The following is a 67,771-nucleotide window of genomic DNA, read 5'->3' as shown; positions in this document are numbered from 1 at the left end:
GCAAGCGGACCTGGCCTAGGGAGGATTTTATACTGGGTTCATTTTAAGGAATTCGAAATAACACAACTTTAAAATTTGGTTTAATTCGGTTTTACAGGGGGGGATTGTATATATGCCTTTGTTTTAAATATGTTGTGAGCCGCCCTGAGTCCCGTCGGGAGAAGGGCGGGATATAAATTAAATTAAATAAATAAATAAAAAAAAAAAGCTGTGTGGAATTTTAATTTTTTGATATTTGTGCTTAATTCCAAAATTATTTATATGTCTGAATGAGCTCAGTGATCGCACATATTTCCATCTTTTATGCATGTAGTATATTGTGAGCGGTGTGGTGTCCTAGTGATGAAGATGCTTACCTCCCACACGGAAGGTTGAGAGTTCAATCCTTGGTAGTGTGGCAGATGTTTCTCTCCTAGGATGCAAAAAAAAAAAAATCTGCTGCAAACTCCATGTGGCATCAGGAAGGGTATCCAGCCAGTAAACGCTCAACTCCATCCAGTTGCCCTGAATTAAAGAATTACAGGAAGTTTTTTCATGTATATGGTTTATAAAATACATTATTTTCAAATCTATTGAGACCATATATCCTTGAACTGTCTAAAACTTGGACCCTAAGGAAAAATTAGCACATCAAAACCATCTTGCAGTCTTTTGGCTTTTGTATTTTAGCAAAGATCTGCTGTTTTTTATTGCAGGAGTTCCCAACTCCTGGGCCAGTGGTGGGATTCAAATAATTTAACAACCAGTTCCCTGCCCTAATGACCGTTTTAGGTATTTAAAAAATGATATACCGAAAGGTATTTTATTATTTCATATATTTAATACTTAAATAAGAACAATAAAAAAGGTCCACAAAATGAGATTATAAGAAAAAGTTTTAAAATATTAATGAAAAATATGAAATAATACCTGACAAAAGCAGTAAAACTGTTATTTAAGATATTTCCATATTGCTTCTTGATTGGCATCCTCACTTGCAATTTTCTTCACTTTCATCCAAGCATCAACGGCTGTGTGATTTTTCCTTAACCATCTTTTCACTGTAGAAGTAGGATCCCATTTCTTTAGAGCAGTGGTTCTCAACCTGTGGGTCAAGACCCCATTTGGGGTCAATTGACCATTTCATGGGGGTCGCCAAGCAAGGCTGTCCGCCATTTTTTTTGTCTGCCATTTTTTTCCCCTTTTCCGGCAGGTGCCTTACCTCCCTTGGGCTGGGCCAACTGGTGGTTAGCCTGCTCCATCTCTGCCGCTTGCCAGCTACGCCTCGGCCGGTGCAGGGGGCGGAGCCATGCATGCGCGGCGCTCCCGGGCAGGGAAAGTCCTTGACTTACGACCGGTTGGGTAGTCCTCGACTTACGACTGGTTTAGTCCTCGATTTACGACCGGTTTAGTCCTCGACTTATGACCGGTTTAGTCCTTCGCTTACGACCGGTTTAGTCCTCGACTTACGACCGGTTGGGGTCGCGGCATTAAAAAGGTTGAGAACCACTGCTTTAGAGGTAGGCCGATTAGACTATTAGTCATTGTGTTTGATATATTAGAAACAGTTAGGCAACTCTTCTTCTCTGAACATATTATGTTCATCTTTGAAAAACCCATTTCCGCTTCTGCTGAATTTACAGCAATTGTTCTGACAATATTTTTAGCTCTTTGAACACTTTCAGGAATTGCATAGTTCTGGGAAATTTTTAAAATGTTGTCTGTGAAATCTCGATAATCATTAATATCAATTTGGTAATTAAAAATGTCATTAAGTATGAGCAATTGTTCTTCAACTGCTTTCCATGGAACTAGTACTTCTTCAATATTCCAGTAATCTGGCTCCAAAAAATTGAAAAATTGTAATTTATTCCTATCTTGAAATTGGCTACAACTTGCTTTTAAATGTTCACAATCCATTAGTCTTTTTTTCAAATTTGTTACAATGTTTTCTAATAGACTTTCCCGAGGAAACCCGACAAATTGATGATTTTCTACAAATTTTATATTTTGAAGGTATTTTGAAGTAATTAATTCATCAACTTTTTTTTCTGCATAGACCCTTTTCCTTTCCAAGCATTTGAAATGCTTGAATAGATTTTATCACGAGTTTTTCAGCCTTTATTATGTCTATACTTCTTGCTTGCAGTGCATTTAAAAGAAGAGAAATTTCATTTAAAGTGTCAATCATCAATGCCAAATCAGTTATAAAATATATATTTTCAAGATGGGCAGCCATCCTTAAGTACTTTTCATCTGAATAAAAATAGTGATGTAGCGCTGGATAAGCATGCCACACAGCTAGGGTTGACCTTAAACTACAGGCAGCCCATCTTGGTCCCAAAACTCTACCAATCTTTATAATTTCAATTCCAAGTTGTTTGGATATTTTGGTAAGTTCAATTTGGTTCTTATTGGATTGATGAAAAATAGTATATATCTTATCAATAAATATTTTAAAATGATTTACTTGCTTTATTTATTGAATCATCTAAAACAAGATGCAGGCGATGGTTTAAACAGTGCCATATTATTATGTTTGGAAATTCTTTTGCTATTCTAGTGCTCACTCCAGATTTTCTCCCAAGCATAATGCTGGCACCATCGGAGCAATATCCTATTAAAATTTCAATAATTTTAGTAAATATTTCTTTTTTACTTTCTTTTGCAATGAAATCAACTACTTTCACAGCAGTTTTATGTGAATGTAATCCTATTCTCATATCTAATCCATTTTTAATTTGCACTTCTGTCTTATCTTCTATGTCTGAAAATGGTTTACATCTTTTTGCTAGGCTGTAAACTGTATTAAATACTCTACATAAATATTTTGCATTCATTGTATCTATTACCTTTGTTACTGAATCCTGCTCACATTGTTTTAAGTTCTCTTTACAAATGTTACGAGCTTTTGATGAAAAATGTTTTCATTTTTTCTTTAGAGAAGCTTGTTATACCTCTTTATTTTTCCCTGATGCCTCAATCTGAAAACATTTCCATTCTTTTGACACATGAACACTTTTCTCTTTTGTGAAGTCATATTTTGCACAATACTTGCAACCTAACTTTTTGTTAGAAATTACCAGTCCGTCATATTTTTCTTTAAAATTGTTATATTGTTACACTGTCCAGCATTCAGGAAGACTATTTTCAATTTTGGAGTTGTTATCATTTTTTTTAATTGATGTGCTGCTTTCTTCAAGTTGGAGTGGTTGTGCTTGTGACTGTTTTGTACCACCGAAGGCCAATTCCGATACAACTGATTCCCGATTTTGGTTTCTTATTGAAAAAATATGTCAAAATCTGTTGCTTTTTTATCCTTTTAAGGCAGACATGTCAAACAGAAGGCCTGGGGGCTGGATGCAGCCCGCGAAGTGGTTTCATATGGCCCGCGAAGCCATCCTGGAAACAGTGAGGGAACGGCCCCCACGGCCTTGGCCCTGGCCCAGGCCAGCCGGGAGCCAATGTACAATTTTGTGGTGGCCATCTATGCTGAAACGCATTCAGTCTTAGCTCCACAAGACCGTCTGGAAACAGCGAGGAACCAGCCCCTGCTGCGTCGGCCCCGTTTCCTGAGTGCATGCTGGGGAGATGTCACCCTTTGTGAGAAATGAAGAAATGGACCATGCCTTGGCGCTTGCCCCGGTCCCACCCCCTTCTGCCAGAGACCCTCAGATCTGTCCCACTCCTGCCCAGGTCCCCACAGGTACCCTTGACGTGAATGATGTAGAGCTGGCCATGCCCACCCAGTAGGCCACACCCACTCCATCCACGCCCACCCAGTAGGCCACACTCACCCTGGTCACATCCACCCTGGCCACACCCACCCGGCCCCCCGAGGGCAACCGCAATGCTGATGCGGCCCTCAATGAAATTGAGTTTGACACCCCTGTTTTAAGGGCTACTGCAAAATAATAACAATAATAATAATAATAAATGTTTTATTTTAATGTATTATAATATTTATTTACAGACATTTATCGAAGATGACAATATATTGTACAAAATCTTATTGAAAAGTGTATGCATCAATAACCAAGCAACGACATGTAATAAAGAATGCAAAGTTTTATAACATATTACTACAATCACCAGAGGAAATTATAGAATAAAGAGTAGGCAATAATTAGAATCGAAAGAAAAAGGAAAAATTGTAAAAGATAAGCCAATAGCCGGGACAAGACCAAAATATCACAAAAATAAGCAGATTGCTCATGTAGAAAAAAATATCGTGATTCAAACAATATGTATAAACTACATCAGTATCAATATTTAGAAATAAGATATTTCAAGTATGAAAGACAAATATATAAGGGAACAAAAGAATATTTAATCACAGAGCATGGGGAAAAAAACCAAAAATATAAAGTATCAACTATGAAAGATGGTCATAAGTTACTTTTTTCAATGCCGGTCACTAAATGAATGGTTGTGAGTTGCGGACTACCTGTATAGAAGTTATCTTTGATTAAATCAGTGTTTAGTGTATGCAATTACATATTTCTGGGCTAAAAACCAATGTTTCTGGAATAACAGCTCATGAAATCTCTGCTACTTATAACAGTGTATTCCCTAAAATGACAAAATTGCTTAACTAAATAAGCATTTGCTATATGAAATAACAGGTTGCTGCCACTGAACCGCTATTTGCTGTCTGAAATAGCACCTGTCACTTAAACAGTGCTTATTATATTAAAACACTAAACCAAGGTTTGATATATGAAATTGAATTTCTGCTATTTAAATTTAAATCATAGGTCTTGGTATAAAATAGGAAAGCCCATTCTGCTACATTAGAGTTTAATGCATGGAATCACAGAACCCTTTAAGAGCTTTGCCGCTCATCATTAGTTGCGCTCTGTATAGCTAGACAAGAAGAAGTTCCAGAGCCACAACCCCAGCTAATACTTGGCAGCCTCGCCCCCTTTCCCGTATGCACCAAGAGATGAAGCGTCTATTCCTGAAATTACCTCTGAGAAGCACCACCTAGTTTTTGCCTGAGTGACGTAATCGAAGGCGCCATGTCTCCGTTTGGTTTCCGTCGCTCCTCTCTTGGACTTTTGGGGAGGTTTTTTCCCCCCGCCTGGAAAGAAGTTGAAGAAAACCAGACGTGTTCCGGAAAACAGAGATTTATCATATCGGTTCGCCAAACTCAGCAAAAAACTAGGTATCAGTTCTGCCAAACCGGTGCGAACCAGCTGAATCTCACCACTGGCCACGGCCCACTACCAGGCCATGGTCTATTTGCAATCAGGCTGTGGCAAGCAGCGGGCCGGTGCACACATACACACATGCGTAGCTCGGCTCACATGAGTAGCGGGCTGGTATAGACATGTGCGTGCGAACCAGCTCGCCACTCATGCGGCCCAGTTCCCCTCTCCCTCCCCCGGCAGGTCACCAAGCCACAAAGGATGGGGACCACTGTTCTATTGTACACTGGACAGCAATATATAGTAGGTCCTGCAAGACTGCATTTTATAATTTTTCAATTTAAAAGTTGATATGTGATTTCATAGATTTTTCTTTTTAAATAAAATTTGGTTTTTCTTTATCTCTTGTGAGATTATTCAATCTCCCAAAAGGTAGACAGACCGATATCTTCAATACTATCTTTAGGACGTAGTGCTAGAACAATTATTTCATTCTTATCATTTATTTACAGAAAGGCAGCAGAGTATGGTTGTCTTATTTCTCTCACAGACCAAAGTTCTAACCTTGGGCAGAAGGTAGGGCTAGATTTCAGAAAGAGAGGTTTAAGACCTTCCAGTGTTATCACTACATATACGATCGCCTCCTCTGACCTCATAGCCACCAGATGTGCTCAGAGTACAACTCTTCAAATTCTCATTCATTGGGATTTGTAATCTTAACACATCTGTGGACAGACAGATTAAGGAAAGCTGGTATAAGCTGATTACTTTGCTACTGCCAGATAGAGAATTATTCAATAGTAGTTATTCCTTTTTGCGAAAGATGACTATGGAAATGGTTTCCAAACAAAGATTTTCTTTGTTTATGACAAGGTCCTGCATTACTTTAGCCTGTATGTCTTTAACTGACAACACTCAAAACCCAATTAGGTGTGTTAAAAACAGATCTAAGGTATCCCTACTTTAAATAAAAAAAATAAATTACATCCTTTTTTCTGTTTTCTATCAAAATGGCATGCAATATTTCTAAAAATGCAACAAGACAAAGTTAAAAACAATAATTGCTCTATAATTAAGCAGCCATTCAAAAAACATCAGAGACAACAATACTAAAAGATACAGGAAGTTAAATATTTTACAACCTCAATGCTACCGTACCAAGAACATTCTGCTTCTTACTCCCGGTTGTTATCAAACTTGGATGAGGCAGAATACAGAATACAGGAATTTATTGGGTAATATACATAAAATTGCATCCTAAAAGACTGTCCATCTCGAAACAAAGCAAAGTAACATGTTATGTATGAAAGGAAAAAAAACTTATACTGTGCAATCAACCCAAGAAAACCTTTAGACCAGTGTTCTGCAACCTGGACAATTTTAAGCTGCCTGGACTTCAATTCCCAGAATTCCCGAGCTGCGGAATTCTGGGAGTTGAAGTCCAACTCAGCTTAAAATTGCCAGGTTGGGAAACACTGCTCTAGAGACTTAGGCACGCAGCCAAATCTTTAAATAATAGAGTAAGCTACTTGTAAAGCAACAGGGAGTTGCAAACCAAGCATACACACCCATAAAAGGGACTCACACGACAATTCCCCACCCTTCTCCACCCAGGCAGCTTTTCCAGGTCACATGATCAAGAATCATATGATGACAGAATCTTCACATACTATCTATCTCTTCTTCCCCTTTTGCCGGCCCTTCGCCTGAGCCCTCCCACCTCCGCGCGCTATTGGCCACCAGGCCGCAGGCGGGCGCACCATTGGCCAGCCTTAGGGCTTTCCTCATGCGCTACTGGTAGATTTATGGGCTTCTGGCCCCGCCCTCTTCTCTTCTTGGAAAGTGACTTGAAGTTGGGATCGCAGCGACCGCCGCTGGAGGGAGGCGAATCAGAAGTTCAGGCCAGGGACGGGGGGGGCGGGGGAAGAGCCAGAAGGGCGATCGGAGGGGAGGAGGGAGAGACCCCTGGATCCTCAGAGGCACTTTTGCCTAGTGGTGAGAGCTCCAGAAGCTGAAAGCCAGGAGGCAAGGGAATGGATCTATGGGGCAGAATATGGAGTGCCTCTAGCAAGGGGATTGTATCTTGGATCTCGAGGGAAATTGGGAGCTGAGTCCTAGGCTACGTTCGCCTGCCTTCTCGGGGGAGAAAAGGGGAGCAATCGTATTAGTAGCCTGGTTTGGGCGGGGAGGTGAAGGGGCCATAGTGTTTCTCCTAATTCCTTAATTTAGGGAAATCCGGGAAACCAGAAAGCAGGAGAGTTAAGGCGCACAGACAGGCACCCGTGTGTCCCCAGTGCCAGGCTGGAGAGTGCAGTGGTTAGAGCACTTCGCCATGGATGACCCCGAGGAGACCTTTGGGGGAGATGGGGATGCCAGCCCGGCGCCCTACGAGGAGCTGGTGTCCGTGATGGCCGGGGGCTTGTACGGGGAACTGGAGCGGCTGGTGGGCGCCCACGGCCCTACCGCGGTCTCTGGGCTGCTGCCGCAGGTAGTTTCCGTCCTGGAGGCCCTGCAGGAGGCTTGCGGGCAAGTGCGGGACCGGGACCAGGCTCTGGAGCGGCTGCGGGACGACCGGCTGAGACTCCTGGAGCAATACGAGCGCGAACGGGCAGGGCGCAAGCGGGCGGACGAGGTGGGTATGGCCTTCTGCTCCATCGGCGGCGTCGACTAACTTTTACGCTCTTCAGACCTTGGTTTAAGTCTCAGCTGACGACGGAGAGGGTCGGTCCAGCAATTCCCGATCAGAGAGCTTAGATGCCAGCTGGTGCCAGCCGGAGCTGTCGGGCAGGCTGATTGCCGCCGCCTCCTCCTCCTCCTTAACAGTCGGGAGGGGCGTTCTCCTCGCCCGACAAGCCACAACGCGAAAAACTTTCTTGTCTCCTGCCATGGAGACAGACACACGTGACTATTCGTGCCTAATGCTGCCACAGGTTAACTGGGAAAGCTGAAGCAGAGGTGTGTCAACACCCAGAATCTTTTGACTAAAAGCCCCCCCCCCCCCAAGGTTTCTGAGCTAAGTAATCAGTCCTGGGATGAGAACATAGACATAAACAGACCCTTCACCAAAGAAGGCAAGCTGGAGATTGTCCCAAGGTTTTATACTGGCATTTTTCACCAGAAGAGTGAAATGCCACGTTTGCTGATATTTCCGAATAATGTCTGATAGTTCAGGTCAAAGAGCAGTTTGCTCTACAGATACCACTGAGTCAAACTCAAATCCTGGATAATGTCTCATCCCCAATAAAACCTCTTTCAAGGATATTTCAGTATCACTTTGATCCTGTCCCTACATCTTGCCCATAATTATTTTTCATTCTCCTAACTTGTCAATCCTCCACATTTTTATAGAAGCATTTTAATGTTTCTAGTTCCACAACATTGTCATTTCAACCCTTATTTGACCCAGAACCAATTGACTCCTTGCAATCCATAGGAACTGTCTCCAGATTCCTGATTTAAAACGTCTATATTCTGTCTTTCGGGTTTTGTTTTGTTTTTTGAGTTTTCATTAAGATACTTCAAGGGGTTCAGTATGAGCAAATGACCTGTGATATGTATCAGAGTGAAAATCCTTAATGTCACATATGCATAGATGGGATCTTAGATAAGCGTGGATGGTTCCTGGTTAGGATAAAATGTAACAGTTGTTTGAAGATGTCAGTTGTGACTGCTGTGAAAAAGCTATCACTGTTGTGGAGACAGCCAATATCATATAACATCTTTTGTATAAAGGCATATTGTGACTGTACCTCAAATATCAAATACAATTCTGGTCATCTTCTCAAAATCCACTCCGGATTGTAGTTGTGGAGAAAAAGAGGAACAAGGACTATTGAGGTCCGAGGTCGGTAAAATGAGGGCCCAGATTATTGGGGTCAATAGGCTGACTCTGTAAATTGCTTAGAGAGAGGGCTGTAAAGCACTGTGAAGCTGTAGATAAGTTGAAGTGCTATTGATATTATGTATGTTCACCATCCTGAGTTACTTCTAAAGCAAGGATGAGAAACCATACTGGCTCAAGAATTCTGGGAGTTGAATTCCACAAGTCATAATAGGACTATCGTTTCCCACTTCTGTTCTAAAGGAATAAAGGTGGGATAAAAATCTGATAATTCAATTTAAAAGGCCACTATCAAGTTGGACAAGTTCTTTTAATCAAAAAGATTAAAATGAGGGGTTTTTTTTAGTTTAGGCAAAAAAGGGCAAATTTGGAGAAAATGATCAGAAGTGTATAAAATAATGTTCAGTGTAGAAAAGTAGGTAAGGATTTTCTCAATTCATATATTAGTAAAACCAATGGTAAAAGGATAAGAAAAAATGTGTAGATACAGTGAGGGGAAAAAGTGTTTGATCCCCTGCTGATTTTGTATGTTTGCCCACTGACAAAGAAATGATCAGTCTATAATTGTAATGGTAGGTTTATTTTAACAGTGAGAGACAGAATAATAACCAAAAAAATCCAGAAAAACCCATTTCAAAAAAGTTATAAATTGATTTACATTTTAATGAGTGAAATAAGTATTTGATACTCTATCAGTCAGCAAGATGTCTGGCTCCCAGGTGTCTTTTCTACAGGTAACGAGCTGAGATTAGGAGCATTCTCTTAAAGGGAGTGCTCTTAATCTCAGTTTGTTACCTGTATAAAAGACACCTGTCCACAGAAGCAAGCAAGCAAGTAGATTCCAAACTCTCCACCATGGCCAAGACCAAAGAGCTGTGCAAGGATATCAGGGACAAGATTGTAGACCTACACAAGGCTAGAATGGGCTACAAGACTATCGCCAAGCAGCTTGGTGCGAAGGGGACAACAGTTGGTGTGATTATTCACAAATGGAAGAAACACAAAATAACTGTCAATCTCCCTTGGTCTGGGGCTCCATGCAAGATCTCATCTCATGGAGTTTCAATGATCATGAGAATGGTGAGGAATCAACCCAGAACTACACGGGAGGATCTTGTCAACAATCTCAAGGCAGCTGGGACCATAGTCACCAAGAAAACAATTGGTAACACACTACCTTGTGAAGGACTGAAAGCCTGCAGCGCCCACAAGGTCCCCCTGCTCAAGAAATCACATGTACAGGCTTGTCTGAAGTTTGCCAATGAACATCTGAATGATCCAGAGGAGAACTGGGTGAAAGTGTTGTGGTCAGGTGAGACCAAAATCGAGCTCTTTGGCATCAACTCAACTCGCCGCGTTAAGAGGAGGAGGAATGCTGCCTGTGACCCCAAGAACACCATCCCCACATAACATGGAGGTGGAAACATTTTGCTTTGGGGGTGTTTTTCTGCTAAGGGGACAGGACAACTTCACCAAATCAAAGGGACGACGGACGGGGCCATGTACCATCAAATCTTGGGTAAGAACCTCCTTCCCTCAGCCAGGGCATTGAAAATGGGTCATGGATGGGTATTCCAGCATGGCAATGACCCAAAACACATGGCCAAGACAACAAAAGTGTGGCTCAAGAAGAAGCACATTAAGGTCCTGGAGTGGCCTAGCCAGTCTCCAGACCTTAATCCCATAGAAAATCTGTGGAGGGAGCTGAAGGTTCGAGCTGCCAAACGTCAGCCTGAAAATCTTAATGACTTTTAAGAGGATCTGCAAAGAGGAGTGGGACAAAATCCCTCCTGAGATGTGTGCAAACCTGGTGGCCAACTACAAGAAACGTCTGACCTCTGTGATTGCCAACAAGGGTTTTGCCACCAAGTACTAAGTCATGTTTTGCGAAAGGGTCAAATACTTACTTCACTCATTAAAATGCAAATCATAAATTGATTCAAAAGTTATATTTTTGAAATGCTTTTTTCTAGATTTTTTGTTGTTGTTATCCTGTTTCTCACTGTTAAATTAAACCTACCATTACAATTATAGACTGATCATTTCTTTGTCAGTGGGCAAACATACAAAATCAGCAGGGGATCAAATACTTTTTCCTCTCACTGTAGTCCTCAACATATGACCATAATGGAGCCTGCCCATTACAGTCATAAAATATACATTTTTCTTTTATACAAAGAAAATGTTTGTAAAAAAGAAAATACTAGATCAGTAACAAGGGGAGAGGTTGATTCTTGGATTCTCTTTACTAGCGGTTCATGGAACTGGAGGATGTGATGGATCAGGAACGTAAGGCACATTCAACAGCTGTGAGCCAGTTAGAGGGCCAGAGCCGAATCCTGGAGAGCAAAGCACGAAGCTATGCAGATCAGGGTAAGAATAGTTATTTTGCCAAATATCTGCGTATGATGCCAGTGTATCACCGTTCCATATTCCCTCTAGAACTGCAGTGAGCCTCCTCTGTCTCTTGGGGTGTGTGTGTAGATTTGTCGTAATATGGATAAAATAAATTCAAGTAGTAGGCGTCCAGTTAGTATCTTTTCTCTCATCTTTGCTTGTAGGAACATATGGTCGCTCTTATGCCCATCCCATAATAGGCATGCCCAATTCTGTGCCCTTGCACATCTCCACTTTTGACAGCTCTAGCTAAACTGGTCTATCTCGTTAGCCAAGATTGGATGTAAGACAAGAGACACAGTATAAGCTGCATAAACATTTTTTTCCAAGGAACATCAAAATCATTAGGAAATATAGATGAAACTGCTGAGCAATAAATATTTTTTGGGGGTGAGAATTGAATTCCATTGAACTGAACAGGGCTTAAGATGTGAATCAATGAAGAGAATTTGATTGCTCATCACAATTTAATTATTTCAAATGATGCTGGATTTTATCCTCTGTTTAGCAGATAAGCCTTGTTCAGTTTACATCTAATAAAATATTCTATAATGGAAACAGTTTAAAAATGCTATTGGTGTTTGGCAAAATGTAAACTCACTGCTTCACTGCCTCCCTTTGTGTGAAGGTTTTGTTTAACAGGATTATATATGATCCCTGACTATATTTATATATTTTCAGGCATTGCTCAAAACAGCCTATTTAAGAATTGCCATAAAAGAGAGAATATTCTATTAATGTTGCTTCCCCCCCCAAAAAAAAAATCAGTTCAAAAAGACGTAGACGGTTTTTTAAAAATAATGCTAATTTTAATTAAAGTTTGTTTTATTATTTTTAATTCCCAATTTTATTTTTCACATTTCTATCCCACTGCACTCAAACGATTCTTGTCAGCTTATGTAGAATATAAAACAGATTAAAAACATCCATGGTTTTGGAAGAATCATTCTTCCTTGAAACAAAAGTGCTGTATACTTAGCATAAAGCATTGCTAGCAAAAGTCTCTGTTGCGTTTACAAAATGAGAAGATTTGTATAAGTCCATCCTATAAACTTCTTCTTTGAAATAGACCTTTCTGCATTCAAATGGGATTGATTCCCAAATGGATGTAGGATTACAGCCTCAGCGTTCTTTGCATGAATCTACAAAATTTTCATCCAGGAGGCTTCTGGTTATTGGAACTGGATCATCAGAATTAATCTTCCAGGAAATGGATCCTTCCTGCTCCATTTCCCACTTGAACTGTACAGATAAAATACGAGGGAAATACTTTAGCGTTATCAGTCAAGTTAAGGTTGGTTTAAGGTCTTGCTACTGATAAAACACCATTTTCTTCCTTCACAGTGGCTGGTCTGGAGGAACAAAAATCTTCACTACTCAAGGAGATTTCGATTCTCAATCAGAGCCACACAAAGGTACTTCTGAACGGTGGAAGTCTTTCAGTGGCCCTTCCCACGTGCCTTTGTCTTTCCAAGCCACCATTGCACTTCCTCTTCTGTTTCTTTCAGATGGTACAAAACTACAAGGAACTGAGATCACAAAAAGTGGCATCAGCTGGTCCAGGACACACTAGCTCTTCATCCATAGAAGAGAAAAGGTTTGAAAAGAGGGAGGTAGGGAGGGTGTGTGTGTGTGTGTGTGTGCAGGATTTCAGGACAAAAGCAGAAAAAGTACTTGGAGGACCAGTGGGTTAAGGTGAGTGTCCCTTAAGTAACTGTGGCATCTTTTCCTGAGCTGTGGCTGAACACCCCCAGGAAAATATTTGTTTGAAGTCTGAAAGCACTGATAGTACCTCCTTGCTTATTTCAAAACAGCTTGTTGGACTTAATCCAAATGTATGTTTTCCTGAGATATGTGCAGCTCAGGAAAAGATACCACTTCCTTAAGAAGGTACCAAGAAGGACAGTGTCTATGCCCAGCCCACTCCTTCGAAGCCACCTTTGTTTGTCCATGATCCTGTCTCGATTCAACAGGTTTGACTTTATCATGTGTTACTGAGTAATGATTTCCTAACCCTCAACTTATAACCAGTCACTTAGCAACCATTCAGAGTTATGACAGACACCCTCCCCACGGTTCCAAAGTTCCTATCACTGCACACACACACCAGTCATGTGACCACATTTTGGTGTTCAGCAACTGGCCCGCATTTACGGCTGTTTGCAGCATCGCATGGTCACATGGCTTTTACAATGTTTTTGCCTAAACTCATCATTTACTTCCGGTTTTCATCAAAAATACCCCCCCCCCAGTGAACAATGGTCATAAAATCGGGTCAGTCATGTGACAACCCACATTATGACCATCATGACCTGTGACTGTAATTGGCAGTCTGTGTGTGTGTGTGTGTGTGTGTGTGTGTACAGTGACATTTGCCTCCTCCACAGCTATGACAACTAGTTGTTCCCAAAAGACTTGGTAGAGGTAGATTGCAAAGGAGTCCTTTAACTATCTTCAGAAATCATGCAGAGCGCTGCAGAGCAAGTCCTGTTTGGTGACAGGTTTGCTCTGTTTCATTCAAATCTGGCTAGTATTTGCCTTCTCTTGCCTTTTAAAATGATAACAAATAAGTTTCCCAGGCCATTAACAACAGCAATAAATTATTCATCTGTCTGCTTTTATTCAGTGTATTATATTGGTGCCCCAAGGGTGCTTTTTCCAAAAGGCAACTGGACTTGTTTTTTTTCCTTAGAAAACATTTCGCTTCTCATCCAAAAAGCGTCTTCAGTTCTAACTGACTGGTGGGGAATGGAAGGATTTATATTCTTTGCAGCCGTCTGGTCGTTAGCACTCTGCACTTTGCAGATGATTGCAAAGAATATAAATCCTTCCATTCCCCACCAGTCAGTTAGAACCAAAGAAGCTTCTTGGTTGGGAAGCAAAATGTTTTCTAAGGAAAAAAAAAACCAAGAAAGTCCATTTGCCTTTTGATCTGGATGCTTGAAAATCTCCATATACATATATTAGTGCCCCTTTAAAAAAAATTTGGGGCGAGGGGAGCAGAGCATAATGTGTGCCTATTTTAATTACATTGGTAATTAGATTAGTTTAACTAGCTGCTTTCCAGGGCTCAAAAAGAAAATACCTGCTGCAAACTCTGCATAAGCATCAGGAAGGGCATCCGGCCGGTAAACACTCAGCTCTACTCAGTGCACCCTGAATAAAGGGATTAAAGGGCCATAAAAAGAAAAATAAACTGCTTTAATGTAGGGTAGAAGGTGTAAGAAATGGCACTGCCTGATCTAGACTTTCCAAGACATTTAAACAGACCAAGGCAGACATGAAAAAAATCAAGATCCTTTTCTTTTTTCTCCCTCAATGAACAGGCCGAAGCCCCCACCAGTTCGGGTTCGTATGCCTCTACAGTTTCTATCAAGCCCCTCAGACTTGAAGCCTCCCAAGTCCTCAGTGGTAGGTGGATTCCAGTGAGGGGTTAAGCTCTGATGGCCGCAGTGATGGCTGAGAAGACCAGTGAGAAACAGGGGTATTAAGGAAAACCATAGAACAAATTCTGTTTTTCTCTCAATCTGTTGGATCTTTTTAGGAACATGGAGAAATGAATGAACTTTCTCATCCAGAGAAAATGCCCCAGAAAGTTGCAGAAAGAAATGCATTTCCCTTGGCACAGGAATTGGACGTTCAGCCAGAAAAGGAGGGTATGGAGGAGATTGTCTCTTTCTCTCTTTGGTAGGATCAGTTTTAATCCCAAATTGGAGTCTTATTCCAAGTAGATTAAGACAAGTCCCCGTTATCTCCTTGGCAATATTTTTCATGAGTGTTTGGCCACTGCCTTCTTCCTAGACAGTGTTTGGCCACTGCCTACTTCCTTGACAGAAAGTAACTAGCCCAAAGTCCCTCAGCAGCTTTTTGTGCCTAAGGCATTACTATAATAAAATTAAAAAAAATAACAGAGTTGGAAGGGACCTTGGAGGTCTTCTAGTCCAACCCCCTGCTTAGCAGAGACCCCTATATCATTTCATACAAATGGTGTCCAATCTCTTCTTAAATATCTCCAGTGTTGGAGCACACATAAGGTGTAGAGGCAAGTCATTCCACTGATTAATTGTTCCAACTGTCAGGAAATTTCTCCTTAGTTCTAGCTTGGTTCTCTCCTTAATTAGTTTCTTGCCCTGCCCTCAGGTGCTTTGGAGAATAGGTTGACCCTCTCTTTTTTGTGGCAGCCCCTGAGATATTAGAACACTGCTATCATGTCACCCCCTAAGTCCTTCTCTTCATTAAACTAGACATACCCAATTCCAGCAACCGTTCTTTATACGTTTTAGCCTCCAGTCCCCTAATCATCTTTGTTGCTCTTCTCTTCAATCTTTCTAGGTCTCAATATCTAAAATTCATGGTCTTCCAGTTACTTGTCTGGTGCCTTTAACTCCTACACCAACCTGGATTTGGGGATACTTGGGCCAATTTTTTTTCCTGCTGGTGATTACTTTTGCTCAGGAATCATTTGCTGGAGTCTCAGATGTTAACATGGTCTGAAACAAGCAGAGCTCTGGATCAGCCAGTTTGATCTAGTGCAGGGGTAGGCAACCTTGGCTCTTTTATGACTCGTGGACTTCAACTCTCAGAAGTTGGGAGTTGAAGTCCACGAGTCATAAAAGAGCCAAGGTTGCCTACCCCTGATCTAGTGGTTAAGGCACCAGGCTGGAAACCAGGAGACGATGAGTTCTAGTTCTGATTTAGACATGAAAGCCCACTGGGTAACTTTGGGCCAGTCACTCTCTCTCAGTCCAATTCATCTGGTAGTTGTGGGAAAAATAGGAGGAGGAAGAGAAATATTCACCGCCTTGAGTTATTTATAAAAATAAAGGCAGGATAATGAATACATACAAACATCACTTTCTTCTCTATCTGACACTCTTCTTCCTCGCTCCCTGCCTCCTCCCACTTCTTTCTCTTTCTTGTACTCTTTTTTTCTCCTTCTCTCAAATAGCAAACTGCAAGGAAAGGGCAGGTAAATTTTCTGAACTAATTGATTGCCAAAGGCTGCAGATAATTGTCACCAGCTAGATGTGCCTCTTTGAATTTAAGTTGCTGATCACCAGTCTGCAACACTGTGCTCTTATTTGCTTGACTGTATCTCTCAACAATCTCTGGGAGAGATCCTTCTCCACCTTTGCTCCCACAACAGCTAAAAACTGTAGTTAGGGCCAGTGGTGGGATTCAAATATGTGAACAACTGGTTTTCTGTGTGGATGCCGCTTCTGGAAGTCCTTTCTGGGCCTGGGCAACAAAAAATTAGCTACCAGTTTTGCTGAACTGGTGTGAATTGGCTGAATCTCACCACTGGTTAGGGCCTTCTTTATGCCTAAACTATGCTCCTATCAAAGTGGTTGGAAGTCACACATGCCAGCTTTGAATTAATTGCAGGAGGCGTGTATGGATGGTAGAGTTCTAAAGGGATAGAGTGGTTTGTGTAAGTTTAGGTCAGGAACCAGTGTGGGACCCCTGTGGAATCTCTCTCTGTGGGTAAAGGCTCATATAAATGAAAGTAAGAGGGTCGGGCTGAATGTTTTTTCTATTGTATTTTACAGGTAGTCTTCAATTTACAACCACAATTGAGCCAAAATATTTGTTGCTAAGCAAAACAATTGCTAAGTGAGTTTTGCCCCTTTCTTGCCACAGTTGTTAAGTGAATCACTGCAGTTGTTAATTGAGTAACACGATTGTTAAGTGAATCAGGCTTTCCCATTGATTTTGTTTGTCAGAAGGTCACAGAAGGTGATCACATGACCCCAAGACATTGCAACTGTCATAACTATGCAACCAGTTGCCAAGCATCTGAATTTTGATCATGAGACCGTGTGGATGTTGCAATGGTCATAAGTGTGAAAAACGATCACAAGTCACTTTTTTCAGTGCCATTATAATTTCGAACAGTCACTAAACGAAAGATTGTAAGTTGAGGACTACCTGTATACATCCTTACTTAAAAGTAAATCTAGGGAATTCATGCTGGCTGGGGAATTCTGGGAGTTGAAGTCCACACATCTTAAAGTTGTCAAAGTTGGGAACCCTGTCCTAAAAATAAGAGAGAGGGGGATAATAATCAGTAAGAATAATAACATTTTTGTGATTTTCCCTTTCTTTTCTCGTTAGCTTCTCCTAGTCAGCATGGCTTTGATTTGGACGAACTTTTAAGCTCTACTCCAGAACTCAAATCTGACCCCCAAATGCAAAACAGGTAAGGTAAATGTATTCATTAGTTATACTTCTAAGCAGAAAGTACAGGTTGGACAACTATAATAGTATACACCTGACTAGGAATACTTCTCCAATGGAATAAAAAAACACCTAGGTCTTTCTATCCTGCCATCTTAATCTCAGCATGATCTTAATCTCAAGTTATCTGCCCTTTCCAGTCTCTTTGCCCTTCTGAAGCTATCATTTGATGGACAGTTATCTCTTCTAGGCATCCCAATTTCTGCTTTGGAGGATCATGTACCATTGAGTTTGATGGCCAGATAGTTAGCTTTTTCACACATCTCTTCTGCAGCTGCTGTTTTGAAACCATTGCAGTCTTCAGAAGGAATGGGAAAGAGGTGTTACCTTGAGGAGCAGGAGGAAGTCAGATAAAAGAAATCTGACTCTGGGACAGAAATGTAATTTGAGAAAGTGTCTCAGACATGACCCTCCCTAGTTCTCATGCTCATTGAGACTTGCAAGAGTTCATTACTATAACCTTATAATAAAAGTAGTATTAGCTTGTGTGTCTTTGGTTTCCAACTTTGATCATCTTCGGAGGACTGATAACACTTTTGCAAGTCTCAATGTGCTTCCACCCATCACCTCTTTTTATTTTTGTGAAAACTAAGGAGGGTCTTGTCTGAGATGCTTTCTTGGGTTACAGTTTTGGTCCCAGATTCCTTTTTGTCTGACCTTTGTCTTGATTGTGGCTCTTCCTTCTGTTCCTCAAAGTTATCCCTTCCGCCTAATGCGTGGGATAGTCAAAGAGGTGACAAACTGATGGCAACTGAGTCCAAATTCTTCTCCAGCGACTTTCCCTCAGCGCAGATATCCTCCCTCACCCCTTCACTGATTTCTGTTTAGTGTAATGTCAGACATGGCGGTGTCTTATTGGCAGGATGGAGGAGGGAGGGGACTCTTGTCTGTCTATTTGTTTGTGTGTCTGTCTCTCAGCCCTTTGAATACCACCCTCGAGCGCAACACGGTCTCCCTTTTCGCTGAAGTTTCAGGCCTCAGCCCAGACCTCCTCACTGACATGGATGATGGTGCTGATTTGCAGGGTAAATATAATGTTTCTTTCTGCATTTTTCCCTGATTTAGAATTCAGGAATCCTAGCTTGACTATGACTTCCAAACCCCCCTGTAACTTCTCTCAGTGGGACATTCTGATTTGGATTCATAAAGAGCATATCTCAACTGATGTCCATGTCTACTGTCTTTGTAGGAGATGCCTTAGAAACCTTGCTAGCAGAAAACACTCAGCTTCAAGAAGCACGGTAAGACCGAGCACCTAGTTTGCCATCTCAAATTAATGAGAGCCAAAAACCTTGTTAAAAATAGATTCAAAACAGCTGTCCATCAAACTGCTCATGTTTTAGTTGGCTTTAGACTTAGCATGCGCTTCTGGATTTTGAAGCTGGCTTTAAAATCTTCATTCCATGGCCATCCCATCTCCAGAACTGCTCTGGACACAGCCCGCCGCCATCTTATTAACCGTGTGGAGGAGCTCAGCGAAGAGCGTGAATCTTTACGGATGGAGAATGAGAGATCATTGACTGACCTGCGTAGTTGCCAAATGCAGCTGAAAGAAGCTGAGTTGGAACTTCTTCGGTAAATTTTGGGCACTCTCCTATATTTATTCCACCTCTTTGTCTACCAGGCATCACTGGATTTGATAAAACAAAGTATAGCTAGATCTCCCATACTGACTGCCTCATGCAGCAACTATTCAAACTTACGATGGTGCTGAAAAAATAACTTTACAACCAAGGCACATATTTATGACCCTCACAGCGTTGCTCAGTTGTTTGATCACCATTACAGTCATTACTTGTTGTTTTGTGTGTCTGATCAATTCTGCTCTTCCCCATCCCCAACTGCAGACCAGAGAGATTGGAGAGGAAGGGATTATAAGAGAGTAAGCAGGCACACCATACATATCAAAGGAATACACTAGCACCAACTGTTTGCCTGGTGCCCTTGGGGCTTAGAACTACATGAGCAATAGGGCCAACATATTCTTTTACCACTGTTTAAATGGTGCATCAATTGTCAAAACAGATATTATTTACAATTTCACTCTAGGCAGGACATTCATTTTTATCTTAGTACTGATGACTAAAACAGGTTTTAAGATTGAGAAGAAAGTAAAATATCTGGCTATTGTATGTTATTTTAAAATAATTGCTCTAAGATATGCAATTAAGAATGATATGTTGAGATGGGAGAAAGTGTAATTCTCATTGTTGGGGAGAATTTCTGTGGTAAAATGTGATTTTTTTCAGTGTTTTTCAAACTTTTCATACTTGATACCTTTAAGGCAAGGCTTTTCAACCAGTGGTGTGGCTACCACCTGTGGTACATTGGCACCTGGCAGGTGGTATGCGACCATCCTAGAAAAGGGGTAGTGGGGTAGGGGAATGGGCTGAATCGGTGGCAGCACCTCACAAGCCTGAGTAAGAGATGGCTGGAGTTGCAGGGCTGTCAGGGCTCAGCGGAAGCGCCAGGATCAGCACTTCTTCAGGACTGTCAGGGCTCAGCGGAAGCGCCAGGATCAGCACTTCTTTGGGACTGTCAGAGCTCAGCAGAAACGCCAGGATCAGCGCCAGGCTCCAGCTGGAGCTCGGCACTGATCCTGGTGCTTCTGCTGAGCCCAGAAGAAGCGCCAATCAGCTGGAATGTTGCAGCATCTCCAGGGTCTTGTGATTTACATTCAGATGCTTGGCAACTGATTCATATTTATGACGGTCACAGTGTCCCAGGGTCATGTGAATTGACCAAAACCTGCTGCAACCACCCAGCAGATGGGGAGAATAAAAACCAAACACCCCCCCCATCCCCACTGCCAATCCTCCACAGAAATGCTCACAACAATGAAAACCTCGGACAGGAGGAAGAGTGCAGCCGGGCGGGCAGGCAGGTGTCTTGCTCGGCTGTGGCTTGGGGGGCACTTTTTCAGTGCCATTGTAACTTTGAACAGTCATTAAGCGAACTGTTGTAAGTCGAGGACTACCTGTATTTCATCACTTTTTTCTTTTTTTTTTTGGTCATCAAGTTTTTGACACCTTGCTAGGTGACTGGTGGTACTCGGATATTGCCATATCCTAAAAGTGGTACAATGGGTGAAAAGGTTGAAAAGTCCTGCTTTTAAGGTGTGGATTTCAACCCCCAGAATTCAGGAAGTTAAAAGTCCATGTATTTTAACTTTGTCAAGTTTGAAAAACAATTGAATAGACTATTGTGTGTCTTTCAAATGTTAGTTGGCTTTTATTTATTTATTTTTAACCCTGGGGTATGTCTTAATTAATGTCTTAATTAAAAATTAATGCATGTGTATCAGGGCACTGAATTGGTTATGTGATTTCTGATCCAGTTCTAGGATACTGAACATTCATGGATTTAAAAACAAAACAAAACATGTGATCGTATTTCTTTTTCAAACTTTGAATTTTAGGATCCGGCAAGAATTTAAGGAATCAAGGCGTTCCAGTGAGGAGGGAGAGGTAACCATCAAGGACCCTCATCCATACTTGACAGAGGTGCCGTGATCTCTGGGATGCAAATAGGAGAGGCGAGAGTGTAGACTAGCCTGATGCCCTCCAGCTGTGTTGTGTGTTTCTGTCCAAATGCACCTGGATGGTAAAGTCTGGAGGACATCTGGAGGATACTAAGCTGGGAAGACTGGGCTTCTGGCAATAGAGGCTTCAGAACTTTGAATGGAGAGGAATACATTTGAGCTATTGAGGCAAGGCTGCCCATTTCCTCCACAGGCTGAGGGGGCGCTGTCCCGGACTCAGAGGTTCACCCGTGCGGAGATGGCCCGTGTCGTGATGGAGCGTAATTTGTATAAAGAGAGGCTGATGGAACTACAGGAAGCGGTTCGACGTGCTGAGCTTCTGAGGTAAGCCATATTCAGGATTTCTGTTTTAAAATATTTTATTAATTTTCCAATTTTACATTTAGGTATTTAAAAAGCAACGTGGTGACTGGGTAATTAGTAGTTTGATAACAAAATATTTAGTACAAATCTCAAGTTGCAACATCAAACATTTCTTCTCTTTTTCCCTTAATATTTACTGTCTCGTATTCAAGCTAGTACAATTCTTATTATATCAGCTCAATAAAAACATCATTATTACATTTATCAATAAATTTTTAGCTTATACGTATCTTAATTACATTCAATCTTCATAGACAATACATATCCTGTTATTAATTTTTACCCAATTTTTAATTTCTCATCAATATTCCAATTTAACCTTTGATATTTATAATTTTCAAGCCTTAGGTAACCAAAATTTCCCTTATCTCAATTCATAATAAAATCTAATATCCAAAATACACATTTTATCTATTTGAATATAATCTTGTTCTATTTCCTAAAAGTTATCTATTTCCCATCATATTAAATCATCTACTTAATGATACAATATCCCCTTTAATAAATCAAAACCATTATGTGTATTACCTGGGTTAATCAATAAATCAAATATATTCATAAAAATTAATGTTCTTTTTCCTTTTAGATCTAATTTTTAAATATTAAACAGATAGAATCCTTATTTTCAACTAATTTCCAAGTAGTTTAAATCTAATGACCAGAATTCCCCTTATCTCAACTTCTCCCTTTAACCCTCTAATTAATAATGTGACATATTCAGAATTTCTGAGAGACCGAGAAGAATCTGTATCTACAGATAGTCCTTGACATACAACCACAATTGAGCCTGAAATTTCCATTGCTAAGCAAGACAGTTGTTAAGCGAGTTTCGCTCTATTTTATGGCCTTTCTTGCCAATGAATTGTTGTTAAGTGAATCACAGGAGTTATTAAGTTAGTAACACAATTGTTAAGTGAATCTGGCTTCCCCATTATCAACAGATCACAAAAGGTGATCATATGACTCCAGGACACTGCAACCATTATAAATATGAACCAGTTGCCAAGCGTCTGAATATTGATAACGTGATCATGGAATGCTGCAATGGTCACAAGTGTGAAAATGGTCATAATCACTTTTTTCAGTGCTGTTGTATCTTCAAACAGTCATGAAACAAATGGCTGAAAGTCAAGGACTCCCTGTATTCTGCTGTTGTTCTCTGTGGTCTTTGCCAGCCCTTCCAGCTGAACCTGGGAAATCTGCCATTTGATGTAGAACTTGTCTTGGCTAACTTAGTCATGGCTCTTCCTAAAAAGCTTGGGTTGCTTCCTAGCCAAACTCTTTGGGATGACCCAGAAATGAGTGGGAGTTTTTCATCCCTTGCTTCTTGTCCTTGCCTACTGTAACAGCATCCCAGGGACCAAAATGGGAGAAAAAGAAGAGAGATAGTCTCTTTTCCATGGCTGATTAAGCAGCTGTAGCTAGGGAAATGAGTTACTTTGGAAGTGGGAATTATAAGTTGGTGAGGCTTGTATTGCAGTCTTAGCAATCTCCCTGATCACATTAAGTCAGGGGTCTTCAAACTTGACTCTTTTATGCCTGGCTGAGGAATTCTGGGAGTTGAAGTCCACAAGTCATAAAAGGGCCAAGTTTGAAGACCCCTCCATTAAGTGTTCTTTCCAAAAGTCCTGTTACTAACTAATACAATGCTAGCTGGACTTTTTCCTTCTATGCTTCTTTTTCTTTTGAAATTGAAATACTTGCAATTTTATTTTTATAGCCCGCTTTCCCAATCTATGTTCACTTTGCTTCTTAAAGGATAGAAGTCATGTTAATGTTTGTTTTAAGAGTGCACTTTAGTTGTAAAATTTGCAGAATATTTATGAAATGTAAAAGTGTAATGTAGGTAGTCATTATATCCGCTAACCCAATTTACTTAAAAAGCTTTGTTTTTCACTTGGTTACATCTGCAACCAAGTAATTAATTATTTTTTGTCAGTTTGAAAAATTGGCTAAAAGTAAAGCTGAAGACAGATGACAGAATTATATATTTGGCCTTAGACACTTCAGTTTGTTCACAATTTTACAAAAAGAGCTGAGTCAAGCTATTTTCCAAAGCGCCTGAAGGCAGGACAAGAAGCAACGGATGGAAACTAACCAAAGAGAGAAGCAACCTAGAACTAAGGAGAAACTTCCTGACAGTTAGAACAATTAACCAGTGGAACAACCTGCCTCCAGAAGCGGTGAATGCTCCAACACTGGAAGTTTTTAAGAAGAGACTGGACAGCCATTTGTCCGAAATGGTATAAGGTTTCCTGCCTGAGCAGGGGGTTGGACTTGATGACCTCCAAGGTCCCTTTCAACTTTATTATTATTATTATTATTATTATTATTATTATTATTAAAAACAGGAAAAAACAGTAATAATCATTGCATAGAAATTTTGCCTCTAGACATTGAATCTTCAGTTTCATTTTCTGAACTAATACTACTATTAGCAATTTCTGGTTTTGCTAAACCTGAAATTTCATTTTTAACCTTTTAATACAGGGGTGTCAAATTGCTGGCCCGCAGGCCAGATGCGTCATGGCGAAACCACGCCCACCCCATTGCCGGCAATGGAAAAAAAGTTGCGATACGTCACAACACATCATGTGATGTTGCGAGTTTGACACCCCGTTTTAATAGATTTCTAATTTTGACAAGTAAAAATTTGTTCAGATTCATACAAGCTTCTCTGTTCTTTCACATATTTGAGCACAAAATTTCTATACACAGGTAGTCCTTGACTTACAACCATAATGGAACCTGCCCATTACAGTTATATGTCATGACAGTCATAAAGAGAATTATCTCTGGATTTTAACCTTTTTTGCAGTGGTCATTAAGAGAATGCAGCAGTTGTAAAGGAAACGCCACAATCATTAAGTGAACATGTTGTTCGCTATGGGACATTTTTGCTGAAACCAGAAGTAAACACCAGTTTTTGGCCAAAACATCATAAATCACGGTCAAATGGTTGTGAGATGCTGCAAACAGCCATAAATGCAGACTGGTTGCTGAGCACTCCAAATTCAATCACGAGACAATGGGAAGGAGGGCATAGGAATTTCAGAATTCGGTCATAATCATCTTTGGGGGGGGGGGGTGTCATAACTTCAAACGGTGCTAAGGGACTGGTCATAAGTTGAAAAACGCCTGTACTGACAGCTGGAATAGTGAATGGTCTTCCATTGCTCAGAGTTGGTTAAAAGATGGACAGTTATGATTTAAATAAATAAAAATAAATGACAAGTTATTCTAACGGAAGAGATTTTTCCAGATGTATTTTTTTTAAATCAACAAACAAAGCATGAGAGAAAGGAGGGCGACTGCTTTCACCAGTTTTTTCCAGGTGTTTTTCTGAATCTTCATATCTCTAATCCAGTGGTGGCGAACCTATGGCACGGGTGCCAGAGGCGGCACTCAGAGCCCTCTCTGTGGGCACACGCACCGTCGCCCCAGTCCTAGGCCTTCAGCTGGGTTTTATAAAACCTTTTCGCTTTAGGCCTCCACCGCCGTGTACAAAAAAAAAAGGTTCAATCAATCAATCAATTTCAACTTCTCGCGGGGAAAAAAAAAGATCTTGCAAAGTTGGAATTGATTGATTGAACTTTTTAATCCCACCCAGTCTGCTGTTACCACTGCAGCCACACCCACCCAATGGGCCACACCCACTCAATGGGCCACACCCACCCGACACCCAACGATGCATAAGTGGGTTTTGGGTTGCAGTTTGGGCACTCGGTCTCTAAAAGGTTCGCCATCACTGCTCTAGTCTGTGAATAGAATAGAATTAGGAATGAGCACAAATTGGTTACTTTCTACCTTTTTCTAGTGGTTCTTCAGAGAGAGAGAATAAATACCATCAATACACAGAGACAGACGCCGCTCAATAATTGTTTGTTTCTTCTTAGGGCTTCTCGGGAGGAACAAGCGATTCAAATGAAGAAATCATCATTTTGGAAAATGTAGGTCCTGCATATGATATACTGCAGTGGTGAAATCTAGCTGTTTCAGGATTCTGCCGTGGAGTGTCCAACACAGGATACACAATTTAGCAGCCTGAGCTTCATATTTTCTTTTTCTTTTGAAACAAAGACCATTTCTTGGTCTCCTGGGTGCAAGCATTAACTTGAAATTACGTGGGAGGAGAAGTAATATTTCAGAAGCAGTAGCTAACGATTTCTAGCTGCGCAGCCCCAACTGCTATGATTGCTAGGAGCAGAAAGGGAACTAAACTTTGCAGGCAAATGGTTTCTGTGCTTCTGTTTGTTTGTTCAGGTCACTGAGGTCTCCTGCCCTTAGTGCAGGAAACTATTACGACTTGCTTTCAGATTTTTGCTTCTTTTTTTTAGGATGGACCCCTTGCCCTTCTCTTTCCTCTAACCATATTGGTTTTCCTCCACTCCGGCAGTTTTGATCGCCTGTTCAGCCCATCAGATGCTCCTGAGAGCGCTGTGGCCTCTCCTCTACCACCAGGGAGGTCCCGGCCTAGCCGCAACAGCCAAAGAGATTCAGGACGGAGCACACTGAGATTCATCCCACGAGCAATCTCACCCTCTGAGTAAGTTTACAAGACTGTAAACCCAAATTCTTAATTCTTCCTATCAGGAATCCTTGGGAATATAATGCAAGTGTGTTTGACTGTGTTTTTACCACTAATCTGCTTTTCTCAGATTTGATTGTGCTGTTTGCTCAAAGTTTGGGTATTTTTCCTTTGGGATACAGGTAGTCCTCGACTTACAATAGTTCATTTAGTGACCATTCAAAATTACAACGGCACTGAAAAAAAGTGACTTATGACCATTTTTCACACAACCGCTGCAGTATCCTCATAATCGTGTGATCAAAATTCGGACGCTTGGCAACTGGCTCACATTTATGACGGTTGCAAATGATGACAGGATCAGGTGATCACTTTTTGTGATTTCCTGACAAGCAAAATCAGTGGGGAAATCAGATTCACTTAACAACCATGTTACTAACTTAATAACTGCAGTGATTCACTTAACAACTGTGGCACAAAATATTACAAAATGGGGCAAAATTCACTTAAATGTTTCACTAAGCAATAAAAATTCTGGGCTCAATTGTGGTCCTAAGTCGAGGACTACCTGTATTTTTCCTTCTCGCCTGTTAATCTAAAAATCTTTTTTTCACTTCAACTGGGAGTGATGCTTTGAGACTTTATGCAGGCAGGCACCTTCTCCCAGAATACTACAAACTTATCTGTTTATGATGGAATGGATTGTTTGTCCATTTAACACAGGGCTGATGGCTCCCCACAGCAGAAGCGGCGAGAACTGTATGGTGAGATCCGCTCACACATCTGGCAGGAACATGGTCGGGCACAGATCCATGGATGGAGCCAGCCACCTTCATTTCAGGTGAGGATTTTTGGCATGCGCACCAGAATCACATGCTTTGAGGTTACCCTACCTACATAAATCCCATGTTATGCACTAGTTCTCTTGAATTAATGCTTTTAATGTGAACTTATCTAGAAAAACACACGTTATAATTTTTATCTATCTATGTAATACTGTACTAAAATTCTCATTCCCATAACCTTTAACTGGGCGAAATGGTGCATCATAGGGCAGCAATTTTTGTACCAAGGTATCTCAGATGGGCTAACTTAGAGAATGTGTCCCAAATCTGGGACCCATGACTCTGTGGAATTGAAATTTGGCAAATTTTATAAAACATTTTATGACATAAACATTGTCCTAAAACAATTTATGACATAATACAAAATGTCATAAAACATTTCTTATGCTGATGTTTGACTGTGTTATAACGTTTAACATGGGCTATTTTTAAGGCAGACACATCTCTGAATATAGGCAGCACATTAGAAGTTCTGTCACTGTTAAACACATTGAGGAATCTAATAATACTTCTGAGAGGATGACCCAGTGGGTCGTGAGTTGTCCAGTTATTATTTAAATGTACATGCACCTCCCAGCAGCTCTGAGGGGTTACAGTTTACATGTTTTTTTAAAAAAAGATAAAAATGAAGAATTAAAAACAGCAAAAATTAAATGGGAACAAAACAAAAAAACCCAAAAACCCACCAAAACGAAAGAGAGCTTCAGTCACCCTCACCAAAGACTTGGGAGAAAAGTACTATCGTGTACAGATAGTCCTCAACTTACAACTACAACTGAGCCCAAAATTTCCATTGCTAAGCAAGACAGTTGTTAAGTGAATTTTGTCCCATTTTAAGACCTTTCTTACTACAGTTGTTAAATGACTCACCGCAATTGTTAGTAACACAGCTGTTAAGTGAATTTGACTTCCCATTGACTTTGCCTGTCAGAAGTTCACAAAAGGCGACACATGACCCTGGGACACAGCAACTGTCATAAATACATTCCAGATGCCAAGTGTCTGAATTTTGATCATGTGACCGTGGGGATGCTTTAATAGTCATAAATATGGAAAATGGTTATAAGTCACTTTTTTCATTGCCCTTGTAACTTTGAACACTCAATAAATGAATGGTTTTAAGTCGAGGACTTACCTGTACGTGTTTTATCACTCCTGAAATGGGCAATGGAGTGGTAAATGCAGCCCTGGCATTTGATTCTCTGAATTATAGGTAGCCGACTTACAACTATAATGGAGCTGTAATGATTTTACGGCCCTTTTTGTGGCGGTTGTTAAGCAAATCATACTGGGTGATAAATAAATCTGCACTGCAATCATTAAGTGAACTCACTATGGTGTGGTTTTGCTGAAAACCAGAAGTAAATGCCAGTTTTCATCAAAACTATCATAAAACACAGTCAAATGACCACTGGACACTACCAACAGACGTAGATGTGTAGATGACCGTGCCCAAAATGTGGTCATGTGACCATGGGACAGGGGCAAATATTGGAGCTTTAAATCTGAGTCCCCTTTTTCAAGACAGTCGTAACTTTAAACCATCACTAAGCAAACAGTCATATGTCAAAAGCTATCTGTAACTGAGGGGCTGGTGGAGAGCAATGGTGTCTTAGCTTTTTAACATTTTCTTACCCAGTAAAAATGGCTCTATCCCCAGTTGAGACCTATTCACATTTCAGACTTAAATTTCCGCTTGTTAAAATGGGGTTACTGTTTGCTGCAGGGCCCGGACCCACCTGCCGAAACTACTCAGGTACCTGTACTTGTGCAGCTGAGAATGCTGGAGCAGAAGGACCCCAGTACCAAGGTGATGAAGCAAGCTGTCTCCAACTCATGAACAGTTGAGGGCTGCTTTTTGTGTTGTTTTTTCCCAAATTAAAAAGTAATGCAAAATCAAGTAAATCTTAATAGAACTATTGTGAGTCATTGTGATAGCCTGCAAATAAAAGAGATTTGTGGTAAAGGCGGTAGGAATAAAACTAGGGGAACCAGAGCAGAGACCATTGCAGAGAAATTGGACGTAGTCAGTGTGTGATGTGTATGTGCTACAATTGGTTTGGATGAGGCAGTCACATCTGATTGGAGTGGAAAGAGGCAAAATGGAGCAGAGATTCCGAGCAGTCCCCTGTGCGCTCAGACAAAACTTTTAATTTCTCTGGTGCCTCTCTTGGATAATCTGCTTTGGGAATTCCTGTTGCAAACACCTTTTTTAAAAAATTGTTCTTTAGTATTTTTTTAAAATATAGAATAAAAACTAAGCCAATTTTTTCTGTTGTTTTTTTAGTTATGGCAAGGGCTAATACAGTCATTGACTTATGAGCGTAGTTGGGGGCCAGAATTTCTGTCCCTAAGCAAGGCAGTTGTTGAGATAGTTGTGCCCGATTTTACAACCTTTTTGCCCTGGTTGTTAAGGGAATTGTGTGGTTCTTAAGCGTATCTGGCATCCCCCATTGAATTTGCTTGTCAGAAGCCAGCTGGAAAGGTTACAAATGGTGATCACATAATCCGTTATGATAACCATCACAAATACATGCCAGTTACCAAGAACCCAAATTTTGATCTTGTGTCTGTGGGGATGCTGTGATGGTCATAAATGTAACCTCCAGTTGTAAGTCACCTTGGGCCGTTGTAAAGCAGTCAATCTGGCCAGCTCAGCAAGTTCCAATCTCTTCACTATCCATTTGTCCATTGTAGGTAAAGCCAGATCTTTTCACCTTGTCCATATACTGCATTTACACCCTCACTGCAGTTACAGCAAACGTTTCTGAGTGTACGTCAATTAAAAATTTGTGGATGGATGTCAAGATCATGCTTGTCTCTCTCTTATTGCAGCTCTGGTGTGCTGCAGCATCTGTTGGGCTGGAGCCTCGAGAAACACCACAGATTGTAAGCACTGCTCCCTCGCAAATTTGCACAACCCAGCCCCTTGCATGCTTGGGATTTCTTTAACCTGACCTTCTGTTTGGAGTTAATTGAACCTTAAATACAGCCTTTCCGGAATTGCCTGGGTGTGTTGGAAACACAATTTCCAGAATTCCCTAACTAATATGGTGGCAGAGAATTATGAGGATGATGAGACATGTTCTTCTAACATATCTGGAATGGGGCCAAGATGGAGAGTACAACTCTATTATTAGATGGTATACAAGTAGTCCTCAATTTAGGACCACAACTGAGCCCAACATTTCTGTTGCTAAGTGAGATGGTTGTTAAGTGAGTTTTGCCCCATTTTTCAACCTTTCTTGCCACAGTTGTTAAGTGAATCACTGAAGTTGTTAAGTTAGTACAGGTAGTTCTCGACTTATGACCACAATTGAGCCCAACATTTCTGTTGTTAAGTGAGACATTTGTTAAATGAGTTTTGCCCCATTTTACGACCTTTCTGGTCACAGTTGTTAAGTAAATTACCACAGTTGATGAGTTAGTAACATAGTTGTTAAGTGAATCTGGCTACCCCATTGGTTTTGCTTGTCAAAAGGTTGCAAAAGGTGATCATGTGACCTTGGGACACAGCAACGCTCATAAATATTAGTCAGTTGCCAAGCATCTAAATTTGATCCCATGATCATGGGGATGCTACAAAGGTCATAAGTGTGAAAAACAGTCATAAGTCACTTTCTAATGCCACTGTAAATTTGAACGGTCACTAAGTGAACTGTTGTAAGTTGAGAACTTATAACACAGTTATAAAGTGAATCTTTCCCCATTGATTTTGCTTGTCTGACGGTTGCAAAATCTGATCACATGACTCCTGAACACGACGACTGTTATAAATATGAGTCAATTGCCAAGTGATCATGTGAATTTGAATTTTCATCATGTGACCATGGGGATGCTGCAAGGGTCATAAGTGTGAAAAATGGTCATAAGTCACTCACAAAAGGTTGTAAGTCGAGGACTACCTGTAAATCCTTGCTATTGGACAATTCAGGCCTTGAAAAGTTACATTCTCAGGGGATATTTATTATATTTACCTGAGCAAGTGCATCTTGTGGCACAGAAGACCCAAATGATGGCTGTACAGTTAGAAAAAAAATCGTTGGTGCAAGATTTCCCGCCATCTTATCTAAGATTTCAGATTGCTTGAAATCTTAGATAAGATGGCTTGAAGATGGGAAGATGGGTTTATGAGTGCCTGCCTCTTCCTGACCCTTCTCTTCATTTCCTTTCAGGATACCCCCCATGGCAGCTCTTCCGGCAGGTCTCAGCTGTGGGTGGCTGCTGGGACCCACTCCGCCAGCGAAGTGACCCTCTTCAATGCTCCCAATACTAACCAGCTCCTGGAACACTTTGTGCTGCCTGGAATTCACATCCTCTCCATGGCTTGTGTTCCTGGTCAGTGAGATGAATTGGGAGGTGGGAATTTAGAAATTGTCTAAAGAAGTAGGGAGAACAGTACAGGATTCTGTGGTCCCAAATGCCCAGGAGTGAGACACTTCCAGTGAGGTCAGGAGACCCTGGGTAAATGGGGTCAAAACTTTCAGCCATTTTTTTTTTTGATAAAGAGTTTGGGGAGTAGGATTTAATGGAAAAATTGACCTGATTTGTGGGGTGTGAGAGGAATTTAAGGGACACAATGGGTATCAGCCTATTAAAAATCTTTTTTCTTGCCATTTCCAATTCAGATTTTGACTCTACCTAACTGGGTTTTTTTTAGGGGCTGCAGTTTAACCTGAGTTGTACACATATCTTGAGTGGGAATCAATCTTCCTAGGAAGGCTCTCTCCAGTATCATTTGTTCTCCGGATTTTCACGATTAATTCAATTAATTGCAAACTCATTCTCTGGATTTTCACGATTAATTGAATTATAAACTAACTAAACGGGATGGGTTTGGAAACACGCTAAGCCAAACCAAGATTAAAATAAACTATAAACTTTGTGTATTATACAAATGAGTCAGTTGGCCTTGAGGTGATCTGGCGGAATCTGTCATGCAAATTCAGCCTGAGTAAATTGGGCACAATCTACATGTAATTTTCAGTTCTTTTACGTAACACAATAATTGGACGGGCATATTTGTGTTGGTTGTTTGGCTTGGAGATATGAGTTTAGAGTAGTTTTGAGTTTCAAATCTCAATGTAACCTATTTGGGAAGAAAACTGTAGCTCAGCTATGGAGCCTGAAAACTCAGCTTTTAATCTATATGGACACCACTTGCCACATGTACTTGGTGTAAGACAGGCTCTATATCAAAAGTGTCTAAAGTTTTCTTCCAATGAAATTTTTCTAGATCAGGGGTCTTCAAACTTGGCCCTTTTATGACTTGTGGACTTCAACTCCCCAGAATTCCTCAGCCAGCGTGCCTGGCTGAAGAATTCTGGGAGTTGAAGTCCACAAGTCATAAAAGGGCCAAGCCTGAAGACCTCTGTTCTAGATTGAGTCTTTCATCCTTCAGTGCTTTTTGGATTGTTGATGTTTATTCTCAAACTTAGACATATCTACATGTCTCTGAAAAAAAGAAGCCTAGAGTTGAAGTCTACCCATCTTAAAGTTGCTGAGGTTGGGAAACACCGGTCTAGTTGCTTTGAAGGAATCTCAGACTAGCTGTGAGATTTCAAAGCGAGGTGTCCCAATGTGTTCTGGGTTCCTAATAGATAAGCGTTCCTTTCCCTAATGTTGCTTTCCCTCTTCTTCTATAGGTCTGACAGCACTTGTTGGTGAAAAGCCATTGGAAGGGCCAGAGATCCTTGAAGACCCTTTGGCACCCCGATCTGACAGTGATGAAGAAGCAAGGGAAACGGAGGAAGTTGGCAGAGAACCCACTGTCTGGATTGGGACCCAGGAAGGCTGGTAATGGAGATTGAAGTGGGGAAGAAATGAACGTGTCTGATATAATACGCCACTCCTGTCTATGTTGAGTTGCTTCAGGCAGCATCTGGCTCTTCCTGTCCTCCTCCTCTCTTCCTACCATTTTCTTCTTGTTGTTACTGTTACACTGTGATTTTACCTGCCGTCCTGAGGATGGAGGTGTCATTCTTGGGAGAATGTAAAGGTCACCTGCTTTCACAGATGGTCCTTGATTTATGGCCACAATTGGGACTGGAACCTCCATTACTAAGTGATGTGGTCATTAACTCAGTCCCACTATTACTGCAGTCTTTAAATAAATCACCATGGTCATTAAATAGATCATGTGTTCATTGTGTGAATCTGGCTTCCTTCATTGACTTTGCTTGTCACAAGCCCTTCGGGAAGCTCACCTAGTTGTAAATTTTCAGTGCCATTGTAACTTTGAATGATGGGTAAATGAATGGTCATAAGTCAAGGACTGTATGCACCCTGAATATACCCCATATTGGAAAGGAACTGTGATAGCAGAGACTTTAATGCTGTCTCCCAAATACGAATATTTAATGAATGGGGGAGGGTGCGATGGCTCATTGGTTAAAGATGCTGAGCTTGTCAACTAGAAAGCTGACAGCTCAAGTTCAAAATCTGGGTGCTGTGCAATGGGGTGAGTCCCAGCTCTTGCCCACCTAGCAGTTTGAAAGCTTGCAAATGTGAGTAGATAAATAGGTACCACTTCAGTGGGAAGGTAACAGCATTCCATGCGCCTCAGCATGTAGTCATGCTGGCCAAATGACCATGGAATCATCTTCAGACAATACTCGTTCCCTTGGCTAACAAATGGAGTTGAGCACCATCCCCTAGAGCAGGATGGTGGCTCAGCTGGCTCAGGAATTCTGGGAGTTGAAGTCCACGAGTCATAAAAGAGCCAAGGTTGCCTACCCCTGCCCTAGAGCATGGGTCCTCAACCTTGGCAACTTTAAGACTTGTGGATTTCAACTCCCAGCAAAGTTGGCTGAGAAATTCTGGGAGTTGAAGTCCACAAGTCTTAAAGTTGCCAAGGTTGAGGACCCCTGCCCTAGAGTCAAACACAAATGGACAGGGGAAGCCTTTACCTTTAACGAATGGGAAGATAGAAGTCCTGGCTGAAAGTGGTACTGTGCTAGTGGCAGAGTTGGGTGGAGGGGTCTGATAATTCTGTTGCATATTCCTCTTCTTTTTGCTATTTCTTTCTGTTTTACAGTATCTACATTCATTCTGCTGTGACTGACTGGCGATGTTGCCAAGGCAAAGCACGTTTGAAGGAGGCTGTCCATTGTATTGTGTGAGTATGCAAGTCTTGCCCACTGGCTGAAAGTTGAGTATCCTCGGTGGAAACTGCCTGCCTTCCCATTATAGTGCTAGTAAAACGTGCCTTTGTGTTATTTTTGCCCTATATGTTCCAGGCATACCCAAGGCCGCGTTGTAGCTGCCCTTGCTGATGGCTCTCTGGCTATATTCCATCGGAACGCAGGTAGGTCCTGCTGCTTGGATTCCTTCCCTCCCCATTTCCCCCATGGTTGAGACCTTCTCCTTAATGTCTTGATGAGAGAGAATGCATAGAGGCTAGGAAGCTGACAGAAGGATAAATAGTCATAAATGCATAGAGGCTAGGAAACTGACAGAAGGATAGATAGTCATAAATAATCAAGAGACATAATGTGAGTCAATTGACAGCCTGTCTTACTACCGTAACAGCAATGAAGCCGAAGTAGCAAGAAATCTGGGAAGAAGCATTTCCAAGAGATTCTGCCTTAACAAACACATTGTAAACGAGGATTGAAAATTCTTGCAGGTTCCAAGATTCTATAGTTACCCAAAGACTAGCATTAAAGATACCTTACTGAAGTCTGTGTAGATGTTGCTTCCTTGATTTTGCCCAACTTATGTGGGACTTGATCCTTATTTTATTCACTTATTTATTAAACTTATATGCTGCCCATCTCACAGTTCAAGGTGACTTTGGGCGGCTTACAGTATAATAACTCAGCCTTTTCTTAGATCGCAACTGGGATCTGCACTCCCCACGCCTGGTTGAATTGGGAAGGCCACGGCGCTCCATTCGTTGCATCATCCCTGTGTTTAATTGGCTCTGGTGCGGTTACGGAAATCGAATCTACCTGCTGGATCCTCGAACCGCTCGCATTCAGGTGAGCCTGCTGAGACATGAGGCCATTACTGGAAGTTGTGGAAACCAAGGAATTGTACAGTGGAAAACTCAGATGGGGCTGGAACAGATTGAGATCACAGGAATCCACTACATCCACTGCCATGGTTCTGACAGATGAAACTCTTCAAAAGAACTTCAAGGCATTATTTACCTTAAAGAATCTTTTATTCAAGTAGCATAATATTGGCACTCCATAATCAAAGCCAAAAACTGAATTCTCCTCCCCTGGGCACATAGCATCAAAGCACAATTCCCTCCTCCAATTAACAGTCATAAATCACATTCCCCAATTAGCTTGAAGCACGAGCTTCCTCTCCAGTTCTCCAGCTCGCCAATTCTTTATCAGCTCTGGGCTCAATAACGTTGATTCTCACGCTAGGTTTCGTGTTGTTACCTCTAGCTAGACTCTCATTCACACCCCCTCCCCAGCATCACCTAACTCTAAAAGCGAAAGGGAAAAAGATGGCTACATTTCCATCTGTTGTCAATGCGAAACATCCGATGTTAGCATTCTTAGTAGAATTGTGACCACATGAGCATGGGGATGCTGCAGCGGTCATAAATGTGAAAAACAATTATAAGTCACTTTTTTCAGTGGCTTTATAACTTTGAAGGATCACTAAACTGACTGATTGTAAGCCGAGGACTGCCTGTGTTCAAAAGAGTCCTTGCCCAACCAACAGGCCAAAGACTCCCTGCATCCACACCAGAGAAAATTGGCATGCCTATTGTTTGAATCTTGTTCCCTGCTACCAATTTCTTTTCCTTCCTTCCAGCGATACTTTGAAGTGACTTCACACCCTGAAAGCCATGTCCGGCACATGGCAGCAGCTGGTGGTGGCATCTGGGTTTCAGTCCGTCTGGAGACCACTCTGCGCCTTCTCCACGCAGAGACGGGGCAGCCACTGCAGGAAGTGGAATTGGAGCCCTTCATCAGCCGCACATTTGGTGGGTGGCTATAGGAAAAGGAAAGACAGAACCCGAGGGTGGAGTTAAAAGAGGGATCAGCCTAGAATCTCTATGTAGCCATAAGTGAACCAAGTCCAACTTCCCTTGAATCCCATTGACCCTTATCTAACTCCAAACAGGTGATAAATGTTAGTTGAGAAGATTCCTACACATAGGCATGATTAGCAAGAAATCAGTTTAATTGGACCTTCAGGTGGACTTGTTCTTTTGTATATGACTGTGTCAGGAACCAGAGGGCACCAAGAGGCAGGATCTTGGATATTGCAGAACATGCTGGCTGGGGAATTCTGGGAGTTGAAGTCCACACCTCTTAAAGTTGAGGTTGAGAAACTCTGTGAAAGGATGGGAAGGAGTAAATTAGGCAGGACATGATCTGCAAGCTGCTCTGGTTGCTAGAAGAATATGCAGCAATGGAGGGTTGTTGAAGGATTAGAATTTTTACAGAAAGCTCCTTCACTATTGTGGACTCCATTTCTTAGATCATCTGTTGTAGATGGAATTCCTGGACCAGGATTAGGTCCTTCGAATGTCACAGAAGGACGGCTCCCAGCATTTCTTCTTGCGGCCCACATTGACTGGGGCTGTTGGAAATTGTAATTTAGCAATACTTGGAGAGGCACAAGTTGCCTATATCAGAGGTCCCCAACCTTTTGGGCACCAGGGACCAGTTATGCGGAGAGAGATTTTTCTGCGGACTGGAGGGAGTGTGGTTTTGTGTGCTGCCTGCATCCCGCGGATGTGGCTTTGCTTGTTTGTGCAGCCCGGTTGCTGGCATGCCGTGGCCAGTACCGATCCACGGACCGGGGTTGGGGACCCCTGGCCTATATCCATTCTTGTCATAAATCATGTGTGGATCTAGACAGGAGATCTGGTTTGAGATGCCCAGAGTTATTGGGAATCAGATGGCACATAAATGTAGGAGAAGACGAAGATGGAGGGAGAGGAGGAGGAGGAGAAGGAGGAGAAAAGAAAGAGAGAGAGAAAAAGAAAGAAAGAAAAGAAAGAAAGAAAGAAAAGAAAGAAAGAAAGAAAGAAAGAAAGAAAGAAAGAAAGAAAGAAAGAAAGAAAGAAAGAAAGAAAGAAAGAAAGAGAAAAAGAAACCAACCTTGAATGGCCTTCTCCAACTTGGTGCTCAGGTTGGGGTGCACCACCTCCAGAATTCGCAGTCATCATGACAGGGATAATGTGCCTCAGCATCTCTGAGCGTTCCTTGGTGCTCTCTGCGCTTGGTTGTTTTCTTGCAGTTGTTTCATTAACCAAACTAGGTAACATCCTCAGTGCCAGTCTGTCAATTATATACAAGCTCACCCTGCTTTCTCTTCCTCATCCTCCAGGGCCCAGCAGTGTTATCTTAGCCTTGAACATCTCAGCTCTTGGTGCTTTTGGAAAGCGGCTGTGGGTTGGCACATCCGGTGGCACCATTATATCTGTGCCTTTTGTCTCCGGTAAGCAAATACGTCTCCTTCTGATTGTGGGGGAAATTCATAGCTGGGCTGTTTAGTTCTGAGATGGTTTTTCCTGTTTCCTTGCAGAATTTTCCGAAAGCTTGGAGACTTCTCCCTCTTCTGGTATCCCTTATTGTGCTATGGAGCAAGCCCAGATCAGCTACCATGGGCACCGTGATGCTGTCCGTTTCTTTGTCTCTGTCCCAGGTAGTCTGCAAGAAACATTGGAAAACCATTTCTTGATTTTTCAGCAAGAGCTACCCGTGCCCGTGACAGTTTAGCAAAATATGACAAGTTTCTTCCCTGAGATGTTTACAGATTTTCCTGGCGTGGGAGAAACAACAGAGGAGGAGGAAGGAAGCGGGGGTTGTGATAAACAAGGCACTCATGTCAGCATCTTGGCTGGGAAGTTGAGACCAAGCGTAGGCAGAAAATGCTAAATTCAGTGAGATTGTTTAAAATGTGTTTAAAATGGACTGAGTGAAACTTCAGTGGTTGACTGATACAATGTCTTGCCTTGCAGGGCAGTGGGTTGTGTCTTTAATCAGTGTGAGCAAAGGGTGTAGATTCTGTGCCAAGAAAACCTGGCTTTTGTGCCATTGAATAAGGGCTGCATCCTGATTTTCTACAATTCTGATTCACGGGTGGGGCAGCAAGAAATAGGATTCTAAACTGCAGCTTCTGTCAATTTGCTTTCTGTCTGTGTGTGTGTGTGTGTGTGTGTGTGTGTGTGTGTGTGTGTGTACCATGTACTTGATTTGTTAATTTTGGGCACATCTGTGGCCATATATTTAACAAATGGCCAGATTGGCAGAGGCAACCAGAAAGTCCATATTGGTTAATTTGTGGGCAGTTTACCTTTTTTTTCTTTCTTTTTTTTTTGCCTTCTGCTTGGAAGAAATCTAATTTGCCTCATGGTGAATAGCATGCATTTCCACACTGGCTGCAGAAAAGGTTACCCTCCCCTGGGACCCTATGAAAGTGCAAGTTAATACTATATTTTTCTGGCTAATAATGTTTAATGGCCTTATTTATCAAATAGTTTTGATATACTACCTTCATTAGCTTTTATTCCAGGGGTTATTCACAATACAAGTAAAAAAAAAAACACTACAAAAGCTAAAATCAATAAAACATCTAACCTAAATAACAATTAGAAGGAGCAGGGTGGAGCAATTCATTTTCAGTTTAGGTTTTAGTTCCCCTCCCTCATTGCCTAAAATGCCATTCATTAAAATAAATAGGGAAAAAAAATAAGTTAGCCAAAGCTCTAAAAGACAAGGTTAAGTGGGTGCCTTATTTATTTATTTGGTCATACACCGAAAGACAATTTATCCTATCATACAGCAAAAAGACAGTTTTAATAAAAGAAAGACGTAGGTACCATAGATCATATAAATAGAGAAAACATCGGATAAAAAAATAGTAATAAAGAAAATAATATTAAAAGTAATAAAGAAAATAGCAAAAATGACTAGAAAGGAGAATAGGAAAGGAAGGGCATATATGGATGAGTCTAATCCAGTGTTTCTCAATCTTAGAAAATTTAAGATGGACTTCAATTTCCAGAATTCTGGGAGTTGAAGTCCATACATCTTAAAGTTACCAAGGTTGAAAAACACAGGCCTAAACTAGCAGGAATATCTAGAGCTGCATCATAAGCCATTCCTTTTTTTCCACAAAAAAATTAATTAGATTTTAAAAAAGGTATATATACAGAAAAGGCATAGAAAAAACAATTAAAAAGAAAGAGGGAAGCATAGGGAAAAAGCAAATTTGGGCAATACAGACAAAAGGGGGCAGAAAGCTTTAGAAAAGAATAACTTCTGACTTTCTTTGGTAGATACAAATAATGAAATACAATAACCTTTTGAAATAGGGTAAATCATAGCACACTGTATTTCTCAAGTTGTAAACAGGTCTAGTCATCACATTCCAAGGTTAAAATTCTGTTTCTTTCCGTTTCAAGCAAAATATCCAAGAATGGTTTCCAAATAGAAATAAAAGTAGAATACAATCTTTTCTTTAATCAACCCATTCAATTTTGCCCTGTCCACCAACTTCATTAATTTCACCATCCATTCTTCCATTGTGGGTACTGCATAAGTAAGTCCTTTCAGGTCTGTGCTTAGAGCAGTGGTTCTCAACCTGTGGGTTGGGACCCCATTTGGGGTCGATCGACCATTTCACGGGGGTCGCCAAGCAAGGCTGTCCGCCATTTTTTTTGTCCGCCATTTTTTCCCCTTTTCCGGCGGGTGCCTTACCTCCCTTGGGCTGGGCCAGCTGGTGGTCGGCCTGCTCCGTCTCTGCCGCTTGCCAGCTACGCCTCGGCCGGCGCAGGGGGCGGAACCATGCATGCACGGCGCTCCCGGGCAGGGAAAGTCCTCGACTTACGACCGGTTGGTTAGTCCTCGACTTACGACCGGTTTAGTCCTCGACTTACGACCGGTTTAGTCCTCGACTTACGACCGGTTTAGTCCTCGACTTACGACCGGTTGGGGTCGCGGCATTAAAAAGGTTGAGAACCACTGGCTTAGAGTAACCTTGTGACTGTTATCATTTATTGTAACTTTGCTCTTATATATGACAACGACAGCAACAAGAAGATCAAAAGCCGTTCTTCTCAAATCTGTCTTCCTCTACTTCTACCTACAGGTGGTCCTTGACTTATGACCACTATCGAGCCCAAAATATCTGTTGCCAAGCTAGACAGCTGTTAAGTGAATTTTGCCCCATTTTATCACCTTTCTTGCTACAGCTGTTAAGTGAATCACTGCAGTTGTTAAGTTAGTGATGCGGTTGCTTCCCCCTTGATTTTTTTTGTCAGAAGGTCACAAAAGGTCATCGCATGACCCTGAGACACTGCAACTGTCATAAGTGTGAGTCAGCTGCCAAGCGTCTGAATTTTGATCACGTGACCCTGGGGATGCTGCAATGGCCACAAGTGTGAAAAAAGGTCATAAGGCATTTTTGTCAGTGCCATTGCACTTTGAATGGTCACTAAATGAGCTGTTGTAAGCCGAGGACTACCTGTACTATGGGGCAGAATTTTGTGCCTTTTGGGGTGACCGTGCTGAATTGACCTCTCACAGAAAAGATGTTGAGACTTTGGGAAAAGTACAAAGAAGAACAACTAAGATGATTTTTGTTGTTGTTGTTGTTGTTGTTAGTTGCAAAGTCATGTCCGGCCCATTGCGACCCCATGGACAATGTTCCTCCAGATCTTCCTGTTCTCTACCATCTTCTGGAGTCCATTTAAGCTCACTCCTATTGCTTCAGTGACTCCATCCAGCCACCTCATTCTCTGTCGTCCCCTTCTTCTATTGCCCTCAATCTTTCCCAGCATCAGGCTCTTCTCCAGTGAGTCCTTCCTTCTCATTAGGTGCACAAAGTACTTGAGTTGATTAAAGGAAACTAAAACATATGAAGAACGGTTGCAGAATTTGGGTTTGGCTAGTCTAGAGAAAAGAAGGACTAGAGGGGGACATGATAGCAATATTCCAGTATCTGAGGGGCTGCCACAAAGAGGAGGGGGGCAACTTGTTTTCCAAAGCAAGAGGGCAGGACAAGAAACAATGGATGAAAACTAATCTAAAACTAAGCAACCTGGAATTAAGAAATAAGGACAGTTAACCAGTGGAACAGCTTGCCTCCAGAAATCGTAGGTGCTCCATCGCTGGAGATTTTTAAGAAGAGGCTAGACCAGGGGTAGGCAACCTTGGCTCTTTTATGACTGGCTCAGGAATTCTGGGAGTTGAAGTCCACAAGTCATAAAAGAGCCAAGGTTGCCTACCCCTGGGCTAGACAGTCATTTGTCTGAGATAGTATAGGTCCTCCTGCTTGAGCAGGGGGCTGGACTAGAAGACCTCCAAGGTCCCTTCCAGCTTCTATTCTATTCTATTCTACTCTATTCTACTCTACTCTACTCTACTCTACTCTACTCTACTCTACTCTACTCTACTCTACTCTACTCTACTCCTACTCCACTCCACTCCCATTCCACTCCCATTCCATTCCATTCCATTCCATTCCAATCAAGGAGAGAAGCAACCTGGAATTAAAGAGAAACTTCTCTACAGTAAGAACAATTAACCAGTGGAACAGTTTGCCTTCAAAGTTATGGGTGCTTCACCACTGGAGGTTATTAAGAAGAGACTGGACAGTCACTTGTCTGAAATGGTACAGGGTCTCCTGCTTGAGCAGGGGGTTGAACTAGAAGACCTCCAAGGTCCCTTCCAGTTCTATTTTGATTCAAAGAAAAAAAACATGATTTCAAATTGAGGCCAGTCCAAATGTCTGTTGATGGGAGAGATTTATTCTAAGCACCAGGTGTGATTCTGAGGAAAGAAGAAAGTTGATTCCTCCCTCAGTCTCAGGATCCAAACCCTGTCAGGATGCTATTCCTATCCAGAACGGGGTTTGGAAATCATTGCTATCATTTCACTTTTGCTGCTTTTGGGATTCGAATAGTTCTGACTAGTTTTCATTCTTTTAGGATATGTGGATCCGTCTGCCGCAGAATACCTCAAGGAATCGCACAGTCAAGAGAAACTAAGCAAACCTTGCAGCTTAGTGCTAAGTGGAGGGGAAGGGTATATTAATCTCCGGATAGGTAAGCAAGGATGGAGAAACTACAGTGATCTAAAGGTGACTCAGTTTCACCTCTGCCCCCCCCCCCCGGCCAATGGCAAGAGATAGTGGGGTGCTATAATCCAGTAATTAACACATCTGGGGAGGAAACAGGATTGGTATTTCTTTATAAAGAAAAGTCCTTCTTGATACCAATAAAAGAGAAAATTTGTAGCTCAGGGTTGAACTGTGGGGTCCTTGATGCTCTCTGAGCTTAGCTGCTTTCTTCCAGACATTTCATTACCCAATTAAGTAACATCATCAGTGCTAGAAGGAAGTGGGGTTTGCTTTCTGTTTATTTACTAGTGTTTTTCCCGGTTGGTGTTGGCGGGAATGTTCTTGGTGGTTCCTTTGGGGTAGACCTGATCTCTTCTAATGTGGCCACTGTTTTCCTCCATGTCCAGGAGACAACTCCGATAAGCACTACGGTGACCTGCTACACCCGAACCCGCGCCTCCGTCGAGCGGAGCGAAGCCACCTCATTGTCTGGCAGGTGCAGGACTGAGGTCATGATCGTGGACACTTGGGACATGTGCTTCTGCCTGGAAGGGAATGACACAACTGCCAGATGTTGGCACTGCCTCCCTGTCACTGTTTCCTGCTCTCTTCCCTGACTCAGGTCATCTCTTTCTCTGGGGTTTGCAGAGTTGAGATAAAACTTTTTTTACCTTTTGAGACTGGTGGTGGGAAAAAGCCACTGGAGCTCTGGAATCTGTTTGGTGAACAGGCTTGGTGAGAAGAACAGTTGGTGCCTCCTCCAATCCTCCCTTTACTTTATATCATCCATTTCCATTCTTTCACACTGGAATTGGGCCATTTGTATATAGACTGAACTCCTTCAAATCCTGATTTTATTGCTCAAGCTGCTCTCGGTTTACAAAGAATAACAATGTACCTCTTGCTGGCCAGATGCTTAGAAGTTGATAGCCATGAATTGTTTAGTACCAATGGGGATTGAAGGCAGAGCTTCAAAATAATTGGAGCTGAAACTGCCAAAAACTGGGAAATAATCTGGAAGAGAAGCAGTGCCCACATAGGTTGAAGTGAAGGCCTTCTCCTTCCTTTTCGGATTCCTACTTGACTATGATTGAAACTGATGCTTTTCTACTTCTAGTAAATGTGGACATTTGGGAATAGAACTGATGAAGCCTGTTGAAGTAAACTGCTGCATTACTCAAAGAGACCTCAAGGGGGAGCTTCCTTGTCCTTGCTCTGGAATTGCAACAGGGATTACACCAGTCCTTCTCCACCCCCTTTGCCCCTTGGAGTTAACCAAATCCTGCCTGGAACTCTTTAAAGATGCATTTGCTTCAAGACCCCTCTCCCCACCCCACTCCACCCCACCCCGTTTAATTTCTCAGGGTTTCTCTATGATGTTTATTAACTCTCCAGGGACTGAGTTTTTAGAAGGAACTCAGCATCTCTCTTTGTGGGATGGTTTCATATTAAAGCTATTGTTATTCTTACTCCTGCTGTGGCTGGTACTACTGTACAACTACTACTGTTTTGATCCTCGTGCTTGTTCAGGAATTGCATTTGGAGGCTTTATCCAAGGCAGAAGATAAAATTTCTCACAAAAGACAGCTGGAGATTTCTTTGTCTAAAGTATTTTTGGTAGACAGAACCATACCTCGTTGTTAAAGTAATTTGATTTATCCTAATGTAATGCTGCAGTAACTTGCTATTTATCCATGGAAAAATAAGCTACTGTATAAGAAGTCCCAACTATTAATGTCCATCTGCATTCAAGCAGAACAATTTTATCCCATTAAAAAAATGAGTTATTTCCATTTGACTGCTGTGTAATACAGGTGGTCCAAGTTACAAGGGCACTGAAAAAAGTGACTGACAACTGGTCCTTACCCTTAACAACTTTTGTACCATCCCCATGCTAGGTGATCAAAATTATGGCACTTGGCCAGTATTTATGATGGTTGCTGTATCCCAGAATCACACGAATGCTACTCGTGACCTTCTCAGCTAGCTTTGGACAAGCAAAGGGAATGGGAGAAGCTGGGTTCGTTTAATGACCACATGATTCACTTAACAACTATAGTGCTTTGCTTAACAACTGTGGCAAAGAAGGTCATAAAATTGGGGGTGACTCATTTGCTTAGCAATTAAAATTCTGGTCCCAACTGTGGTTATAAGTCAAGAACTACCTATACATGAGCCTCTTTATGCAAACAGTTCCGAGAATTCCTGATGCAATTATTGTATTATTTCTATGTCTACTACTAATAGTCCTCGATTTAACAACCATTCATTTAGTAACCGTTCAAAGTTACAATAGCACTGAAAAAAGTGATCGTAATTATGACCATTTTTCACACTTAACAACTGTTGCAGCATCCCCACGGTCACCTGATCAAAATTAGGATGCTTGGCAACTGGCATGTATTTATGGCAGTTGCAGTATCCCTGGGTCATGTGATCACTTTTTGCAGCATCCTGATGCGCAAAGTTCATGAGGAAGCCAGATTTATGTAACAACCATGTTACTTAACAACTGTAGTGATTCACTTACGGACTTTGCCAAGAAAGGTTGCAAAATGGGGCAAAACTCACTTAACAACTGTCTCGCTTAGCAGCAAAAATTTGGGCTCAATTGTGGTCATAGGTCAAGGACTATCTGTAGTCTTATATTTCAGTTTACTTCCTTCTGACAAGTCGAATCAACTTCTCAAATTCCACATTGCCTAGAAATTCTGCGAACTGAAGTTCAAACATCTGGAGGACATCAGGAAAATGCTATATTTATCCCATAGGACAGGGGTAGGCAACCTTTGCTCTTTTATGACTTGTGGACTTCAACTCCCAGAATTCCTGAGCTAGCCATGCTGAGGGGATAGGGAGAGGTTTCCAAGCTGAGCCATGCTGGCTCAGGAATTCTGGGAGTTGAAGTCCACGAGTCATAAAAGAGCCAAGGTTGCCTACCCCTGCCATAGGAGGTGCCTAAATAACCAGGGGCCCTATTTTCTCCAACGAAAATAAAAATGAAACCTCCCAATCCAGAATATCTGCAAAGGTATCAAGACATGCTAATACCATGAAAGTGCTTTAGGTTGCTAAGAGCCAATGAAATCATCTGGTGGAGATGCACTTATTTTCCAAAGCGCCAGAAAGCAAGACAAGAAACTATGGATGGAAATCAATCAAGGAGAGAAGCAACCTGGAATTAAGGAGAAACTTCCTAAGAGTTAGGACAATTAACCGGTTTAACAGCTTGCCTTCAGAAGTTGTGGGTCTCCTACTTGAGCAGGGGGTTGTACTAGAAGACCTCCAAGGTCCCTTCCAGTTCTATTCTGTTTGATCCCTTGCTTCATAGTACATAATAAGATGCCACCACATCCCAACCCAAAAGTTATACTGGAGGGCAATGACACCTACTGTAGCTGCTGCCATCATGGCATTCCTATAAACACAGACCCATGCTCATCACAATTATTTATTGTAAACTTAGACATACAGCTTTAAGAAAAAGTAAGAGATCCATTGGACAGCATCTGGATCATACCCTGGGCGTGAAGCTCAATTTCCACCTTCTGATCCAACCTGAGATTTTCTCTATGGTACCAGCCCTGTTGGAAATGCAGCCTAATTGTCCTATCATAACTCGTAAAAGATGCTGGAGCCATCTGTGGCAAGTACGTAGGTCATTTGCCTGATGAATTAAAACACTGATGAATCAAAATACTGGTTAGCATGGCTGGGGAAGTCTGGGAGTTGAAGTCCACATAAATCTTGCTTAGGCTAAGATACACTGCTAAACCTTAGCTTCGCCTTTCAATTGGTATATCACAGTGTTTCTCAGTCTTAACAACTTTAATTCTGGGATCTGAAGTCAATCTTAAAGTTGAGAAACACTGATCTAGTGTTTAAATCTGTTTGAACATGAGGATTGAAGTCCACAAAGCTGGAAGCGAAGGAGCTTGAAGCCAGACGGCTGAGGCCAGCTTTAAACTAAAGCTAAGCAGGCAGAGGTCCTCAACCCCCAGGCCGCGGCCCAGTACCAGGCTGTGGCCCATTCAGAACCGGGTCGCAGCAGAGGTGGGCAAGCGCATGCATATGCGCAGCTCCACTTGTGTGAGTGGCAGGCAAGTGTGCAGCTCCATTTGTGCAAGTGGTGGCCGAGTGCACACATCCATGCCACTCACGCAGACCATCCCCTCCCCTTGCTGGTACACAAATCCGTAAAGGTTGGGGAACGCTGATCTAGGGCATCAATATTTGGGGGCACCCATGCCACCTGATCTTCCGGATCATTCTAAAGATGCCATCTTTGCATCAGCAGAAGATGGTACCATCAGTCAATATAGCCTAGGGACATCATATAACCTTGAATTAGTACTGGATAGGACCCTTATCCAAACCCCATCCAAGGCCAAGGAACAAGAAATGAAAAGTTTTGGAGGTTTTTTTTACCATGTAAGAGCAGAAGAAAAAACAGATTTCAACCATGGATCTGTTATAAATAGAGAGATTAAGTGCTTGATTTTGCAGTAGCTGATTGTTTTTCTTATTAGGGCATCTAATATCTGCAATAAAAGAAATTCATTTGGCTAAGTGTTGACTCTTCTGTTATTAGCTCCTGAGTGCTGAGTGCTGAGTTTCTAGGCCAAGAGGTCAGCATCCTTCTTCCACACAGAGGCCAATGGCCATGTCTGCATTGCAGGAAATCCTTGTTTAATGACCAGTTGTTTAATGAGCAAAGTGATGACCATCCTCCCAAAAGTTAATTACAACCCTTTCTAGACACTAGACGTTACTGCTATGCACCACCATCACCCAACAGCCACAGGATGCATTTCAGGCACTTGGCAACCATCTCACATTTTCAACTGGTTGCATTTTTTCCAATGTTGGTTGCTGATTTCCAGCCCAAAATGCCCATTTGAGAGAACGGATTCACTTAATGATCATGTGGTTTGCTTAACAATTACATCATTTGATTAACGACAGAGGTGACTCACTTTATGACCCTTGTAAAACTGTTGTAAAATTGAGTCAGATCACGTGGTGACCCCCTTAATGAACACAGTGACTTACAATGGACATTCCAGGCTCAGTTGTGGTAGTTAAAGTGAGGACTACTTGTACTCTCTCTTGAGCAAATACACTGGCAATTGGGACAAACCATAGAGAAGTATTTCTTAAGGGGAAAACAGGGGTGAGGCCAACAGGAAAAAGAGGGCATAGGGCGCCCCTTGTGGCTGGGGAAAGAAATGCTTCTGGAGGGAGGGAGGAAGAGACCTACTAACTGAAGGTATGTTATAAGCAATATAGACATTATATAATTCAAATCATTGCAATTTATTAAAATGGTGCAGTTCTACATCAGGTTATAAGACAGAACTGCAAAGTTTACTTTTTTAGAATCACTGCAAGCAGGAGATAAGGTATGATATATTTTTTTTGTGATGATTTTAGGTGGCAGGACAGACCCATCCTATGGGCTGTTGGTTGCCAGCCATTGTTTTAGAGAGATTTGAAACCTCTCCTTAAATATGCATTGCTAAAAATGAAGGAAAGGATACTATAGATTGCCTCTTTGTTTTTATTTGGCCACAGTAATTTATCTATCTACTTTTATGACCAAAATAGAGTATTTTGGGGGCATTTTGCACACACAAGATATATTTTGAGATAATAAAGCACATAAATCTCTTTTAGCTTTGTATTTTCCAATGGTAACATTCCCTGAATCATCTGGCAGTTCTAAGAGAAAATTTACCTTAAGGAATCACTTGCACTTTCCCAACAGGTAGACTTACCTTTGCTTGGAATATTGCCATCCTCATAGCTCTGAGACTAAATGCTTAGAATTTCCAGATTGTGAGCTCCACCATCTAAGAATATTTGAGTTGTGGCATCAAAAAATATTCCTCCTAGCTGGAGGGTGGCATTCATCCAGCCCCCATCTTCTTGCTACCCCCTTTTGACCCTTTGCTGATTTTCTCTACTCTCCAACAATCCAACAGCCCCCCCCCCCTTTCTTGGTTGATGTCACAATGCAGAAATAATTGGCAGACAGATTTTTCAGTGGGAGAGAGATGCCTTTCAGCCAGGAAAGGTGGAAATTGGAGAAAAGAGGGTACAGAAACGGGGAGCCCCGAAACCCATGGGGGGGTCCAGCCCCACCCAGAATGATGAGCCAGAATTTTGTGGCCCAGAGGATGCTTTTGCTCCAGTGTCATGATAATCAAGCAGGGATTATAACTTCTCCCACTCCGTCTTAGCCATGTTCTCATATCCTCCAGGTGGGAACAATTTATATACTTATGTTCTTCTGCTGGGTTGTGAGGAAGGATCAGATACAGGAGGACGTTTGTTGAGTTTCATGGGGTTAAAAGAAAAGACTTGGGTGACAATCTTTTTGCTTGTGGGCAGAAGCTAACCCCAGCGTCAGCCACTTTTTCAGATGATGGTCTTCCAAGGGTTACCTTGCATATTTTGGAGGTGGCCCTCTAAAGAACCTTTCATTTGAAATTTAAATTAAATGTAATTTGATTTCATTAAATACCCCCAACCTCAACAGATCTGGTGCAATTTTTCCTGACCCTTCAGAAGATGACATATGATTACACAAAGATCTGATGAAACTTGGGGTGTTTTAGTTTTATTTAAATCTTAAACATAATTTAAAATGTGTGGGGAACCTATGAGGGTCACTTAGAGGGTCTGGAGTTATTGTGAGGCTGGTCTCAACAGGTGGCTGGGTTTGGAGACTGGAGGATTTTTCTTCTTCATCCCATTAAATTGACTTCTGTGTCAGAGAGGAACAACTAGACGTGAGTCAGCCCTGCAAGTTAGTCCAGGCAAGAAGCACAAACCCTGAATACTAGCACTATCTGTGTTGTAGTGTTATGTAACAGCATCTTTCAAGTCTGAAAACACTAGAGATGGTTCCCTTCTGAGGTGCTTCCCACACTTTTTTTTCCCTTCCGAATCAAAAGGAAATCAGAATTTCATTTTTTAATGTATGCCAGTGTGTTCACAGAAAAAAGCGACAATAAAGGTTATCTTATCTCATCTCATCTCATCCCATCTAATCTTGCCTCCCCTCACCTCCCCTCGTCTCATCTCCTCAGCTCAATTTATCATCTTATTATCATCCTATCCTATCCTATCCTATCCTATCCTATCCTATCTCACCTCATCCCACTTCACCTCACCTTATCTTACCTTACCTTATCTGTGGGCTGAGATATCTTGTGCATACAGTTGTCTAGGCTGCGGCTCTTCTTCCTGTCTCCCAAGGTCATTTCCACATAATATTAGAACATGGAAATATATGTCATGGTTCGTTGACTTGCAGTGTTCAAGAACAAAGTACAGTCCCTGCCTCAAGTGGCTGTAGTTTGAGACAAAGAGAAAAAACAGCAACTGTGGATGAATACCAAAGGAACACATCACTGAGGATGTAGGATAGGTCCTTTAAAGACATGCCCAGTCCTGCAGACTAATTAAAAATGTTGTGAGCTTGCACATATTGATTCTTGTAACACTTTCCAGATCTGTTCTCTTATTATTTTGCTGCCTTCCAGGAAGGGAACCAACAAGGAGCCAGTGGAGTCCTTCAGAAGATATACATGATCAGGCTCTCCGGGGCTGGTCACCGTCACCTGGCAAATTGCAGAAATTGCTGCAGTTGCCAGAGTACAGTGTGTTTAGAGGTGCACAAACCTTCGAGAGCAACTTTTTCCAGGTGATTGGGTACTCTTGTTGTCTAGGAATGAGCAGGGATTTTCAATAGGGAGAAACTGCTGCTCTGTTTCCTGTTCCTATTTATATGTGGGTATATGCATAATTCTGTATTTATTTATTTATTTATTTATTTATTTATTTATTTATTTATTTATTTATTTATTTATTTATGTCATATTTATATAGTGCAGGGGTCTTCAAACTTGGCCCTTTTATGACTTGTGGACTTCAACTCCCAGAATTCCTCAGCCAGGCACGCTAGAACTAAGGAACTGACAACCTAGAACTAAGGAGAAACTTCCTGACAGTTAGAACAATTAACCAGTGGAACAACCTGCCTCCAGAAGCGGTGAATGCTCCAACACTGGAAGTTTTTAAGAAGAGACTGGACAGCCATTTGTCCAAAATGGTATAGGGTTACCTGCCTGAGCAGGGGGTTGGACTTGATGACCTCCAAGGCCCCTTCCAATTTTATTTTATTTTTATGATGATGATGATGATGATGATGATGATGATGATGATGTCATAAAAGGCCAAATTTGAAGACCCTGATGTAGTGTATATTGGAGGTGGTGACCCTTTGAGAGCTGAATGCAACAAAATTTAATTTTAACATATGCTGATTGTGTACATTCAAAGTGACAATAAAGTTATTATTCTATTACAAGTAGTCCTTAACCTACAACAACAATTGGGACCAGGATTTCTGTTGCTAAGCAAGGCAGTCATTAACTAAGTCACACTTAAAAGGCCTTACAACCTTGTTTGCAACACTTGTGAAGTGAATCCAGCTTCCGCCCTTGACTTTGCTTGTTGGAAGGTGATCACATGGGAAGGTCTGATCACATGACCCAGAACGCTGCAGCCATTTTGAATACATGCCGGTTGCCATGTAACGGTGGAGATTTTGTAAGAGTCATAAGCATGAGGTCTAGTCATAAGTCACTTTTTTCAATACCTATTGCAACCTCAAGCAGTCATTAAACAAGAGGTTAAGTTGAGCACTGCCTGTAGCTCTCAGAGATGCTCATAGACCTACTCCGTGGCTTGAATTGTGCTGGCTGGCGGACCATTTCTCCAGCAACCACACCTGGTCCTGGTGCTCAAGGATCCAGCAAGTGGACCACTGTTAGGGCCAGGGGCAAAGAAGTCTCACATCACCACTTGGAGTGATGCCTCCTTTCCCATAAACAGCTTTTTATTGCTAGGGAATGAGATTGGCTGGGTGGGAGTACAGCTGTAAATGTTTGTTTTAGTTACAGGTAATCCTCGACTTAGAACCACAATAGGGAGCAGAAAACTTGTTGATAAGTGGTGTGATCGTTAAGCTAGACATCACCTGACTATAATTTGTGACTTTCTCAATTGACCCTGCTTGTTGGAAACCGGCTGGGAAGATCGCAAATGGTGATCATGTCACTGCACGACACTGTAATGACTGTAAGCGGAAGGACTGGTTTTAAGCCACATTTTTCAGCATTGTTGTAACTTTGAACAGTCACTAAATGGATGGACGTATGTCGAGGACTAGCTGTATTCATTTAGTAACAAAATGATAAGTGTTCCTAAGTAATAAGACTAGACCAGGAGTGTCAAACTCAATTTCATTGAGGGCCGCATCAGCATTACGATTGCCCTCGGGGGGGGGGTGAGTGTGGCCAGGGTGAGTGCGGCCTACTGGGTGGGCGTGGATGGAGTGGGTGTGGCCTACTGGGTATGGCCAGCTCTACATCGTTCGCGTCAAGGGGGCCTGTGGGGGCCTGGGCAGGAGTGGGACAGATCTGAGGGTCTCTGGCAGAAGGGGGTGGGGCCGGGGCAAGCGCCAAGGCATGGTCCATTTCTTCATTCCTCACAAAGGGTGACACCTCCCCAGCATGCACCCAGGGGGCGGGGGCAATGCGGCAGGGGCTGGTTCCTCACTGTTTCTAGATGGCCTTGTGGAGCTAAGACTGAATGCGTTTCAGCATAGATGGCCACCACAAAATTGTACATTGGCTCCCGGCCGGCCTGGACCAGGGCCAAGGCAGTGGAAGCCGTTCCCTCAGTGTTTCCAGGATGGCTTCGCGGGCCACATGAAACCACTTTGCGGGCCGCATCCGGGCCCCGGGCCTTGTGTTTGACATGTCTGGACTAGACTGATAGCAAACTTCATCTCCCTCCTGTGCTCCTTGCTTCCCCCTGTCCATTTTTAATGTCACATTACCATACAGTACTTTCATTGTTTATCAATTCCATTGTTTATTGTTTGTTTACTTTGAAATAAAATACCTATGATGACTACATTGGGGTGCTTGTGGATCTTATGTTTATTCTTCTTTTCATTTCTCCATTTTTACTGTTGTAAGCCACCCAGAATATCTCCTTGGCGAGATGGGCAACAGATAAATTAAACAAATACTACTCTGTGCGATCATTAAAAGCCAAGCTTCTAAAATTATTTGAAGGCATCTCAGGACACCTTCTTCTTTTCTCTCCATACAGGTGACCAAAGAAGGCCAATTCATTAACATCCACAAACATCCTAATGTAGTCACCATAGGTATTTTAGCCAGCAGCCCCAAGTTGCTCCTTCCTGATCTGATGATTATCGCTCGGGAAAAACAAGAAACAACGAATAAAACGCCGAGGTCTAGAGCATTAGAGATCACCCGGTAAGACTGGCACAGCATTCCTCGCTCTTCCTTCCTATGCCTCCGTACAAAGTTTGAGTTCTCATGTTGCTGTTCCTTATCTACAGGTTGATCCCACTGGAGCTGGTGGAGATTTTTGTTCATGACGCGAGCAAACGGCAGCTGAAAATGCAGCTGCCCACAGGGGACAAGTATTACCTGCAACTCTCTGCCAGGGAAGAGAAGGCGGATTTCCTCTTTGAGTGCTGGGTGCGCCTGGTTTACTTGATACGCCTGGCCACTGGCAAGAGCAAGATTCCCGAAAATCTCCCTGGGAAGAAACTTGAGGTTTGCTCTTTATGGAAGAGTAGTCCTTTGTAAGCTAAGCTGGCCGAAGTGAGATAAAATTGGAAAATGTAAGAAGTACCGGAAAAGAAGTGCCGGGTCAAGAAGTGACCCAAGGAACTAGATCAGGGGTAGGCAACCTTGGCTCTTTTATGACTCGTGGACTTCAACTCCCAGAATTCCTGAGCCAGCCATGCTGAGGGGAAAGGGAGAGTTTCCAAGCTGAGCCATGCTGGCTCAGGAATTCTGGGACTTGAAGTCCACGAGTCATAAAAGAGCCCAGATTGCCTACCCCTGAACTAGATCCTTCCCTATGCCAGTCCATTTTGAATTGAATTGAATACTTGATTTGGCTAAGTGTCATCAGAAACACAAGGAATGTATCTCCGGGTACAGAAGCCCTCAGTGTACATGCAAAGCAACAGTAAAAATAATAATACCTATGAAAGAAGGAAATGATAGCAAGAATAAATAATAATACTACAGGCGCACTATATGGTTAATATACATAGACATTAGAACTGTGAGAATTAGGTGTTCAGCAGAGTGAGGGTCCCTGTGCCTAGTTGTCTTGGCATACAATGCCCCATAGCAGTGTCCCAAGGGAAGGAGTTGAAATAGTTTATGTCCAGGATGTGAGGGATCTGCAGATATCTTCTCAATCCTCCTTTTGACCCATGCAATATACAGGTCTTCTATGGAATGCAGGCTGGTTGCAATTATTCTTTCTGTGGCCTTGACTATTCATTGGAGTCTCCTGTTTGTTGCTGTACCAAACCAGATAGTCATAAAAGGGCCACGTTTGAAGACTCCTGGGTTCAAGAAAGGTGGTTTCCTGGGATCTCCCATCCAATGGAAAGAAAAGAGTAGTTGAGCCTTGGTGGACGAGCTATGGCCAACCTCCTAATTATCTTCTTAGAATGAATTCAAATAAGTTGTCTTTGTTCAATTAAAAGTGGGCATGAAAAAAAAAAAACTTTAGAAGCTCTCATGGTGGTGGAATTGGTTCTCATTACCCAGTAGTGGGATTCAGCCAGTTCGCACCATTTCGGCAGAACCAGGTCCAGAATGGACTTCCAGAAGTGGCATCCACACATAGAACAGGTTGTTCACATATTTGAATCCCATCACTGTCATTACCCCATATACCAGTGATGGCGAATCTTTTAGAGACCGAGTGCCCAAAAACCACCCCCGCTTCCGCTCTGCCTCCCTCCCTGCCTGCTCCACCCCCGCCTGCCCCCTGCCCTGCCCGCCAAAAGGGCCACGCACCGCCTCCATGGCCTGCCACAGCAGATTGTCCAGGCAGCCCTGCAGCGCCATGGCAGCCACGCCCTCCGCCCACACCCCACAGCATCATCTGCATGCTATGGGGCGCGAGGGTGAAGTCTTGTCCCTGCTGCCCGGCTATGTCCTTGGCTGCACTGTTCCATGTGGCCATGCCCGGGGGCAACTCTCCTCCAGGGGGGCTGCTGGTGAAGAGGGGACTGTGGGGGAGGCGGGGCTGGGGCGACAGCACGCGTGACCACAGAGAGGGCTTCGAGTGCCGCCTCTGGCACGCGTGCCATAGATTCGCCGCCACTGCCATATATCATTGTTGGGACAGCCCATTTTAATATATTCTAATTTATTATTATTTAGCACATAGAAAAACCTACAGTGCCTTGTTGTATCTCTTGGTATGGAGCTGGATTGCTTTGTTAAGCAGAGCTTAGCAAGACTATCTGCCTTCTGCTCAGAATGCCTGACCTAATATTAAAGTGATGAATGAGACCCTGGTACTGTATCAAGTTGCTTGGGAACGTTTTGAGTAAGGAGGAATGTTTGTGATAAGGTAAAATTCTTAGCCTGCCTTCTGAGCTTTAGCTGAAATGTGTTACTATGACTACTGAAGATATAGCCAGGATGTTGCTTTTAATGATTGGTTTATAATGATATAGGCTCCCATGATTGAAACAGAGATGAGCACCGCCCCCTAGATAGGCAATCCTGGACTTACAACAGTTCATTTAGTGACCGTTCAAAGTTACAACATCACTGAAAAAAGTGACTTATGATCATTTTTCACATAACTGTTGCAGCATCCCCGTGGTCACGTGATCAAAATTCAGACTGTTGGCCACTATCTCACATTTATGACGGTTGCAGCATCCAGGGATCATGTGATCACTTTTTGTGACCTTCTGACAAGCAAAGTCAATGGATAAACCAGATTCACTTAACAACCGTGTTACTAACTTAACAACTGCAGCAATTCACTTAACAACTGTGGCAAGAAAGGTCATAAAATGGGGCAAAACTCACTCAACAAATGTCTCACTTAGCAACATAAATTTTGGGCTCAATTGTAGGTCGTAAGTCGAGGAATGCCTATTCATTGGTAACGCCTAGCAGAATAAAATCTGCAGGAATTCCCTTATGCTCCCAGGACTGCTTCATGGCAATGTATCTTTTTCAAAATTGTGTGAAAGGGGATCCAGTCCAAGCAAGCAATACGAGTTTTCTTTTCCTTCCCCCCTATCTGGTGTGGTTCATTGGGCTTGCATGGCAGGTAAAGGGACCTGAAGTTTTTGGGATGGTACCATGACACTATATATTTCTTTCATTACAGAGGCCCCCTTCTAGAGAACACCTTCAGCATTCGGGTCCTAAAGCGAAGAAGCCGTCTGTAGATAAGGAGTCAGCAAAGATTCAGCCCAAGTTACAGGAGCGGTTTTCTCCCAAAAGGACTTCTGAGGGCTTCACATCCAGGGCACCTGAGCTAATTTCAGCAGCAGATCGGCTGAAGAGAGTCAGAGAGGCCAATTTTGAGAAAAAGAAGCGCCTTTCATCAAAAATCTCATCTGAATCTAATCCCATCCCAATCACACTTCAAAAAAGCAAAAAAGAAATATGTTTGTTACAAAAGACCAAAATGGCATCCCCACTACAAAAAAGCCCTCAGGCCATGAGGAATGAGCATCCTGCTACTACATCAAGGGAGAGCAATCCTGGCCCATCAAAGTCTCCTGGACCTCCATCCCAGAGCCAGTCACCAAAACAGAATCAACCTGCATCCAGAGTTGAACCAAGGGCAAATTCTACGTTGGTGGAAACTGGTCCATCTCAGGCTGTCCAAAGGAAATCAAAAGTAGAATCTGAGAAAGAAAGCATTCCAGTTAATCATCTAGCAAATCAGAGCCAGAACAGTAAAACTAATAAATATTCAGGGAACCCAAGCATGATTCTGGGGAATAAGCCACAGGCTTTTCCAAACATTTCCCCGGAAAAGGGACATCTCGCTTCTCAGAATGACACTGGGCAGCAAGTTCGCAGAGTCACAATGTCAGTAGGAGTGGAGACTTCTCAAGTCATCTGCAAAACAGTGGCTGTGGGGCCCTCTGAAACAGCTGACTCAAATTTGAGCAAACTTCCCAATAAATTACTGAGTGCAAATAAAACTCACAAAGAGCAAAATACGACCGTGGGAAAAAAGGAAATGAGCAGGTATGTGGATTCAAAATGAGATGTACAGTCTTGGCACATGACTTGATTGTTTGAGGGGACCTTCCATCTCCTGTGGTGTCTGCTTGACTTAAATGTTTGAACAGAGTTGAAATGCTTCAAGTCCTGTTGGTTAAATGGCACCACTATGTGACCCAGAAAGTGGCCCTTCTCTGAAATCACGTTTGTCCTCTGCAACAGCATCCACCCATAGAGTCAAATGGCCCCCATCCTGACCTTGTTCAAGGGCCCCGAACACCTGGTTCTTCCCCCAGGGATTGTGTTAGAGAATGTAATGGGCCCTTTTAGGAATATGAAGTTGCAGTTTATGCCTTCACTTAACAACTGCATTTTTCATTTAAAAAAGGTTGTAGCAAAAAAGGTTGCAAAATCAGGCATGGTCATGACTTAACAGAAGTAACAGAAGTTCCAATCCCAATTGTGGTCCTAAGTCAAGGACTACCTATATTGAAGGTTCTGCTAAGCAGCTCTTACATCTGCTAGCTTCCTTTGACTTTTCTCTGTACCAACCTGTTGTCTGAAAATGGAAAAAACAGTTTGTAGAAGCTTTTGTTCCTTCCAACTGTTTATTTCAGCCTTTGCTTATCATTGTCTCTATCATCCAAATAGCGATAGCACTTAGACTTATATACCGCTTCACAGTGCTTTGCAGCCCTCTCTAAGCGGTTTACAGAGTCAACATATTGCCCCCAACAATCTGGGTCTTACTGACCTCGGAAGGATGGAAGGCTGAGTCGGCCTTAAGCCGGTGAGAACTGAACTGCTGAACTGCCAGCAGCTGGCAGTCAGCGAAAGTAGCCTGCATTACTGAATTCTAACCACTGCACCATCACAGCTTTTAATGTCCATTTAGCTAAAATAAGAGCAGTTTTAAGTTAACCACTCCAGATCAATGGTCCCCAACTTTGGGGCTCCAGGGCCCGGTTCTGTGGAAAACAATTTTTCCATGGACTGGGGTGGTGGTGGTGGTTCACGCTTTACATAGATCCCACACATACACAGATGAAGCCTCACTAACTTGCATGGCCCAGTTTCTAACAGGAGGCGGATCAGTACCGGTCCACAGCCGAGGAGTTGAGGACCCCAACTCTAGGCAATGCATGACATTCTGGCTGCAGATGAAACCCTTTCTAAACCACTAGGCATGGATGAGATTTGACAAAAATTATGATGTTTATTTCTACCACAGACTTATTTTAAAAACATATTGCCCCAGGGTTCTAGCTCCAGAGACCAATTAAGCATTTATGAATGATTTTATTTATTTACTTATCACTTTTATAGGTTATCCATCTCATATGAGGTGAGTCTGGGCAGCCTACAATAAAATCAACTATTAAAACAATATAAAAGCGAATTAAAACAACTAAATTATTAGCATAAATAAAAACATGATTTCAAGAAGGTTAATTAAGATGTTATACATGGTGCAATCAATGCACAAGCTCTCTGCTGCCAGGGGATTCCCAGGTCTGATGAAAAATTCACATTTTGAGGGCTTTTGATGGATGTATATTGACTTTTACAATTGGCTTGCTTAGCTTAAGAATATTATGCAGGACAAAACTAATAAGAATTGAGATCTAGAGGTGTAATCAGCATATGATCAGGATTATTTAGAGTTCCTTAAATTTGTCTGATTTAACCTCTGTCTTATCAGAAGGCAGGTACCTTTGGCCAAGAACAAAGTGAAAACAGCAATAAACACAGGTAGGAAGAAATCTCAATTAAAATTACCAATAGCAGTATGGGTTACCCATGATACCCGCAGAGCATCCCTTTCTGAAATAAACAAAGTCATTGAACTAAGGCGCAGTACTGACTATGGGTCCAAATTTGCCCTTCTCCACATTCAGCAAAGCAGTTTGCTAACATCTGCATGCAATTGATCAATGTAAGGGAATCGAGGCTAATATGACCAGTTAGTAAAAATGAAAAACTAAGAGAAAATGACACTGACGGATAGGCCGTCCCTTAGCTTGTGCCATTTCAGCTGGGGACCTCACCGTTGACCTTTCTTTCGTTTGCTTTGCAGCTAAAGAAAAAAGCAGCATTAAATTTGTAACCCTCTATAGCATCCTGTCCACTTCATTGGAGAGACTGAAGAAATCAAGCAAGGATGGTACCAAGGTAATGGTCTAAAGCAGGGTAGGCAACCTTGGCTCTTTTATGACTCGTGGACTTCAACTCCCAGAATTCCTAAGCCAGCATGGAATTGCCTACCCCTGGTCTAAAGTGTAATCCAAAGGATGGAGGAGGGTGGTGGGGATTCATTTGAAGGTTCAGGATTCTAGTAGCGCAGCATTTTGCAACCTTGGCACCTTTCAGATGGGTGGACTCCAACACCCAGAATTCCCCAGCCAGCAAGCTGGGAGCTGGAATCCACCCATCTGAAAGCTGCCGAGGTTGAAAAACTCTGTGACAGCAATACACTTTGAATTGTTCCAGCTGGTTCATATATTTGGGTGCCTTCAACTGATAGATGTTCGAAATCAATACAGGTAATCCTTGACTTACAACCATTCATTTAGTGACTGTTCAAAGTTACAACAGCACTGGGGAAAAAGTGAATTTAGGACTATTTTTCACATTTACAATCATTGCAACATTCCCATGGTCACGTGTCAAAATTCGGACCCTTGGCAACTGGCATGTACTTATGATGGTGTCTCGGGGTCCTGTAATCACTTTTTCTGAGCTTCTGACAAGTAAAGTCAATGGGGAAGACATATTCAGTTAACAGCCATGATACTAACTTAACAACTACAGTGATTCCCTTAACAACAGTGTCAAGAAAAGTTGTAAAAAGGGGCAAAACCCATTTAAAAACTGTTTTGTTTAGCAACAGAAATTTTGGGTTCAATTGTGGCCAAGGACTACCTGTATTTAGTGTACATTATAATAAGCATATGCTATATTTACCATCCCTGGGCAGAAGTATTTATTTAAGGAGATCCATAAAGCAAATTTCAGCAGTCCTCCCAATTTCATTGATACCCATTTCCATCTGAGTATCACAGAATCACTAAGTAGGGTTGAAATGTTAGAGGGCATCCACTGCATTCCATCTGAAACACAACATTACAACAGAGTAACTGGTGGAGGAAGGTAAGGTGAATGAAATCATTTTCGCAGGGGAAGATATTTGGTTGAAATGCATTGGGCCATTATCACCTAATTAATTCACTTTTTGAGACTGAAGCCTTCACCCTCCTGTTTGCAAATCATCCTTTTTCTTCTTCTTCTTCTGTTTGATCTCTCACAGCACATGGCTCCCAAAACGTCCAAGCATGTCACAATCTCCGGGGTGATTGCCAAATCAAGAAAAAGTATTGTGCTGCAAGAGGAGAAGACCGGCAAGACTTTAGGAGCCAGCACCCACAACATTGTAGGGCTTGTCTCCAATGAAGCCGCTTGTGTGATAGTGAAGAAAGATTTTCATCCATCCTCCCAGCCTCAAAAATCACTGAGCGAAAAAGCTGTTAAGCTCCAGACTCCTTCAGATAGAGAGAAATTTTTGGAAACAGCTGAAGCCAAAAAATTAGGCCATCCAGTTGCGGCCAAGGAACCTGGTGTAACAAGCATCATTTCCCAGAATACAGGTATGGAACAATGCAGTATCCCAGGCTTGGAGAATGGAGAGCATTCTAAAAAGACTTTGCCTGCATCCAAAATAGCTGGGAAACCCAGGATTGTGGCTACCACCCCTTTGCAACCACAGAGTAAAACCCCATCAATGTAATTACCCCAACCAAAACTTGTCCCCCAATCTCCACAATCCAGAAAAGCACCAAGGAAAACCTAAGGGATTGGTTTTCTTCCAAGACTGCCGAAATCTGTATGCATGGGATGCTCAACCGTAGACAAAGTCACTGTGATAGCCATCTGAGAAAACCAGAGAAAGCTTTCTGTGGTACTTGGTGCTCCCATCAAACCCAGGGTTTCAAAGAGTATGGGTTATTCTGTTAAAAAAAAAACACCCCTCTAAAATGCTGGGTGTGGGCACTGTGATGGGCATATTTTCTGAAACAATTGGTTCTTTTGAGCCAGTTAGCAGTACAGGTAGTCCTTGATTTATGACCATTCATTTACAACCATTCAAAGTTATGGTGGCACTGAAAAAAAAGTAATGACAGGTCCTTGCATTTAACAACCATTGCAATGTCCCTATGGTCATGTGATCAGAATGTGGATGCTTGGCTAGCAATAGCAATAACACTTAGACTTATATACCACTTCACAGTACTTTCCAGCATTCTCTGGTTTACAAATGTCAGTATATTTTCCCCAACAATCTGGACCCTCATTTTACTGACCTCTGAAGGATGGAAATCTAAGGCAATCTTGAGCCAGTCAGGATCAAACTCCTGGCAGTGAGCAGAGTTAGCCCGCAATACTGCATTCTAACCAGTATGACACTACAGCTCCTAAACATATGTTACAGTGCTTGTAGCAGGGATCCCCAACCCCCAGTCCGTAGACTGGTACCGGTCTGTGGCCTGTTACGAACTGGCCCACATAAGTGGTGGGCGAGCATGTGAAATTCCATTTGAGCAAGCAGCAGGCACACACACGAAACCATCCCCTCCCCTCCCACCACCACCACTGCCACTGGTCCACAGATCCAGAAAGATTGGGGACCGCTGGGTTGTAGCATTCCAGGGTTATGTGATTATCATTTGCGACCTTTCCAGGTTTGGACAAGCAAAGTCAGTGGGAGAAGCCAGATTTGCTTAACCATCACATAATTCAGGGCTTTTCAACCAGTGGTACGGGTACCACCTGTGGTACATTGACACCTGGCAGGTGGTACGCGACCATCATAGAAAAGTGATAGAGGGGGAGGGGAATGAACTGAACTGGTGGCAGCACTGCACAAGCCTGAGTGAGAGATGGCTGGAGCTGCAGGGCTGTCAGGGCTCAGCAGAAGTGCCAGGAAAAGGGCCGCTTTCCAACTGATTGGCGCTTCTTTGGGGCTGTCAGGGCTCAGTGGAAGTGCCAGGGTCAGCGCCAGGCTCCAGCTGGAGCTTGGAGCTGATCCTGGCACTTCTGCTGAGCCCAGAAGAAGTGCCAATCAGCTGAAATGTTGCAGCATCTCCAGGATCTTGTCATTTACATTCAGATGCTTGGCAACTGATTCATATTTATGACTGTCACAATGTCCCAGGGTCATGTGAAGTGACCAAAACCTGCTGCAACCACCCAGCAGACAGGGGGAATAAAAACCAAACACCCCCACCCCACCCCTACTGCCAATCCTCAACAGAAATGCTCACAACAATGAAAACCTTGGACAGGAGGAAGAGCGTGGCCGGGCGGGCAGGCAGGTGTCTTGCTCGGCTGTGGCTTGGGGGGCATTTTTTTCAGTGCCATTGTAACTTCAAACGGTCACTAGGGGAACTGTTGTAAGTCGAGGACTACCTGTACTTTATCACTTTTTCCCTTTTTTTTTTTTGGTCATCAAGTTTTTGACACCTTGCTAGGTAACTGGTGGTACTCGGATGTTGCCATATCCTAAAAGTGGTACAATGAGTGAAAAGGTTGAAAAGCCCTGAGTCATAATTCACTTAAAAAACACCATGATTCGCTTAACAATCATGGCAAAAAAGAGGTTGTAAAATTGGATGTGATTCACTTAATGACTGCCTCACTTAGCAATGGAGATTCTGGTCTCAGTTGTGGTTATAAGTCGAGGGTTATTTTAAAAGCTCAAAAATCTGATGTCTGATATCCACAGCAGACTTGAACAGGAGGCTGTCAGAGATTATGCCCTCTTCCTAAATCCCTGTTGCAGAAGTTGTAGGTTATGTAGAAATCAAGACTATGATGGTGGGTTCTCTACGGTGGACATTATTTTCACTATTTTTTACTGGCCTTCCAAGGTCAGAACGTAAAGGGTAGACTTAGATCTCAGGTGAAAAGTGCCCACAAGCCTCAGTGGCTTAAATTTGTTGGAAGACAAATCTGTAGAAAACATCATAGTATTTTTGAAATCTAAAACTGCTACTGCCCCAAACCAACACAAGGACTTGGCAGTCATCCATCCATTTTCAACAAAATTCATTTGCCATGTATCAAATAGAATAGCTTCATCCTCTAATATGACAAAATAGAGTAGTACAGTAGAATTCATTTTATTTTCTGGATTTCTAATTTTTTTATTACATGTGAACTAGAAATTGTGTTTTAAAGCAGACTTTGGTGGAGTGCTGAACAAATCAATCCTGAACTTTGCATTATTCTGGTTGAGTGTTTAACAACTAGCCATAGTTCCTTGTTTGCACACAAGAAATCAGGAGTTTGCTAAAAGGAAAATAAATTCAGCTGTTTTATTTCTTCTCCAAATTGTTCAGGAAGAGAAGACCATGCATAAACCAAGCACTGGAATATGGTTTTCTTTATGGCCATCCAAGTGGCACAACGTTTATTTTTCCGGGAACAAAAAAGAAGATGGCATATATAATTTTTGCAAGAAAATTTATTCACTTGAGATTCCACTTTTTAATATTTTGTTTAGGGCTGAGCAAAAGCTCACACCCCTATCCAAGACATCTGTTCCTAGCCACAATGGTGCCAAAAAAACAAAATGTTTGCTATGGTTTCATGATGCCAGTTCCACCCTTTTGCACTTGCTTTGCGTCATTGCGCACAAAAACTTAAGAGACTGAGTTTCCCTTGAAATTTATGTTTTGACCCTCACTTCCTTGCTGCCCCCGTGGCTGCCAATTGCTTTATTATTAATACTTTATTCTATTTGGCAGCAGCCTTCAAATAGATGGAATTTGCCCCTGAGTTAGCAAAGCTGTTCTTTCTGGCAAGGAGATACATTTTTTCTACTTTTTTCCTGCTTGACTGCTTTTTTAAAATGTATGTGAGATGCTGTAGTCCAATTTATGGGGTGCAATTCCAGGATGGAGGGGAAGTGACAGACAGTGATCCACAATGGAACACTAGTTAGCTGTAGACTTTCTCTGAAAGACTTTTTGAAATTTTCCAAAGTAGCTGTGACTTCCCATCTAACTACTAACTAAAATGGTCCTGCGTAGTGTTTTTTCAAGATCATCTGAGGCCAACTCAGTGGTGTTGCGTCCTGTGGCATCCATGGTTTACAAGTTGCCAAAAGTGTAATATCACAAAATTCACAAACGTAATTCTTTTTTTTTTTAAACTTTATTAAGATTTTTAAAAAGAAAGATAAAAATCAACAAAGCTAATATTTAGAATAAAGAAAAGAAAAAGTAAAGAAAAATAAAAACTAAAGTTAAAAATGTAGAAAAAAGAGAAAAGAAAAAAATATAAAACAAACTTTTTTTTTTTTTTGCTAAATTAGAACTACCTAAAATATAACTGAACAGAAGGTGAAAGGGTTTGGGGAATAAACAACACTGGGACAAGCAGTTTGGACTGGAATAGAGAGAAAATTAAGCACCTAACATTGAATAGTGGGGAAAAACAGGATCTAGAAAACCCAAATTCCTAATAACTGTATCAAGATTTAGTCTGCATATAAGCATCTTTTAGAAAGCAGGGTCTAGAAAGAAGGCAAAGTGGACGAGATCTAACATGAATTCTCTCTTTTTCTTTAAGATTTCCAACAGTGAAACTTGTACTGTATAAAGATCTCACTCTTCTTATCCCAAGTCCTAAAACTTAAAGGATTGTAATCTGAGGTTGGATAAAAGTTATGCCTCTTCTGAATGGCAAATTTTACTGGATTAGAACAAGAATATGGAAATCTTTGCAAAGAAATTGTGCTGCTTTTAAGTGGTTGGAAGAAAAACTTGAGAAGGGAAGAGACTTACTCTGTCCAGTCCGCTGACAGATTAAAAAAAAAAAGGAGTATTGATTTTGTATGTTTGTGTGCATGTGTGTCTGTCTAGTGTCTGTTTTTATAACTAGAACCTTTATTACATCTTTGGTGAAGCTCATAAAAAGAGATCAGTCAAGAAGAAAGTGAGAACAATTGCACTTTTTTTGCAGCTCCTGTTTATTTTAATCCTGGATGATATGGCGAACATGAATAAACTTCTTTTTTAAAAAAATATCAAAGAATTGCTCATGAGATCACTTTTCACAAAAGTTCATGCTAGAATGTGTGAAATCTCGGGGGAGAGATCGTTGAAATCTCTAGAATGATGATGTTGCAAAAAAGGGCCTTTTTAAAAATGCTATTTGTACAGAATGCCTAAAAATATTGTTAACCTCAATGTTTTAGAAATATACTTGTATGTGCTTTGCAAGCTGTCTTGAGGGCTTTTAAAAAGTAGAAAGCAGGGCAGAAATATCGTAAACAAAAACTGCCCTCTAATGTGTTTTGCCTCTCTGCTCTTGTCTGATCATGCACGAGAATCAGAAAATATCCCGTTTTAATGGTGTCCACAGCCCATTTGCTCCCAGTCTTAATCTGTGTTACCTAGCAAATCAAATTTTGAAGTAATCAAGAACACTGGTTGTTATAAACATGCCAATGATCGAAATATATTTTAATAAACATTTTTAAATTATAAGCAATGTGCTATCTAATTTAGATTACAGGAATGCAATGGACATAATATATCTTCATTCAGCAGAGTCCCAAAGAACCCTATGACTTTCTGAGCACAAGTTTAGCAGCAAACCCAGTTACTACAAGAAGTGATTAACTTATTTTCACTGGATATATTCAAGCAGACAACTGGAAATGCTTTAATTTGGATTCCTCCCCTAAGCAGGAAATTGGACTCGGTACCTAAATGGCTTTCCAGTCCACGATGTTATGCATTTTTTTCTTCCTTGCTGGTGTTCCAAATGATAATCAGAATTCACTGGTAGAAACGTGACATGCAGAATCCAGAAATTGATCCACAAATGCCATTGAACCAGACGCAGGAGGAGAAAAGTGAATTTGACCCACAAAGTGAGGCAGTTGCAGTGGTGTTATGGGACTTTCAGTCCCCTGTTGCTGGATTGTTCAAAAGATAACTGTGAGAAATTTTCCAGAATTTTGAAATTAATTATTTGGGTTACATTGTCAATTGGGACCAGGATTGCCATCAGTAAGCGAAGGGGTCCTAAAGCATGATGTCACGTGACTGCATTGCTTAGTGAGAACAATTCCAGCAGTTCCAGTTGCTATTGTAACCCCAAGACATAGTGTAGGAAGTCAGCACCCTCCCCCCCCCAAGAATGAAATATTTGGGGGAATATTAAAAAAGGCAGGATAGGATATTTCTCCTAAAGGAGAAATAGAGAGAAAAAAAATCTTAACAAAGGCAGAAATAGCCTCAGTCTCCCTGCCTTAAGCAGAAACCTGAGGAGGCCAATCTTTAGAAATGGGCCAGCCTATTCATAAGCAAAACGCCTTCAGCCACAGTTCCCACAGAAGGCTGGAGCTGGTGGGATTAGAAGAACAAAGACTCCTAAAATCTACATTTCCCACCCAGCTTCAAGGACAGGACCTCCCAGCCACAATGGAAGTCAAGCAACAATAATTAGAATACTAAAAGGGCACTCTCAAGCACAGGTCAAAATCATTTCACAAGGCCCAAAGAATGTATAAAAACCCACCTACTCCGAACTTCATTTTGTTAGCTGTCCCAGAACTACATGCTGTTATTGGTTCTGCTCATCATTAAACCTTCTTTCCAAAGCAGCTAGCCTCCATTTTATTTTCAGCATCTTACCCTCCATTTTATTGCCAGTGTCTTACTCCCGGATTGGAGCTGGACCTGATTTTTCTTTCAACAATAGGTTGTTAAGTGTGAAGCAGTTAATTGTCCTGGATCAAGCAAAGGAGATTGCCGGATATTACTTGATACAGACAGAATAATTCCATGGAAGGGATTTGTGCAAATTACTTTATTCATCAGGCATCCTCAAGTCAATAATTTATAGTTACTGTAGAGATTCTTCTGGAATATAGATTGTAATCTGGACCCATCACATACTGTAGGTAAAAGGAAAATAGCTTCTTCCATACTAACGGAGCTAACAGTCCTCGTGGCTGGAATTCATAGAGACCTCGCTGGCTGGCACGTAACCAGGATATCCCGTAATAAAACAGAAGTCCCTCCCAGTGGCCAATCCTAACACAGATATGACCAGGTAACATAAACTATATTACCCAGAAGGCTATCCCTTAAGGGAACAGTTCTTAATTCCTAAGCTAGCTATATGCTCTGACCAGATGGCTATATATTCTGACCAGCACATGAATCATGCAGTTGTTAAATGACTCCAGCTTTCCCCATTGACTATGTTTGTCGTAAGCTGGCTGCGGAGGTCATAATTATTATTAACTAACCAAATCATTAAAGACATTGATTAGATGTGAGAATTAAATAGAAAACATTGATTTTTAGGTAACATTCCACAAGTGATAAATTTATGGGTCACATCACTACCTTTCCCAGTTCAGTTTGCATCTTTCCTAACACTTGCAAATGTGTTCAAGGACTTTCAGAATATGCTTTATATTGTTTAGTTCAGCGGTGTCCAACCTGGGCAACTTTAAGATATGTGGATTTCAATTCCTGGAATTTCCCAGCCAGCCATGGATCCCCTTGGTTTAGTGGCTGAAAAGGCCATTTCTTGCATATCAAAATACTGTAACTGGCTTTTGTTTAGAGAAAAAACCATAGTTTTCACAACATAGAAAAAGAGGACTAGAGTGCCATGTTAAAACTCTAATATCACTTTTATTAAAAAGGTAATAATGAAGCCTAAAATTCCAGGTAACCCTGTCATAGCCGAAATTTTGAGGACTGGTCATATATATAACCCCTATTTTTCAGTGCTGCTAAAACTTTGAACAGTTGTTGAATGAATGGATACGAGCTGAGGACTACCTGTACTCTCATGTTTTAAAAACCATGCGCCCTCATTCCTTTGAGGGTTGCTACTGCTAAAAAATCCATATGGCTATTATATTACAAAGCCCATTTATTTTACATTTGACTACCTTTTGTAGGGAATAATTGATCCAAAATATGCTTTCATTAGGAAAAAAAATTGAATCAGAAAAATTTACACATCATCTTCAAATCTGCATTAGTTCTAATCTGTATTATCATTTGTTGCCAGGGCTTTGCTTGGACATATTTTAGCTGTACCAATGAAGGGGGATATTTGTAGCTCAGGGTTGAAATGAGGGGTCCTTGCTGCTCTCTGAGCTTGCTTGTTTCCTTGCAGACGTTTCATAACCCTAATTAGGTAACATCATCAGTGCTAGTAAGGAGTGCTGTTTGCTGTCAGTTTATATTCTGGTGTCTTGCCTGTCTGCATGGGTGGGGGCTGTTTACTAATGGTTCTTTGGCAGTTTCTTGATTGGAGTACTGCTTACTTGACTGTTGGTCTAAAGGTGACCTTGGAGTTAATCCATGCTGATCTGAGTGCTGATTACTGGTGGAGAGGTGCTGAAGTCTTTTTTCTCTTTTGGGCTGGTTGATTGTTTCTTTTGCATAATCTATAGGTGTTGTTAATGTCTATATTTTAGCTGTAACATTTAATTACCCATATATAAAAAGAAAAGTCTCCAGGTCAAGCTTGAATTGTTGTGATTATCTATGAAACTGTTTTGGCCACAGTTTGAAAATGATTTGCTGCTGTCTTCATCCAGGTGTTTTTTCAACTTTCTAGTCCTCAGTGTTCCTGATGGTTCCCATCCAAACACTAATGAGATCTGATCCAGGCTGGCTTAGCT

The 67,771-nt window shown here is 41.8% G+C and overlaps 1 protein-coding gene across 1 annotated transcript; it reads left to right on the top strand.

Moving 5' to 3' along the window:
- The first annotated feature begins 7,461 nt into the window (after positions 1-7,461).
- Positions 7,462-42,724, top strand: LOC107283102 (C-Jun-amino-terminal kinase-interacting protein 3-like). The gene is made up of 27 exons (XM_015810950.2): positions 7,462-7,761; positions 11,223-11,343; positions 12,712-12,782; positions 12,876-12,964; positions 14,694-14,778; positions 14,912-15,023; positions 17,482-17,566; positions 18,523-18,629; positions 18,794-18,845; positions 19,027-19,179; positions 21,023-21,071; positions 21,339-21,469; positions 25,405-25,458; positions 25,905-26,054; positions 26,760-26,877; positions 28,608-28,691; positions 29,717-29,770; positions 31,057-31,219; positions 32,527-32,677; positions 33,918-33,998; positions 34,120-34,187; positions 34,715-34,863; positions 35,660-35,831; positions 37,187-37,297; positions 37,385-37,504; positions 41,793-41,909; positions 42,331-42,724. The coding sequence occupies exons 1-27, from the start codon at positions 7,462-7,464 to the stop codon at positions 42,429-42,431; spliced, it is 3,048 nt and encodes a 1,015-aa protein (XP_015666436.2). The 3' UTR covers positions 42,432-42,724.
- Positions 42,725-67,771: the final 25,047 nt, after the last annotated feature.

This window comes from Protobothrops mucrosquamatus, unplaced genomic scaffold, assembly GCF_001527695.2.
Source record: "Protobothrops mucrosquamatus isolate PMUCROS unplaced genomic scaffold, P.Mucros_1.0 scaffold25, whole genome shotgun sequence".
Classification (NCBI taxonomy): domain Eukaryota; kingdom Metazoa; phylum Chordata; class Lepidosauria; order Squamata; family Viperidae; genus Protobothrops; species Protobothrops mucrosquamatus.
The sequence above is the reverse complement of the archived record's forward strand: the minus strand, read 5'-3'. Positions and strand labels throughout refer to the sequence as shown.

What these genes read in the sequence shown, in the direction of transcription:
- LOC107283102 (XM_015810950.2), top strand. Translation starts at nt 7,462, where the DNA reads ATGGATGACCCCGAGGAGACCTTTGGGGGAGATGGGGATGCCAGCCCG. An exon ending in AAATCATCATTTTGGAAAAT is followed by an intron (nt 25,459 to 25,904) that starts GTAGGTCCTGCA and finishes CCACTCCGGCAG; the next exon opens with TTTTGATCGCCTGTTCAGCC. An exon ending in CTCGAGAAACACCACAGATT is followed by an intron (nt 29,771 to 31,056) that starts GTAAGCACTGCT and finishes ATTTCCTTTCAG; the next exon opens with GATACCCCCCATGGCAGCTC.